This window comes from Pseudorasbora parva, chromosome 16 (assembly GCF_024679245.1).
Source record: "Pseudorasbora parva isolate DD20220531a chromosome 16, ASM2467924v1, whole genome shotgun sequence".
Lineage (NCBI taxonomy): Eukaryota > Metazoa > Chordata > Actinopteri > Cypriniformes > Gobionidae > Pseudorasbora > Pseudorasbora parva.
In genome coordinates this window covers 23636581-23708669 of record NC_090187.1, presented here as the reverse complement: position 1 = coordinate 23708669, position 72089 = coordinate 23636581, and the positions used below count along the sequence as shown (strand labels likewise).

Genomic DNA, 72089 nt, shown 5'->3' with positions numbered 1-72089 from the left:
TACCGGCTGTAGAACCCGGCCTCCCTCTCCGACGGCGGGCAGCCATTCTATGGCTCCCTTTTGTCAGCAAGGATTTTACTTCTTGTTCCATTACCCGAACCCGCTCTGGCACCACTGCGGTCCATGTCACCCCATTGAATTTTGGAGGAGGGTGACCGAACTGCTGTCTGTACCCTATTTCTACATTACACAGGACCCATGTCGATATATCTACTAAGGAATCAGCCTCTCGAGTATTAACTGAATCTCGTCCCTCGCTCTCTGAAGCGGATGCCCGGCAGAGAGCCGAAGACGATTTTCGGTATGTTGACAAACACGCTGCCCAGTCGCAGGTCTTTCTTGAGGGGACTGGAGCACCCGCTGTCCATGGGAAAACGATGTGGCCCGAAGCGTCTGTGATGGTGGGATTACCACATCATTTTCCCATCGACAGCGCAGCACGAGAGGCAACCTCGATTGCCCTTGCGCGGGAGGGGCTGCTCTTGGAAATCCTGCCGCGGCTAGGATTTCTTTAGAGCAGCCTTCTTAGTGAGAAGGACGTTCCTCAGATCACCTTTCTGCATGGAAGCCTGCTGGTGAGAACACCTCCTCTGTTGACAAGCTCCCGGAGGAGGGGCTCTAGAGGCGATGCTCTATTTCTGCACCTGACGGTGCGAGGAGCTGGCTGACGGCTGAGGCTGCCCACTAGTGGCAGCCTTTCCAGATTTTGGCCGATGAGGCAAGAACTGTCGGAAGGCCGCATATTGCTTTTTCGCCTCCTGAAACCTGGTTTGGTGGACAGTAGCAGGGCTTTAAGGGATAATGGCGATTCGGGTGACAGATAGCTCGCGAGAGCATCTTCCACCCGCGGCATCACCCCATAACCAGCCTCGCGCGCCCCCAGTACATTCGCATAATCTAGTACTGGGGGGGTTGGAAATGCGCACCGAGTATGGCCTATTCCAAAATGGTAAGCCCTGGTGGGGTGACTGAACCCGGCGGGAGAGAAAACGATCATCCAGCTTTCTTGTCTTTCTTGTGGCCAATCGATATTTAATTTGGCCACAGCATGGGTAAGTGGATGTGGTGGGGAATTATATGCTGCACCTCCCGTCTCGATGCAAAGCTCATCCGGTTCCTCAGAACCAGACCATTGGGTTCTCCACCCCCGCCAGCAGCGAGCGAAGCACCCTGAGTGTCAGCTGCTCACAATGGCTACAGGCGGCTCCCTCGAGAGCTGCCTGAGCATGATGAACGCCCAGGCATTTCACACATAAAGAGTGTGTGTCCGCTCCCGAAATGAAGCGGGGACAAGGATGCACACATCTCTTAAATTCACTCACCTTACTTTTTTTCTTTTCTTTTTATATATATATAATGAGGGAAAAACAACAATAAATAGACAGACAGTTTTCACACAGAGCGTTATGCTGAAGCGCGATAACTAAAGCTACAATGTGCCTGCTCCCCTTTATAGCTTCCGGGTATGCCGTCACATCTACGTCATGACGTAGCACCAATCAGGATTGGAATAGTTTAATTCATACTTCAGATGCGTTGATGCTTAGGGAGCATCCCCAAATTCGTCTTTCTGATGCAGTGCAATGTTCCCTCGATATAGGGAACTGGTTATTTTAATAAGGTGCTATTTGTGAGTTATCAGCTTACTGTTATGCATGCAAACGTGCTCATTGTCGTTTAAAGAAATCACTTTTTAGAACTACAACAAGTAGTGACATAATTAACCCTAAAAATTACATAAACCTGCCCCTTGGAACATGCAACAAAAGGGGTTGAGGCCATGTTGAGAATAGGAAGAGTTGTTGTAGTAAAGCACATTTGGCACATTTGACACTAGGTTAGAGTCGGCATAACTTTTTAATGCACAAGGAACACCTTTATAATTTGACATTGCTTCCAATAAGAAACCTTTGGCATCTTACCCCTTGGGCATGGGAATGTTATCGTCATCTTTATTGTGACATGTTGGGGTGTGAGTCTCAATTTAATCAGGCAGCATCATTTTAATGACATTTATTTTATGTTTTTATTTAGACAAGTTTGAACCCCACCCCTAAGCCTACCCATTTGTGTATTATATGATATAAAACCGGATATAACCAGCAGATTTATAGGTACAAATACAAATATCCCAGGCGTTCGAGGCCAGACGATTGATTTATTCGAATAATTTCTCAATCCACAGATAGTTGATTCAAATGATTGACGTTTCACGGCGGCATCCTGCTTTACCGTCACTCTGCTGTCGTGTAAAGCCCATACCAACTATTAAAGTATGCAAACACAACGCAAGTGTCACAATGGGAAGCAGAAACTGTCTGAATTCACATCTTCGCTTGCAGCTCCTCCCCGCCTGCAAGCGGCCACTCTCGTCGATCGGATGCATCCAGCTGCAGCCGATGTTGAACACTCCTAAAAACCAAGCGGGAACCTTCCCCAGTTACTCTTGAAGCCAATACTGAAGTAACTTAAACTGCAGTTCCTCGACTGACCACTAGGGAAAGGCTCCAGAAGGGAGCATAATCTCATTGAGTCCCATATTAAAATGCCCAACATTACAGTAGAAAAAAAACATGTTTACAGCCTGGTACAGAATTTGGTTTTGGTCAATATGGCTAATTTTGCCCTTCATGACAACTGTGAGGGAGGTGATTTTTTTTATAACAAATTCCTGTAATGTACATTTATACATTATATAAAGCCTTACATTTCTGCATAAAGGCACTTTGAGTGACAGGTGGATAGCCATTCTGTCTGTTAGTCATCACTTTACCTCAGCTCTGCCCACATCACGCCTCTTTGTCCATTTTCTGTTATCCGGGCGTGACACGTGATGACATGTTGCCAAGATGGCAACGGCCAACTCGTCTCTACTTTACGCTTCAGAACTGCACTTCAGAATCCCATGGGTGACGTCACGGACACTACGTCCATATTTTTTTACAGTCTATGCTAAAGACAGACATACATGTGACACCCAGTACGGGATATCCATATTTTCGTTTTACGTTTAAACATAAGAGGAGGCATTCAAATTATCCTGTTAAAATTAATTATGAAATGGAAACTGTGTCATGCATAAAACAGCTTGTTGTGTTTCTTGGTCGCTAAGAGAGCTCAGTAGCTTCTGTCTGTGCATTTTTTAAGTCATCTAACATGGGCTCGAACTCATTCCAAAGTCATCTAACATGGGCTCGAAACTCTTCCAAAGCAGCAAGGACTCTCTTTCTCCTGTGTGTGTACTCACAAACACCTACACTCACAGTCAGATTAGTGCTCTTCCTCCGTCTATAGTTCCCTTCTCGCCCTGAACTCTTATTAGCTTGGCAGTGGTTCATTATCTCTCTCAACAGGCAATGTGGTCACATGCCGTTCAGCCATCTTGTTGTGTCTGCACATACCTCCTCTACTGAAGAAAGACTCCTGAAAGCAAGGAAGTCATCCGAGAAAATGTCAGACATTTCACATGCACCTCCGTCAAACTTAAAGTATGCAACTTTTGCAGTGTTGAGATACTTTTTCCTGTTTTACTTGATGTGTAGAGGCAACCATTGTTCTGTTAGCATGTTTTACAAAATAGCCAAGGCCACATCAAGAAAAACCTTTTAGTGGAAAGCACAATGATCAAAATTAGAGAACAACCATTGCATTAGAGGTCTGCATGCGTGGAAATGTTTTTTTACTTTTTTTTTCCGTACTGCTCCCGACCACTTCCGCCAGTTTAACATTCACTTACTGCTAAGAATGTTTTTTTTCTTTTCCGGACCAATACTGCTAAAGTTAGACCTCCTTTCTAAATGTGCAGGAAAGAGAGTGACTGGGAACAAAATGTTGGCTATACAATAATTGTATTTGTTATTTTTGTCTTATCATGATAGGCCTACTGTTAACACCGTACATTTTTTTCCCCACTTGCATAAATATCATCTGTCACAAGCCAAATATACAAATAAACGAAAAATGTCGATTTACTAGCTATAGGTACTACAAAATGTAAGTTTTTGTTTTGTTTTGTTTTTTTTACATTCATGCAAGAACAGACTGATGACAATTCCAATACTAAATGTCTCTCCTTCAAAATCCGACCACAAAGGCTGAATTTTCACAATTTTCAAGGTGCTCTCGTGGATGGGATGCAAAGAACATACATAACCAGGCACAGGTAGGGAACTGTGTGAACGCCACCATTGCAGTTTTTTTTTTTTTTTTTTTTTTGTTCAAGCAGGGATATGCTGTTGTCAAAGGATGTTGGGAGCAGCCAAGCTATTGTCAGGCCACCCGCTCCCATCCAAAGTACACTAGAGTTACCGACCACTACATCTTTGATTTGGAAATGTACTCCTGTGCCGCAAGAAAACTGATCGGGAATGCTGACCTCTACATTGTAGCACCAAATAACATTATAACTAAAACAACTAGATTGTAAAACTGCTCTGGTGTGATCTTGGTCCACTGTGTCTCTTCCACAGTCTGGTAACTGTAGTGGGTTTCTTAGCCATCATTTCGTCACCAAGGATTTTCCATAGATTTCCAATCGAGTTTAGATCAGGGCTGGCCTATTCATTATTTCAGTGTTCTCAGCTTCAAGTAACTGCTTTACCCGTTTTGCAGCGGGCTGATTGGGAGATGCTCACAGAGAAGGAACCCCATGTTGCCGAAGGTTCTGATAAACATTTGCATTCACCCTGCCATGTAGCTGTACAAGAGGCCCAACACCTGCTGCAGAAAAACATCCCCCAAACATGACACTTCCTCCTCCACCTTTCACTGACTTTGAAATCTTTCCCATTGTCTTCCCCTAATAAATTGAACTTGCTCTTATTACTCGGGGGCGGGGGCATAAATCCTCACATAAACCCATAATAATAATAATACATTTTATTTGTACCTGTGCCTTTCCTACATGTATAACAACTTAATAAGGAGAAAATATACATAAATTGTTATCAGTTTGCACTACATAAGTTCTGAATTATATATAGATGAATCCTTATTAAAGGTACTGAAGTTATTTACTCAAGAGCAGAGCATATTTAGTGAGCAATTACTTTTGTTCTCTACATTGTCATTATAAGTGATTACTGTCACTTTAAAAGATCTTCCGCTGTCGCACATGTTGAAGTCGCAGTTACAAAACTTACAAAACGCATGACATGCTCCTCTTCAGAAAATTAAATTCGCTGTCCCATTGATCAAAGTATTTACACAAGGGTTTGGGTTTTTTGCCAGGAGTGCCTTCCGTCTCTATCGTTAGTTAAGTCCATCATCCGTTGTTTTTTTCCCCACATTGTCACTCGTCATCTGACCTCACCCACTAACCTCGCAACAACGGCCTCCTACAGTACTGTATAGGCTACTGCAGATGGCAGTTATTGCGAGGCTAGTTACAGAGCTCAGATTGGAAATGTTTTTATTTATTTTTTTATTTTTTTATTCCAGTGTTATTATTTTTTTAATAACGCAGGTTAAAATACGGGAGATTTACGGGAAAAGGGGTAATTATACTGTAAGTATTTTTTAATTAAGGGCTAATTATCCATGCAGTTACAGGGTAAGTATGAATGTGCGGGCTGTAAATTAAAGTGGCTCTTGTTCCCCTTTTGTTTCATGTAATTATAGGGTAAGTACAATAAAAACAAAAAGTACAATCCTGACAGAAAGAGGCACTTTCTCTTTCTTTTCTTTTCTTGTTCCTCTTCTTAATTTTTGTTATTTCCATTGATGGATGTTAGGGTGAATCCCATGTCTTTTGAATTTTTTTATTATTATTTATTAAAATAAAAAGTAGTACACCAAGAAATGCTGTCATAATTTAGTAATCGTTTCATATCTGATCAGCTGTTAGCAGTGCGTGCATAAGGTGCTTCAAGCTTTTATGACGTTCTCATGCACGTTTCATCTGAAACACACACGAGAACTGGCGTATCTTGTATTTTATTCTTGTTTATTTCTAATTGCTATTATCATATATTATGTTATTGTTTGTATACTGTTGTAAGCATAAAAAAACCGACAGCATCAGACATCCACATGACCAGAGTTTTTCGGTGCTCGCATGTTGTCACGCTTCAAGTTACGTCAAGCATGAAATCATCCCTTGCATGCACACGCAGATAACTGCTGGTCGGATGCGATATATTGTTATTTTTCTTACAAACACCTATCGTTTTACTTCAGAAGACATTGATTCATCCATTGGGATCATATGGGCTACTGTAGTTATTGCTTTATGTGTGGTTTGATGCCTCTTAGAAACCCAAATGAGTTTTAATTAGCAGAGATCATTTATTTTTCTGTGTTCATCTGAGTCGTATACATCTCGGATGGCATGATGGTAAAAGACGAGTAAATGGTGAGGACATTTCTGCGCGCACTGTATTTTCAGTGTAACAGTTACAGTATACTATCTAGAGACATGTCCTTCTTAAGATTCATCTGTGACAAGGAAGAAAAAGAAGAGGAACAAGAGGAGGATGAAGCCAAGCAAGAGAAATATATGTGTTCTAAATCTGTTTAAAAAATAAAATTAAAATAAAAATTAAAAATTAAATAAAGGTTTCCGAGTGATATCAGATTGTATTTGTGTTTTTATTGTATTAACACTGTAACTACATGAAATGAGGGGAACAAGAGCCACTTTAATTTACAGCCCACACATTCATACTTACCCTGTAACTACACGGATAATTACCCCTTAATTAAAAAATACTTACAGTATAAATAATTTGTTAATTTTCCTGATAGTTACCCCTTTATTCCCCCAATATTACATATTGTTCCATATACCTACACATACTTTATATTTACACTATATTTACAGAAAGTTATGCTGTAAATTCATTTAATTATGCAGTACTTTCCGGGCCGTAATCTAAAGCGTTACCGGTAAATATTTACACAAATTCTTGCTTTTGTAATACAAACTGAATTATTATTGGAAACAAAAATGGTTGGGTCATCTGGGACGTAGAATGCAGATGTTCCACCTTTTGACCACAATATGTGTGCACAGTGTTGAAAAGCTTTGAGTAATGATCCATTTTTCGATACTGTTGAGGGGACAACAGTGCTCAGCCTTTCGCAAAGCTTGATTTCACCATCCCTACCAACTTCTCTTGCACCTATTTGGCCTTCATCTGAACAACCTGCTGTTGTAGAGTTTTAGTCACTTTAGAGTGGCTTGCCATTTTGCAAATTTAGTTAAAAATGCTACCAGTTAAAGGGTTAGTTCACCCAAAAATGAAAATGTGATGTTTATCTGCTTACCCCTAGTGCATCCAACAGGTAGCAGTCTATGGAAGTAAAACTGTGCCACTGGATTTTGAATTCTAATTTTTAGCACTGAATTTTGTTACATCGAATTTTTAACACTGAATTTTATTTTGCATCTAAATCAGACTTTGAATTTTAAAAGCCATCGAATTTCTAGCTCTGTTTTTTTTTTTTTGCCTATGACATTTTTTCAATGTTTTAAAAAAAATCAGTGTAAAAAGAAATTCAACGTCTCAAAAAATTCAGTGTAAAAAAATTCAACGTCTCAAAAGATTCAGTGTAAAAAAATTCAACGTCTCAAAAGATTCAGTGAAAAAAAAAAATGTCTCAAAAGATTCAGTGTAAAATAATTCAACGTCTCAAAAAATTCAGTGTAAAAATATTCAGAGTCAACATCCGGGTAACCAAGGAAAAGCAATCGATCCCTGTATCAAATCATCCAACATCCAGCCAATCATTTACGCTCCATTGGTCATGAGTAAACTCACTGAAGCGCCATCGTGTGTGTTCTGAGCCATGCTGCTGAGCTCTGGAGCTCACCTGAAGTGAACTTCCCCCCGCCTTCCTGTTTCAGCGTCACATGACCAATGGAGCGTAAATGATTGGCTGGATGTTGGATGATTTGATACAGGGATCGATTGCTTCTCCTTGGTTACCGGGATGTTGACTCTGAATATTTTTACACTGAATTTTTTGAGACGTTGAATTATTTTACACTGAATCTTTTGAGACATACATTTTTTTTTACACTGAATATTTTGAGACGTTGAATTTTTTTACACTGAATCTTTTGAGACTTTGAATTTCTTTTTACACTGAATTTTTTTAAAACATTGAAAAAATGTCATAGGCAAAAAAAACAGTGCTAGAAATTCGATGGCTTTTAAAATTCAAAGTCTGATTTAGATGCAAAATAAAATTCAGTGTTAAAAATTTGATGTAAAAAAATTCAGTGCTAAAAATTAGAATTCAAAATCCAGTGGCACAGTTTTACTTCCATAGTAATCTTTGTTTCTTCAGTAGAACACAAATTACGATTTTTAACTCCAACCGTTGCAGTGAACCAGTCATATGATGGTGTGAATAGGTAACAATTCTATGAGAGCAAAACAAACAAACAAACAAACAAACAAACAAACAAACAAACAAACAAACAAACAGAAAAAAACAGTGTTTGGAGTGAGAGCATGCAAAATAATCCATTCCCTATGTCCACAAATAAAAGTAGACAGTTTATAGTTTATAATTATGTCTTACGTTCTCTGTATGGCTAAAAATTAAGGAGCGTTGCGAGTTGTTTCCGCTGTCTTAAAAAAAAAAAAAAACGCTGGCGTCTTCATTGGTCATGGGATACGAAAACATAGCCTGACTACGAAATTAAATAGGTTACGTTTAGGCCAAGATCATCAGGAATGGATTGACGTGCATAACTAGCTTGTTTCCTCGGGCTTTGAGTAAGGCTGAAACTAAGCTCTTTGTGTTTTAATACATTTATTGAATGTCTTAATTACAGTAAGCCTATATAGTTATGATATTATTTGTAGCTGTACCGGGGTCCATAAAGTAATGCCACTGTCCTTATTAGGATAAAATATATGTTGTTTTAACGACAAGATCTCGTTATTACAAGAAAATATGTTGTTACAACACACAGTTGAGTGGAAAAATAATATATAGGCCTTATGTGGCAGCAATGCGTCACCCCACCAGGTGACCTGTAAATGCGAAAGAAAAAAAAAAGTTTGCATTGCAGTTTTGCGAAAATGTCCTAATTCGAATTGCCTAAAAAAACCAACTCATAAGAGCGTAAAAACTTTTTTGGTTTACATGGAAGTTTTTTTGTGAAATTGCCACGTTTCCAGTGGGCGTATTTCCAATTCGCAATTTCAATTTGCGCAATTTGAAGGGTAATGGAAACGCAGCTACTGTCTGCTCTCGTTAATATTACTACCTGAATACTCACCTCAAGGACTCTCCTGAGCTACTTACTTGTTGTGATGGCAAAGTGAAGTTTTTTTAACCAGTGAAGCTTTCAGCACAATTGAATCAGAAAAAGGTTCATTACTCATAGCTTTTCAAATGAGGACCTAGCCTGACAAGCCAGACCCACATCAAGATGTTTGGTCTGAAAACTCACATTGACAGGGCTCAATCCGATAGGATAGCGCTACAACCAACCAGAGCAACGAAGGTGAAACAGAGCTTGTTGATAGATTAAACATTCGCCGTATCCGGTCGGCAAAACTCCGAATGACTTCAGTGCCGTTCTTTGTTCTTTTCTCAGAGAAAAGCTTAACTCCAAGTCTTCCAGAGTCGTGGCCAAAGCTGATTCGAAAGACTGCCGTTTGCCAGTTGCTGTGTTTACTTGAAGCATGCAAATGCAACTCGGCCGTTGTCATTATGGCCCCGCCCACCGACTCTATACACGATGTGATTGGCCTGGCAAGAGTTAGGCGATTACAGCTCAGAAGGGTATTGAGAGTTGCTAGATGACACTCGCAGGCAGATTAGATTTGCAGCCGCTAGGATGCGTCTAGATTTCTAGGCTAATGAGGACCTCTTCTGGTGAAAGTTAGGGAAAGCGATGTGTCGCAAAATGGTTTGCAACCATTGTCTTATAAGTAAAAAAAAAATGGATAGATGTATAAATTAATGAATCAATATGTTAAATACATGACAACAATCTGTTCCATTGCATATTCCTAGAAACTAAATTTTGTATTGTGAATGTGGACATATTTTCCTGTTTTTAAACAAATAAAACTTGATACAGAATAAAGCAAGTAGACAAAATAAACATAAACATACACACACAAACACACACATACACACACAAACTAGCGCACAATACAACAGTTCTAACCACCCGTGTTGCGCTTTTTGAATCAGAGTACAAAGCAGTCGTTGGTGTGTGTGAAATGAAGCTTCAGATGTCATAGGTCACGTGATTTTGATTGAACGAATCAAGCATCGATACAAAGCTTCACTGAAAATCGTTTAATTTTTTTTTTCAGCTTTGGTATCACTGTTAACATCACTACTTACCTGCTACCTCATTCTCCAATGTGTCTCCTAGTTCTCATCTCCTGTCTCCATTGTCTCCTTGGCTCCAGAGTTCCTCCTGGTTCTCTTGCAGAGACATTGAGTATTACTCATTGTTTATCTGCATTACCCTGCCTTTGTACTACTTCACTGCTCACTTGATCCTCACCGCTCACTGGCTTATAACAAAAAGTCTCATTAACCATCATTTGTTCTCGGTGTATCTGCTCCGTAACAGAAGACCGGACCAACACAGCAGACTGCTGGCATCAGCGCCCTGGATCCATTCCAGAAATTGGTCGATGCTCTCCATTGCACGCTCACCACCATGGGAATCCCTGCAGAATCAATCCATGCGCCTTCTCCTGCAAGCTCAGTCCGGCAGAGGTCAACTATGACATCTTCTCACCATCAAGCTTGCCCTTGAGGAGTGGAAGCATAGGCTGGAGGGTGCTCAACATCTGTTTCTTGTTCTCACCAACCAGAAAAACCTGGGTTATATCTGTGAGGCAAACCGATTAAACTGGCGCCAAGCACGATGGGCGCTGTTCTTTACCCGGTTCCACTTCACCATATCGCATCGTCCAGGGTTCAAGAATGTCAAGGCGGATGCCTTGTCCTGCATCCACAGTCCGGAGGAAAAGGTAGAGGATTCTGAATCCATCCTTCCAGTGTTAATTTTGACAGCAAATTCAGATTTAGTCTTAGTCTTAGTCTTTTGAATAACACACCATTTAGTTTTAGTCCCATTTTAGTCATCTGAAATCTTTTAGTCTTAGTCTAGTTTTAGTCGACTAAATATCATAAGAGTTTTAGTCTTAGTCTCACGGGTCGGTTTGTATAACGTTTTAGGTTCACGGTTTCAGTACGGTTCGGTATTTGCTATGTTCACAGAATAAAGGACTATTAAAAATAAAGAAAATAAGAACAAATAACTTAAATACAAGCAGTAGCACAAATAAATTCTATTGAGCAAAGATACTGATAAAATGAACAATGGATTTCCTGTTTTTCAGGTAGGTCTAATGTTAGTTTTTGGTAGAGAAATAGAATAAATAATCCAATGTTAAATAACTATATATTTAACTGTTTAAATGAAAGATTAATCCTTATTAAACTTACACAATCTATTCAATCAAGAGCAGTGAGTCCTTATATTTTCTTTGACATTAAAGGTTGCTGCCCCTTTAACCCATACGGAAATGTAATATTTGTCTATATATGAAATATCAATATATGCGATATATGTGATATATAAAGTAAAAACATATATGAAACATATTAGAAATTGGAACAATTCCATATATTGACATATAAATGTATCCCATATATTATATATGTTAATGTAAGTATAATACATATATTGACATATAGGTCTCATATATGAAATATCCTAATATGCTCATATAGAGTAAAAACATAAATGCACATATATGCACAGCATCAGAAATTCCATATATTGACATATATCTTTAGTCCACATATTATATATGTTTAAATTATATATGTGACAAATCATTATCACTGTCAAATGTTGTAGAGTCTTAAAATCTGTACTATGTATAAAACAAATGACATTTAAAATATAAAATATTTATGATGTTACTTATTGTCAGGTGAGGCAAGAGATGAAGGACTCAAGGGTGCAGAGGTTAATGGGCTTTTTATTAGACATCAAAAACAATCGAAAAAATCAAACCCCTTAATGCTTGTAACTGGCTCGCCTTAGTTTTTTATACAATAAGAAATCCTCAAAAAACGGGAATTCACTTTTGCCAATAGTTTGTGTTCAAACTAACTGTAAGATTCTCAATGAGGGAGTGAAAATAAATTGTATCTATTTAACCACTGAATTAGATAACATAGCAACAATTAGCACATGGATGGAAATCCAAGACAGCATTGTGAATATCAAAGCTCAAAACTATAAGTAAACAAATAAACAGTAAATCAATTCCAAACCCAAAATACTAGTGATACACAAACAAAAAACAGTACCAAACTATTCAAAATGCCATACAGGGAAAAGGATATACAGTCTGCAATGCAAGTCTCTTATATGAGTGTTGTAAAAGTCCCCGTCCCAGCAGGCAATGAAGATATACATTCCTAAATCCTAGATTAGGCACTGGCACAACACAGGTCAGAAGTAGGTATCAGTGCACTCAAGCCCCATAACAGTGTCCTCTGCGAGCTTCTCTGCAAACTTCCAAACACTATGAATTAACATTTTTATGGGTACATAAAAATGTGCATTTGAATAAGATTGTAAAGCATTAGATTCAATTCACTTAACTCTCAAACACAATGTGATTCCAGGCATTTTCACCCATGCTCCACTGCCATGCCTCTCCTCTGTGCTACTCGTAACCTTAGAACCACTTCCTCCATTTGTTGCCCTCTAGAGGACAGGATGAAAAATGTCACCAATGTACCAGGGTAACCGTTACATGCTACACAAAAAAAAACATGAAAGTACACACCATGGCTAATGATGAGCACAAACCACATGCTTAACAAACAACCCTAAACAAATGGACAAAAGAGTGTATACTGCCCAAGCAAAACTAGATGCTCACACGAGACCAAGCAAATGCTCAAACTGTACACTCACAACGGGGAGAAACCATGGAGCTTTTAATGTCCGAAGCCTCAACCAAAACTAAATTAGAATGAAATTCCAGGATTCAAACACCACTATATAAATCCATGTAAAATCCCATACAAGCATACTGAATGTTTGCATATATTATGTTTAAATAAACTTACATATATAAATTCGACATATATTGTTTACATATATGGCATTAACATACAGCACCATATAAAAAGTAATCATATAAATCATTTTAATATATGTATATATAATAATTCTTCTATGGGTATTTCATACATGGTATAAACCTATATCTTCATATATCATGAGAATGTATATATGTGCTGATAATGTATTGCTTTATATGAAACATATATGACATCACTACTCGGATATAGGGACATATATGTACATATATTACATTTCCGTATGGGAAGACAGGGGAATGCGTCGTCTTTCTCGACTGTATAAAGTCCTCTTAAGGCATATTCCAACTATGTCTGCTTGGATACTTAACAAGATGGACATGTTGACATACTTTTTGTATGAGTTTGTCCGTTCAAGCGCAAGACTTGAAAGATAACTGAATATTTGCGCGCTGTGGGACGCGTGCGCGCTCTCGGATGACAGATCTTCACACAGCGCTTGCGCGCTCTCATTCGCGTCTTCTGGCGAATATACCCGGGTGAGGACGGCGAAATGACTGGACAAACGGCAGCACTCATGCATTGAACACAGTTTACAAAGAGAAACCGTTTTGCCAGTTTTTCTTTTATTATCGCTGTTGTAGTGTAGCCTATCACTGAGGAGCCAGCACGTGTATCCATCGACAGAAACATACATAAAGCATTATTTTCAAGTTACAACCCATATCAAAGATGCGTCATCATCAGATGTGAGATGAACCGCGGTGCAAGTGCGTTTTACACGGCACCCCGGTTGGGAACCGCTGGTCTAATCAATACAGGTCAGACGTGGTTTTCTTTAGCTTCTATTTTATTCCAAGTTTAGCAGCTAGCGGGAACACGGTGGTTTATCTGCTAAAATAAACTTGGCCTGCGTGCTTTGGCATGTATTTCTGGATGAGTCGTCTGTAAATGTCTCTTCAAGTTGGTGGTGTTTTTCCCAGCGATTCATATGTGAAATGTGACCAGATGTCAATTCTTCGTTTTCGTCCTGCCTCTGACATTTCTGTTCTGTCTTTTCTGTGTAACTGCCGCTGCTGCGTTTGTTTAGCTGTTGCACGTGCATTTGCCGCGGCTTTTTTAAATGGCTCGGCTGCTTCTGCATAGATCAACCTACCCTCAAAGATTCGCTCTGATTGGATTTCTACCCAACACGGCCCACAAAAAGAGTACTTATGATTGGATCTCTTCTCCATTTATACCTCCCATATATTTTCGTCTCATTTTTATTTGTTGACTAAAGTGTCAGTTATATTTTGTCACGTTCTTCGTCATCATATCTGACTTTTTATTTAGTTTTTATTTAGTTTTCGTCCGTGAAAAGGGTTAGTTGACGAATATTTTTCGTCATAGTCTTCGTCAACGAAATTAACACTGCATCCTTCCTAGCCAGTTGTTCATCAGCCCAATCGTCCAGTCAGAAGAAACCCAGCCCTCCTCCAATGCCACCACCAACACCCCACCGGGCTTACAGTATGTCACCCACACTCGTTGCAATTCCCTCATCCACTCCGCGCACTCTTCTCTGGGCACTGGCAACCCGGGGGTCAAAGAAACCCTCTCGTTCCTGAAACAGCATTTCTGGTGGCCTCTCATTGCATCCAACGTCAGAAGGTACATGCAGGGATGCAAAGAATGTGCATTGTCCAAGAGCCCCCGCCATACCTCATCTTCACTAAACACTTGTGAGTCAGTCACACTCGCAGTCACTGTCAGTCACATTAGAGTCATTGAGGTGAGTATTCAGGTAGTAATACTAACGAGATGTTAGAAAAGACCTGAATACTCACCTCAAGGACTCTCCTGAACCTCTCCAAGAACCTACATTCTTCCTCGTTATCCGGTGTGTCTCCTAGTCCTCGTCTCCTGGCTCCAGCGTTCCGTCCTCCTAGTTCTCCTGCTAAAGATTACCCATTGGTTATTTGCATTACCCTGCTTATCTAATACTTCACTGCTCGCTTGATCCACTCTGCTCACTGGCTTGTAATAAACTGTCTCTGTGTATCTGTTCCGTAACACTTACTGTAATGTTAAGTTAATCATTAATTACTATTGTGTCCATGCTTAACTAATGCAAATAATTAATTGCTAATTTGACTAATGCATAATTAGTTAAACTAGTAACTGGATCCTTAAAGTTAATTATCAATTTCCAGTGTTTTGGTGCTTAATTAATGCTTAGCTGTGAACAAGTTGATCATTAATTAATGCTTAACTAATGCATTATTCTATAAATAAATGTAATATTTTAATAATATTTATTTATTTATTTTTGAATTTTATTAAAAATTATCAAACAAATCTTCCCAGCTAGTATCCCGGGTGAACCTTAGCCATAATTCAGTTTTTCGAGTTTTTAAAAATGTAAATATGTTTTTAAGCAACTACTGCTGGACAAATCACCTGTTGTGAGAATATTCCTGTTATGTAGTTGTTCAGTTTGTTATCCTAAATTGGAATAAAGCAGAAGAGACCCATTTTCGAGTTTCCTAACACATTTCAAATTTGTTTTAGAAAAGTGTTGTTGTTATTTTTTATATATATTTTTTTATATGTATTGATATGTATTTGTGATTTATATATATATATATATATATATATATATATATATATATATATATATAGACACAAGCACCACGCTGACGCCAAACGCGGACCCATGCCGCAATACCAGCCAGGCCAGAAGGTCTGGCTTTCCACGAGGGACGTCCGTCTCTGGCTGCCTTGCCATAAGCTGAGTCCCCGGTACATCGGACCGTTCACGGTAGACAGGCAGCTGAACGAAGTCACCTACCGCCTTCACCTTCCACCCACCTACAAATATCACCTTAATTTCATGTGTCTCTACTCAAGCCCTTCACTGAACCTGTCCCTTCTTCACCCACAGATCCTGGTGATGGTGCCGTACCTCCTCCTCCTACCATCAACGAGGACCCATCAGTCTACCGGGTGAGAGCCATCCTCGACTCGCGGCGTCGGGGTTCCCGGATGGAATACCTGGTAGATTGGGAGGACTATGGTCCTGAGGAGCGGAGCTGGATCTCCAGGAATGATGTGCTGGACCCTAATCTTCTCACTCAGTTTCAACAAGACCACTCTGACCGACCCGCTCCTCGGGGCCGTGGTAGACCCCGTCGCCGCCTGCCCAGCCGTCAGGAGCCGCCCGTGGAGGAGGGGGTACTGTCACGTCCTCACAGCCATCAGACACTGCCACACTCACTCATTCCCCATCACCGGCATTCAGATCACCTGTGCACCATCACCAGCAACACTACTTAAACACTCCTCACCTTCACAATCACCGTCTGGTCTTGCACCGATCCACCCATGACTACCTGTCCTTCATAGAAGCCCTCACCTGAAACCTTCTTCGTCTTCATCATCGTCTCCTTCGCCATCCTCGTCTTCACCATCATCTTCGTCTTCACCTCCATCGTCCTTCGTCTGAGTGTCACCATCCATCTAAGTATCACCTGTGTCCGTTACCTCTGTTATGAAACTTTGCACTTGCACTAATCCATCTGTGTCCTCGTCTGTCTGACAAGATGATTCAATACTTTTTTGTGTAATTAAACTGGACTTACTTAAAACCTACCAATTAATTGACTATACCAGTAAATCCCTAGCTTGGTACCTCTGATAGTGTAGAAACTACATTCTTGATCATTTGTTAACTTATCAGAAACCTTACCAGAAAAAAAAAATTCATACTTCACTAATAATATACAAGTATGACATTTATGTATGACATGACATTTGGTGACAGCCATTGGTTTTGTAACAAGTTCCTTATTTTTATACACGCATCCTGTCGTTTAATCTGTCATGGTATCTTACAGGTCAAAAGTTCACATTTGGACATTTTAATTTGGAGCATCTCAGAATGTTTCATTTTCGAGAAAATAGGAGACGGCTGTTAGTTTTATTTAATCAGGATTTGGATGTATCCTACCTTCAGGCCAGACCAAAGAAATCATTCAACAGGACAATTACATTTCCTGAACAGATTGCTCTGTATATACAGAACATGCTCAAAATAAGCCAGTAATACAGTTGGTTTAACATTTGATTTTGGTCAGATTACTTTAGAAAGTATAATTTCTGCCATCAGTCTTACTATCCAGGGTGTTTTTCATTTCTTTAATTCTGGGTTTTACATCTCACATTTTACATCTTGTAATTTCCCATGATTTTAGAAAAGTTTTTTGCTGTACATTTTAAATTACAATAATTTGCAAGAGATGATTTTATCAAATAATACCTTATAATAGCAGTGATGAGGAATGTTCCATAAACCAATTATAGTGTGGTCATATGCAGAACAAACGGTAGTTAATTTGAAACGCACACTATTCAATTTAAAATGATCACATTGAAAGGCTGTGACTGAATAACTGAATAACCCCAATCAGATTTACAGATATCGTCACACCGAACCAATAGAAGCTTAATCTCTAAAGTGGCCTATTGAATCAAACACATCATTTATTAAGGTCATTAAGAGTTTTACTGTGTAGACATCCTATCATTATGCAGTTTCTCTAACAAAAGAACATTTAGTGAAACAAGTTGCTTTTATAGACACTTCTCCCCATTAAAATAAATCAGGGCAGTGTATATGTTTCGTTTTCTTTTTGTTTCATTGTAAATCTGTCAAAGTCAGTGAACAGTTTTTCAATTATATTCATCAAAGCAAGCGGAATGTGCACTTATCTTGGACTCTCTCAATTTTTCTTTCTTACTCTATTCTTTTTCTGTCATTCCTCCCTACAACTTACAGCGTTTCTAGAATTAATCTAAACAGGCCATTTAAGTACATTCTCAAGTTAAACCTTCTTTCCATTCATATTCCATATAACCGGCACACACATGGTTTGTTTCTATTTTCATTGAATGGTGCTTATTTGGTGGTTGATGGAACTGAAGTTATGAAAAAATAAAGGGAGAAGGATATTTTATTTTGTTGGGACATTTTTATTTGATTTTATATTTCAGTGTGTTTTATTCAACATTCAATATGACATTTCATATTCACATGCCCTGGAAGTAAGCCTTATACAGTTTCTATAGAAGCATACCAGAGACCTGTGAGCAAAACATTTAAAAGATGAGAAACAAAAATACAAAAATATCCAATCAAATTGATCCAAAAAAAAAAAAAAAAAAGATTTTAGGCCCATTTTGAGGAAGGATATGCATACATTTATATGTTCCCATTCATTCCCATCTCACCTTGAGGGAGCCAAAACAATCCAATATTTGATCTCAGCTTAGCTGGGAGATTTAATCCCGCAGAGTGATGAAAAAGGGGTTTTCACCAACTTGCATTTATGCAATTTTGCCTGCTAGTGCAATTCTATGGAAATGCGTTTCCTCCATTCCCACAGTCTGGATTAGACTGCGAATATGTGAAAGAAGCCATTAATACCTCAAAGCAAACGTCACACCCAAGTGTGAAGGGTTTCATCTGAAACCGTTTGGTGGTTTTATTTATTTATTTGTCTGTTTTTCACCCCAGAATGTATTTGTGTTCTGAGCTTTTCCTCGTCAACATGAAATCAAAATGTAATTTACTGCATGTTCCTGTTCTTATTGTGCATAATTTATCTGTGTAATCTTTAATCAAAATGTAATAACTTGCTCTTCCTTTTTTGCTGACCTCACATAAGCCACATTGACAATGAATAATGAAAACTCATCTTTTGTGGTAAAGATTAGGCCTCTTTAGTCGTTACATGTTAAAATGAATAATATTTAATACAATTATTTAATCCTAAGTAATCTTTAAATGTCAGATGTCCACCTTCATATCACGTCTTTTCAGATATTATTATTTGTGTTAACAGAATTTGCCAACATTTTGCAGTAACACTTTAGAATAATGATCCGTTATTAATAGATAACTATGTATGAAGTAATGCAGGACTAATGAGTAGCACTACATTAAAACTTCAGCTACTACTATTAACTAAAATAGAAACAAATCTTAGACGTTAATGTTGTGATTAGTAATTAATTAGTAATTCTTTAAAATGTTCCTTGTTATCTATTAGTTATTAGTGATGCCAGTCTCATTCAGTAATTATTAATTACCTAATAAGCAACTATCTTAATTCTGAATTCAATATTACTTACTGATTAGTTCAGCTTGTTTCTATATTAGTTAATAGTAGTAGATATTACTACTCATTAGTCCTGCATTACTTCCTGCATAATTATCTATTGATAACGGACCAATATTCCAAAATGCTACCTATTTTGCCTCTATGGGGACTTCCTCTGTGTTCTGTTCCTGCTTTGCCCTTGCCTGTTAGTTAATCTTTAGGGTTCCCATTCAGTCTGTCACATTCGACATTAGGTCGGACTGATGTCATGGGGTCTTGCTTGGGACCCCAATCACCTAGCCTAGAAATCTAGACGCACCCTAGCGGCAGCAAATTTAATCTGCCCGCAAGTGTCGTCTAGGAACTCTCAATACCCTTCTGAGCTGTATTCCTCACAATCTGGACGGGTCAATCACATCATGTATAGAGTCGGCGGGCGGGGCCATAATGACGACGGCCGAGATGCGTTTGCGTGCTTCTAGTAAACACAGAAACTGGGGAACGGCGGCGGTCTTTCGAATCAGCTTTGACTGCGATTCTGGAAGACTTGGAGTTAAGCTTTTCTCTGAGAAAAGAACAAAGAACGGCACTGAAGTCATTCTTAAAAAGGGAAGATGTGTTCAGAGTTTAGTCGACCGGATACGGCGAATGTTTAATCTGTCAGCGAGCTCTGCTTCACCTTCGTTGCTCTGGTTGGTGTAGCGCTATCCTATCGCGTGCAGAGGGAGTTTGAAAGACAACCGTTTATCCCGCCCCTCGGATTGAGCCCTGTCTATGGTGAGTTTCCAGACCAAACATCTTGATGTGGGTCTGGCTTGTCAGGCTACCAATCACCTCCAAGTCGTAAGAAAATTAGCCAATGGACATTGGCCACTGAGATTCACATACCGAGTCACACCTTCTCTTCTCACTTTATTTATATTTTGATTAAAAGCCGAGCGAATGTACAAACATCATTCATTTCCGTTCATTTTTAAAAGAAAAATTAAAAGAAGACTTTCTTCAAGAGAGCGAAATAAGCTGTTTTAATTGCTACTAGGAGTTATCTCCGACAACAGCAATTGTTATTGCTATTTTTTGCTTCCACCTCTCGTCATAGGTTCTACTCGGCCAGTGTGAAGGTGCATTCCAGTGGTGTATCCGTCTATCCCTGGCCATTTCAGCTGTAAGAGCAGTTCCCTAAAAGAGCAAGCACGGGCGTTCAGCAACTTTTTGTTTCTGTATGCGATCGTTTCCTGTCCTCATCTGTTACCCAGCCCACCGCCGCTTCTTAAAGTTGAGCTGTCGGTCTAGTTAGCATTCTGGGAGAACTGATGGTTACAGTGGGAGCCTCTTTGTCCAGTCCGCCCCCACAAACCTACCACTCCTCTAGCGTGCCATGTACCGTTGAGACGGCATATGTTAGTGCGGGTCCCTTGAGTCAGACATCTTGTATTTCATTCGGCGCTCTGGATGAGGATTGGATGTTAAGCGCTGCATCGGAGAGGGGGCTTTTTTCCTCTGAAGAAGATGAGGAAGCCAAGCTGCCCCAATTGGGGTGGTAGCTCCTGCTGAATTAGATCCAGAGTTGATGGCTCTTGAGTGCAACCTTCCACCGTGTCCAGAATGCTTGTGCAGCGTGCAGTTCACATCCACAGGCCACCTAATTCTTTTTTCCCAGAGGTTCATGTTCAGAAAACATGGAAGGTACCTTTTACTGCCTGAAGCCGTTCTTCTGCCTCCCAGACTCTCACTATCCTCAATTGTAGGGCCGCCAAGGGTTACGAGGACATTCTGCAGGTGGAGCATGCAATTTGTGCCCGCAAAGTGCTGCCATCTGCAGGAATCATCCGTGTCTCCTGTCCAAGGCAAGTGTGACGACAGCATCCTTGGGTCCTAAGGCTTACTCTGCTCGTGGACAGGCCACCTCTGAACTGCATGCCATGGTTCATGAGGCAAAAGCTCTAAAAGAGCAATAGCTGTGCACTTCGACTGACCTTGCCCTCTGAGTAATGAAAGATACAGCTTGGAGAAGAGCAATCACAGTGCTGTTGGTGGCAGGTCACTGGGAAAGCACAATCTGATCATCAGGTTCCTGAGAAGCGACAAGGGATTCAATCCTGTCAGGCCATGTCACCCCATCCTGGGACCTCTCCATCCTACTTTTTGGCCTACAGAGAGCGCCCTTTAAGCGTCTTTAAAGATGACCATGATTGCTTCCTTTAAGAGGGTGGGGGACCTACAAACATTTTAAGCCAGCAAATTGTGCCTGGAATTCGGGCTGGCCTTGTTTCTGTGGTCAATGTTTATAAGGTTTCCACCACTCCATTTCGAGACCAGGTGGTGAAATCGCAAACACTGTCCCACTTGACAAATCCTCTTCGCGTTCATCCAGCGTCCTTCAGCAGTCATATATAGGCTATAACAGACAGTATAATAGGCATCTGATGTCAGGCCCAGTCCTTGTGTGTATGCCCGGTTGGTCAGCCCTTTTACTGGACTACATGCCCATATAATGTGATTCCCTGCCTGGTAATCCCACATGTGCATTGTCCATGATATGGTTTCCTTGATGGTAAACCAGTGTCTTTCCCTGGGAATGGAATTCTGAAGCACTCTTTACCCGTCCTCTTTGGTATGGAAGACTTCCTTCAGGCTTACTTCGAACTGCGTAGGTTAAGACATTTGTGAGATAATTTGCCAAAATTGCACGTCATGGCTTGCCAGCATCTGCATCTCCAACACTTGTAATACAGTTCAGTGGCTATGGAGCGTGACATATGGACACCATGATGTCAGTCGTACGTGTCTCACTGAATGGAAACGTCTAGGTTACCAATGTAACCCCCATTTCCTGAAGGAAAGAACAGAGATGTTACATCCCCCTGCCAAATCCCTGAACCACAGCTGAATGGCTGGGGTCTAGTCATGGTTCCTCAGTAAAACATGAATGAAGTTAATAATGCTGGTCCTATTTATACCCCTATGTTGTGACTTGGCATGCAAATCTCACTTGCCAATGTCCATTGGCTCGTTTTGTAATTATTTGGAGGTTATTGGGCTCCCAGGCGAGCCCCCATGATGTCAGTCCAACGTAATGTCTTAATTCCCTCTTTCAGGGAACGGGGGTTACATTAGTGACCTAGATGTTTTTGATTGAGCTTGCATGAGTTCCTTTAGTTATGTCAATTCTGTATTTAAGCCCTGAGTTTCCTTCATTCTAATGTCTGGTATCATAGGGATTGAACGATTTTTATATTCAACATTTATGTCATTAAAGCCGAGTCGACGTAAACCAGTCCCTGGTGATTTCATTAATGAATAAATAAGCCTGAACCTTAAGCTGAGACTTGAATGGGAGTTGCTTTGTGCTCAGCTATTGCATGCTTATATGTATATTAAATGCAAATATACATACATACATACATACATACATACATACATACATACATACATACATACATACATACGTACATACTCACTGTGTTTTTCATGTTGTATATATTTTGCATGTTTTTGCATGTTGAATTGTGACAAACATTCCTATATAATGAAAAATGTTTACCATCTGTGGGAGAATGGGATTCTGTAGTGAATGAATATGAATGTTCATATGTTCAATCAATCAGTCAATTGATTGGTTTGAATGTTTGTTTGGTAATTGTCTGTTTTACATGTTTTACAGATTGACTGGCCACTTAAAGTCATCATGAAACAGGATTTACAACAAAATTGTGCTTTCTTATTGTGACGTTTCTGAGTGAAACAAGATATTCAACATGAATGCAGGATGGAATGTGTCCAGAATTATCCCACCTTCAAGGTAAATCATTCCATAAACTCACATTTCTTACATTCTAAACTGGACAATAAAATCCAGAATGTGACCATATATGTAATTTAATGGTGTAAAATGGACTCTCCTCAGTTATGCTATCTCATATAAAAGAGCTCTCTCTCCATTGAGTATTTGAATAGATCTTTGCACATGTTGGTATAAGAGGATTTGGCCTCTCCCTTATCCTGTTAATGAGCTGAGATACACACTTACGGATCGACATCACATTAAACAAACTCTAGATATCATTTCCACATTCGTCTTCATAAAGTCAAGCATTAACCAATATACCCAGAGTGCTCACTATCATCCTGCCTCTGCATTTAAATCCATGCGTTAAATCTGTCTTTTAAAGAGCACTGTTCCCTAAAGTACACTGTTGTGCAGCAGTGCAAATGACATTTGACAGATAATTGAGATTTTTGTTTCACTCTCCTGGGAGTCATGTGTTTGCATCTCATCTGTAATAGGCAAAGAGCCGTCGGTTGTGCAGTGATGCTGTATATACTGCTAAACCCTACTGAGGTCTTTTAATAGCACAATAAAAGAAAAATAAATATAATTATAAACTTCATCTGAAGAGCTTGCATGAAATGTCCTCCATTAAAAAAAGATACTTATGTTTGAAAATAATTTACACATTACAAGATGTTCTAAAGTATTTACAAACTGACAGCTGTATATATTTGTTTGATTTTCTTTTGAGTTTGCACAGAAGAAAGTCATATGGGTTTTAGACAACTTTAGGGTTAATAAAACTGTGTCAGAACAAATTAATCCTGATAATGTCAGATAACTTCGATAGAAAGCTATGTAATGGATTACAATCAACCAATCAGCTGTCAACAGTTAAATTAGATAATACCAATTAGGGTCAACCAATTACCAAGCAATACTTGATGGTGTTCAGTCTGTGGTGTAAAAGGTCACATTAGCAATTGAAGAAAAAAAACACTTAAGCATGATGCTCAGGTCAAAGTGTCTGAATCATTCCGGTCCTACATTTTTATATATATTACTGGTAGAATATTGGGTATAATATGTCACAGTTTACTTAATTTTGCTATCCTCACTTACATAAATTAACTATAGTGTCCTGCACCCACTACACTGTAAAAAAATTATTTAGAAAAAAAGTTACCTGGTTGCCTTAAAATTTTTAGTTCATTGAAATTAAAATTTTGAGTTAATACAATGAACATTTTTTGAGATTCGACAACCTTTATTAAAATATTATTTAAAGATTGTGTGTGTTTTATTAGCCAAATAGTGCTATTTTCATGATTTATCAAATTTTTTGTGGTTCAGATACAATAATATTTTGAGTTTATATTTATTAAACACATTTCCTTCATTGTATCAACTCAAATTTTTAATTTCAATAAACTCAAAATGTTAAGGCAACCAGGTTACTTACTTTTTTTAAGTTAAACCAACAAAATCCCACAATTTTTTTTTACAGTGTAGTAAAAAATTTGGTGTCTGAATAATTTTTGAATAATAAGGTTTGACTGTATGTGCACCTCATCTAGTGTTAATGGAAAGTAACCTTTTTGTAAAATTATAAATGTTCATTCAAATCAATGCATCCTTGCTGAATAAAAATATTAATTTATAAAAAAATAAATGGTAACACTTTACAATTAGGGTGCACTAATATACATTAATTCATGCTTAATTAATGCACAGATAATCATGAGTTAATGTATTACTAATATTGAACTAACCCATTTATTAATGATTTCTGCATCAGCAACAAATGAACATTCAACATGATTAATAGATTAAGTAATCATTTAATAGTTTTTAGTTAAATGTGTCATAAAGTGTTAATTCCTTAATTACATATTATATTAACTAATAATGTAAATGAATGTGTTAATTACCACAAGGGGTCAAAGCTATGCATTTCAACTTCCAGATGTCTGCTTTAATTAATCATTAGCTAATGATTTATAAAGGTAATATTATATTATGACTTTACTTGTTGGGGCACATGACTATTAACTAATTCAGAATTAATTCAAAACGCATAACCACAATTGCATATTACTTAATAAGTTAGTTAATAGTCATGTGCCCCAACAAGTAAAGTCATATTAGTGCCCCCTTATTGTAAAGTGTTACCAAATAAATAAATAAAAAATAACTCTTAATAACCCCAAGCTTTTGAACAGTAGTGTATGTCTAATATTGTACGATTCATGATCTTTATTAGTGACTAATATAGCAGCTTTTATTCAAGCTGACTGATGAATTGGGAAAAACAAAGTAAAGTTCATGATGGATAGAGTCTCTCAACACCTGCTGTCAATCCTTTACATGTTGGTTTCTTGAATTTGTGCATTATTGAAATAATGCATTCCAGGGTCATACATGAAAAGAAACAAAGAGAAGATCTGGAACGTTGATCAAAGCTGATCCACATGATAGCGCTGCTTCTCCAAACATATCTTGTCTTTATCGCTCATGCCATGACCATCATCAACAACTCCAAAGGAGAAAAACTGCCCTTGACCATGAAATTCTCTTTATGAGTATGTGAAAATTACAGCCATGGGATGAATCTAAGGAGAAGTAGTGCAAAGAATGATTACTCTTTAATAGGATTCTATTAAATATAAGACATTGAGGTTGATCGACAGTGATTTTCATTGCATGAGGTGAGTTCACAGTTTTGAAAATGAGAATTCTGAATCATTTTATAAGGCGCCATGAGCCTGATGGTCTTCTTTTTGACAGCTCTGAGAAAATTATAAACAGACTTTAAAATAGCGCTTAAAACCTGGAGCGGATCTGGATATGGGAAGATTTCTTTAGTCTTAATGTGCTTCTTTATCTCGCCTCTACCACAGTCAATTAATCTCGGAGTTTGGGACAAGCAGTCTTTAAACTCTTAACCCTGACCACTTCCTGTGTGAGGCAGATAGGACGTATCTGAGAGAGGTGTCTTCACCGGTGACACAGGTACCGCCAGCACCCGCCACATAATTATGCAATCCTACCACGATGAAAGACTTGCGTGCCCCATCGTCGGCGAAGGGGCGGGAAATGCAAAACTTGACCTTTCCAAAACGAATCCCAGTGTTCAACGGCAGGTCTAATATTATTGCCCAAGGAGTGATTATTAGATAAGGTTCAGCCCTTAGAATAAGCAGTGGTGAGGAGGGAGACTGTAAGACATTCCCAGGAGTCCTAAACCATCAGGGGTGCAAGAAAGGGCAAGATAATAGATGTAAATGAATATGTGTATGTGTGGAGGGGTGTTTGTAAAAACATTAAACCATGTAAAATATTCAACACAATAATGTACATCCACACAAAGTCAGATCTTTCCCTATCCGATCTTTTTTTCCCCCTTGTCTCAAGAAATATCTGTGTACACGTGAAACCACTGAAACCGACACAAAACGATGTAGCATACATGCCAGACCTGTATGTGGCGTTGTAATTCTGCCCCCGAAATACACTAAACATGGAGAAGGAGAGTTGTTGCTAGAAGGGGTATGGCAACGATAGGAAGTTAGGCAAAATCTCATGATAAAATAGCAATAAATACATTTGCTACTTACCAGATTGTGTTTTATTAACGCCTACACCTACACCTACCCCAACCCTAAACCTACCCTTACAATAATGCAAATACAATAATTAAATGATGCAATGTTGATGTGCACATGCCCAGTGGCCGTAGTTGTATCTCTTCTAGTCTTCACCGTGCGGGCGGGACGTGGTGTGATGACATCACACCGTTTTTTACAAAATATACAAAATGTTTTCATATACAACTAAACACAATCATTTGAATATACTCCAGGGTTTATACTGATACAAAGCCATATGCTAATTGGTGAAGTAACCATTTAACCTATTCATAAAGCTGCTGAAAGCAACTTTTACTAAGAAACAGAAAAATCTGAGTAAGGGCGGGGGTTGACCACATTGCTATGGATTATGTCATCACACTTACTAACTATGACCACAGTGATTGGCTGATGGGAAGGAATCTCTGTCAGTGATATAAATTGTGTAGAAGTATCATGTTGCCATATTAAAGAGTTTCTCCTAAATCAGCAAGTTAGGAGCTACTTTTAGCCTTAAGATGTTTTGTAAATGCGACCCCTGGAATTGATTGGATGGTTGTGGTTTGCTATTGGTCAATTTCATGTGAGTGTCAGGCTGTCCCACCCTGATGCACACAGATAAATAATTTATAATAAATCAATCTTACATTAAAAAAAAGACAAATGACATGGTTACATTTAAATGACAAATAAAGGAAACTGATTTTGCCTAGATACGTTCAATTGTTGTCAGTCGTTTTCTCTGGGATATGTACTGTAAATTTTTAACAGGTTATGCAATCAATTATTTGGTAGGATACCAAAATAAATGATAAATGAAGAAAACCAATATGTTATGTTTTGCCATTTACAGTGCTTAAAAAAAGGGAAATGGGGGAAAAATTGAAAAATACAAGATATGATATGAACAGTATATAATTTATAGGATAAGGATAGGCAGTCATTTTGATGGATAAAAGATGGCAGAATATATATAAATTATATATAATATATAAATTATGCATAAACTGCATGAATGTGTTCACTTGTGAGTAAAATGTTGATCCCAGTGATCTCAAATGTACTTTAATATTTGTTTTCTTCTCTAAAGTGTAAATAAAAATGCACAACAGGATATTAAAGCCTCAATAGCATATGTTATTTTATGGCAGGGAGAATTCATGTACATTAGAGGTATGCCCATGTATTTAAATAAATAATAAATAAATATAAATAAATAAATAAATATATTACACATTAGATTATGATGCTGTAGATTACTGAGATGCTGCAGTCGAATGCTGGGAAGATGTAATAGAAGTCAATCTAAGCAATTTGATTAGTTAATAAAAAATGATGCGTGTAAAGTCAGAAGTCGTCAGTATTCCAAGGAAGCCTGATTTATCTTTATTATTTAGAGAGTCTTGAAAAATGCATCAAATCAAACCTGACTTTTAAATCAGAAGTATTACGACAGATCGATCATACAAGGCAAATGCATATTTTTCCATTTTTATTGGTTTAAAAGGGCAGCAATCCAGAAATTGAGCTGGAACGGTGATCAGCTGGTTCATTGGAAGACCACAGCTCTCCCCACAGCGAAAGTTAAGCAGCTTCACTTAGGCACTAGCTATTTAAAACGTTTATTTATTAATTTAAAAGGGGGAAAAAATGTCCACTTTAGACATTGTACTAACTATAAGTAACTTTGAAACTAGATGGCAACTAACTCTCTGTCACAGGGTGTTTTGGTTTTGGTTCATGTTTCATGTTTTTTTAAGTTTATCATGTTCACTATCATGTTCTGTCATGCACTTCCTGGTTTTGTCTTGTGGTCTATAGAGGGAATGCACGTGACATCATCGCCATGTGGAGTGACTGTGATTACGCCCCGCTGAGTGGCAGAAAGACTGAGAGGCAGCATTGGTTTACAGCGCGAATGCAGCGAAAACACACAAAACCAGGCCCTGCACCAGAAGGTGTGGTAGGGGGAGGCTTGTCCACGGACCGCATGTTCTGAGCTTAACACGGACTTGATAATAGTGTGTAATTTTCTCACTCAAACCACTGCCACCTGCTGCTGCTTCTGCTTTTAGAGTGAAAAGCTGCCCATAACTGCTTTTCTGTGATCTGTAATCCTCTGTAAGAATTCGCAAAAATAATTGCATATTTTCAGCGAAAAGGAGCTAGCAAAAGATCCAGTGTGTATCTGTATTTGCACTCATCAAATGATTACATTTCCAACGTGTTTTCGCCTCGGTGAATAATGTAGCCAATCACAGACATGTTTGTAGACTTCTACAACGGAATTGGCCAATCACAGGTGTTGAATTTGGAATCACTTACCGCTCGAGCGCTTGTCCAGGCGCTGAGTTCAGTTAAACACGCGCAGCAATCCTCTGTAAGTGCAGACAATGTGAAAATAAGAGATTCATTGTATACCAACGTCACTGCAGAACCTAGTAAGATTGCGTTTATTGAATGAGTGACAGCTTTTAGTGAATATAAAGTATATTACAACCACTACACGCTTCAAAACACTGACCCATCCACATATACATGTGGGATTCACTTGAAAAATGTGATGAATGGCAGTTATAAACATTCTTGTCGAAATGAGGCTCCTAAAAATGTCATGAAAACACGATTCCTGGCTGCATATCATTATCCATGGATCACTGAATCTTTGGTAAGTTGTAAGGATCGTTTGCTTTACTCTGTTTTCCTCCATTAACTCCAGTCCCGCAGCAGCTCTTCTGCCACTCAGCCCCGGCTGAGGGGGCGTGTTATGGCGGGAAAGTGACATCAATGCATTCCCTCTATTGTCATGTGACTCCTTGCCCTTATGTGTTCCTGCCATGTATTGCTGTGTCATGTTGTCATTGGTTTATGGGTTGATCATTGTTCACAGGTGTCCCTTTTCTTGTCATTAGCCCATGTGTATTTAACCCCTCATGTTGCCATTTGCTGCGTCCCAATTTACCTACTTATACTACATCCTAAAAGTATGTACTCTTTTTGTGAAGAAAAAGTATATACTTTTGAATGTGTAGCAGAAAAGTATGCAAGCTTTGGGACATACTACTTCGCCATCTTTAACGGACTCTGTTGCTTAGTTAAGAGCACCCCGTCACCGTTTAACTGCCCTGTCAATCATCGTCAGATTTGTCACAGTTCAAATCCTCCACATTCAGATTAATCTCCTACCATATCGGAGAGAAATGTAGCCGCACGTTGATCTGCCATTTTTGTGGGTCTTTAATGCAGACTCTCCTCATGTGTTTGCAGTTTAAATAAAATGAAGCATTTAAAAGTTAATGGCCAAACGTGTCATTACAAAAGTTCACAATGCTGCTGCAGGTGAAATATAATGTGGACAACACTGAATAAATATATTTTTGTCAGGTTAAATACTGATAATTGGTCACTCAAACCCCTTTATCTAAACTTCTCTACTTACCCGTCAGACTCACACTTCCGTCATGTTTGTAGTTTTTTAATGCTTTCTATCCGCGTTTGTAGTTCTTATCGAATCCTCGTCCAACTCGGAATGGGTTGTGGGCAATATCAGCCGTTAGAGTGTGCATGGATCCACACTTATAATTTGAACCGGAAATAGTAAACCATCCGGGTATCTTTGGAATACTCTTTTCAACATACTATGATTTGGGACATACTAATTCTATTTTCGAATGCTATTTAGTATGGATAGTTTGCGAATTGGGACGCAGGGACAATCTTTGTCTGATATTAATTGTTGTAACCCGCTAGTTGGTGAGTCTTTGTCTTTATATCCAGTCAAGTTATGTTTGTTTTAGTCAAGTCTTTTGTTTATTTTTGCCAAGCCAAGTCTGTTTCATGTGTTGGATTTAAAGGACAACTCCGGCAAATTTTTAAGTTTATGTTGATCGTTATATAACATAAACGTAAAGGGTGTCTTTGTGCCTCTTAACAGACACAAAATGCAATTAAAATGTCTGTCCAACATGAACAGGTCCCTCTCATGACAACGAGATGCATTTAGCCACTTAGCCATTGTTTCAATTCATCTAAACAATGTGTAAGAAGGCTAGCTGTGTCTCGCACTGAAGTCCCGTGGGAACTCAGCGGTAGCTGGCAAAAAGGCAGTCCAGTTGGGAAGAGCGTTGTGTGTGTAAAGCACAATTATTTGATTAGGCTACTGCACATCTTTCCTCAAGCCGAGTGTGCCCAAATAAAAGGATAAATAAAGTTTACATTACCTCCACAGTGGCTGCACCTGTCTTTAACCACGGAATGGCATTTTTCTTCAACCGGCCCGGCTATGTTGTGTCTGTGTAAGTTAGTCAAGTGTTCGCTGCAAATTTTCATAATTCAGAAAGGCACAAACGCGAAACATTTCTTCTTCACTTGTGAGTCCGATCTGATCATCACTCTAGTGATGTCCGGTTCATGAATGAATAGTTCTTTTTAACCGGTTCTTTTTAGTGAACCGGGCGAACCAATTCACCAAATCGGACTGAATCATTCTAAACGGTTCGCGTCTTGAATCAGCGCTGATCGCACAAGTTACTTTAGTTACTCTCTGACATGAGCGACAATCCCTCCGAATAGAAATAAACTAATGTCTTGAATTATATGTTGTAACTCCAACCGTTCACTGAACTGAGACATGCTTTGCTGAGAGATCTGATGAACTCACGAACAGCTAATACTGAGCATGCCTGAGAAACTGAATGAGCAGCGGCCCTCCGATAAGCAGGACAGAATCGAAAACCGTTTCTCTCGGACACGTTCAATACTGAGAACCGTCGAGTCGATGAGCAGAGCCTCTTCATACACACGCTACTCTTCCCCACTGGACTATTTTTCTGGCTACAGCAGGACTTCAGCGTGAGACACAGCTAGCCGTCTAAAACAGGTGAATTTAAACAATGGCTAAGTGGCTAAACGCATCTCGTTGTCATGTAAGGGCCCTGTTTATGTTAAACAGACATTTTAATTGCATTTTGTGTCTGTTAAGAGGCACAAAGACACCCTTTATGTTTATGCCCCCAAAGCTGCCGTTTTAGCTGAGGGGGCGGGGCTCGGGTTATTAACTGTAATAACTCAAGGACCAATCCGGTTTGTTTTTTTTCTTCTTTTTTCTATAGACTGTACTCACAAAGATATAACGATCAAGATAAACTTAAAAATTTGCCGGAGTTGTCCTATAAGTTGTACAAATAAACTGCACCTCTCAGTGGACAATCGTTACACTCTCATTAGATAATTATCAATCAATCAATCAATCAATCAATCAATAAATCAATCAATCAATCAATTCAACTTTATTTATATACCGCTTTTACAATGACAAATGTTTCAAAGCAGCTTGCGAGTGTTAAAAAGGACAATACTGCAACAAAATTTGATTCAGCTGTACAGTCATTCTGGAGAAAACAGAGATGTTATCAGATTATTGTAATTTATCATATAGCAACAATGTTGGGAGATCAGTATTATAGTTTATAGAATTAAATAAGACTTAATTAATTGTATTTGTATATTTAGTTGCATAACTTAGATCATAATTGTAGTGTCCCCATTTAGTATCTAATAACACTTTATTGACTTTAAGTTACTACATGGCAACTTATTCGGCTTACCCAAACCCTAACACCTAACCCTAACTTAACAGCCTACTAATACTCTAATGATAGTTAGTTGACATGTAGTTGCAAAGATACTTATACTTTACTTAGTAGATTATATAAAGTGGACCATCAGAATAACTGGGGGAAAAATGTTATTGAAACTGCATCGAATATGACATGAACTGATTTTACTCTATTTGTCTCTGCAGAGATGTATGATGGAAATCCATGTCAGATATTGTTGGCATTAAGTTGGATTAATGCATTGATAAACATGATATTATGCATTATGCACTGCTGCAATTTATATGCAGTTTCCCCTCCGAAATGTCACCTTGCCTGCAAGAAAACGGATTCCTTGTGAAAACAGAATAACATTTTAATCTTTTGGGCAATACATCCCATTTGTGATCAGATTTTCCACATTTTTGGCCAGCTAATCAGCCCAAACAATGTTTAGATGTTATATAGCCCATATTATTAATAAGGTATTGCAGTATTTGCAGTAAGCCAATGCACCCGAACTCTAATAACATTACATCTTCATTTGTCTGTTTCAAATTGAAACAATTCATAAGATTTTAGGCCTGTAAAGTCTTTCAGCTCCATCAGTGTGTCCAAAACAGCAGGAAGTGATGTAATTTAGAGACATATGGCTGCCCACCAACTCTGGGGAGATTAAATGTTCTCTCAGATTTTCTCTCAAATGCATTTTTAAATTTCTTGTCCTCTCCTTCTCTCTCTCCCTCTCTCTCTTTCTTTATTTCAGCTGTGTGAAGGGTTTTGGGAGAGCGGCCCCCAATGAAACTATAATGCATCCTCCGTTGCTTCCATGAGCATGAGGTGAGGGAATGAAGCACACGTTCCCATTCCTTAGAGGTTCAACAAGATGTTCTCAATCCCAATTAGTGAGCTCAGAGCGCCCAATGTCCTGCTTTCATTTTTTTACTCTGGTTTTCACAGATATGATGTGACAGATGCCTGGTCACTGCTGGAATGTGTGCTTGGACAGACAAACATGAGTCAAGCAATTACTGTCACTTTGGAGGATGAATTAAAAACAGAACCATATGCACGTCAAAGGTAGCTGCACATACAGCTGAGTAAACTCAAGGGTTTGAGTTTATTCTCAAGGACAGATGCTTAAGGACAAGGAAGCTTTCATACAACACATCTAAACAGGCGTTGCAAACAAAAAAGTCCCAGCTGACCTCTAAAGAGTGTATGTCATTTATGTGTTAAAATCGATATACGTGCCAAAGCAGTACAGAAATATATGTTGCAAGAAAATACTTCAGTCACATATCACAGAGGAAAAAATAATCCATTGAAATATATAGTCATGGCAATTAGACCCATTTTCCCTGACAAATTGAGCTAATTATTTTATACAAATTTTGTGTTAATATAATTATGCAATTTATTTATATACTATTTATAGTTATATATACAGTTTAGTAGCGGGATGCCTGCCTTTACATTCACATGAACTTTAATGACATCCCATTCTTAATCTGTAGGGTTTACTATGGAGTTGACCCACCCTTTGCAGCTATAACAGCTTCATCTCTTCTGGGAATGCTTTCCACAAGGTTTAGGAGTGTGTTTATGGTCATTTTTGACCATTCTTCTAGAAAAGCATTTGTAGACACTGATGTTGGATGAGAAGGCCTGGCTCGCAGTCTCTGCTCTAATTCACCCCAAAGAATGTTCTATCGGGTTGAGGTCAGAACTCTGTGCAGGCCAGTCAAGTTCATCCAAACCGAACTTGCTCATCCATGTCTTTAAGGATGTTGCGTTGTGCACTGGTGAACAGTCATGATGGAAAAGGAAGGGGCCATCAAGGTTGGGAGCATGGAATTTTCTAAAAATGTTTTGTTATGGTGAAGCATTAAGATTTCCTTTCACTTCAACAAAGGGGCAAAGCACAACATCTTAATTTTGCAACTTTATGCCACTGCATCCAATGCTTTGCATTGAACTTGGTGATGTAAGGCTTGGATGCAGCTGCTTGGCAAAAACCCATTCCATGATGCTCTCTACACACACTTCTTGAGCTAATCTGAAGGCCACACAAGGCCTGTAGGTCTGGTCTGTAGCTATTGGCTCTGCAGAAGGTTGATGACTTGTGTGCCTCAGCATGTGCTGACCCTTCTCTGTGATTTTACATGGCCTACCACTTCATGGCTGGGTTGCTATTGTTCCCAATTGCTTCCAATTTGTTATAATACCACTAACAGTTGACCGTGGAATATTTAGAAGTGAAGAAATATCATGAATGGACTAACTACACAGCCATGGAAATTATAGGAACACCTGAATTCAATGATTTGAAAGGGGTGTCCCAATACTTTTGGCATAGTGTGTGTGTGTGTGTGTGTGTGTGTGTATACACTCACATAAAGGATTATTAGGAACACCTGTTTAATTTCACATTAATCAATCAAACAATCAATCAACTTTATTTATATAGCGCTTTTACAATGATAATTGTTTCAACACAGCTTCACAATATTGCAACGGAATTTGATTTATATATATATATATATATATATATATATATATATATATATATATATATATATATATATATATATATATATATCTATATATATATATATATATATATATATATATATATATACACACACACACACACACACACACACACACACACACACACACACACACACACACACACACACACACACACACACACAATTACAGCTGTAAGTCGCTTGGGGTATGTCTCTATCAGTTTTGCACAAAGAGAATTTTTACCAATTCCTCTTTGCAGAACTGCTCGAGCTCAGTGAGGACGGATTGAGAGCGTTTGTGAACAGCAGTTTTCAGTTCTTCCCACAGATTCTCGATTGGATTCAGGTCTGGACTTTGACTTGGCCATTCTAACACCTGGATATTTTTATTTTTGAACCATTCCATTGTAGATTTTGCTTTATATTTTGGATCATTGTCTTGTTGGAAGACAAATCTCCGTCCCAGTCTCAGGTCTTTTGCAGACTCCATCAGATTTTCTTCCAGACTGGTCCTATATTTGGCTCTATCCATCTTCCCATCAATTTTAACCATATTCCCTGTCGCTGCTGAAGAAAAGCAGGCCCAAACCATGATGCTGCCCCCACCATGTTTGACAGTGGGGATGGTGTGTTCAGGGTGATGAGCTGTGTTGCTTTTACGCCAAACATGACATTTTGCATTGTTGCCAAAAAGTTCAATTTTGGTTTCATCTGACCAGAGCACCTTCTTCCACATGTTTGGTGTGTCTTCCAGGTGGCTTGTGGCAAACTTTAAATGACACTTTTTATGGATATCTTTAAGAAATGTCTTTCTTCTTGCCACTCTTCCATAAAGGCCAGATTTGTGCAGTATACGTCTGATTGTTGTCCTATGGACAGAGTCTCCCACCTCAGCTGTAGATCTCTGCAGTTCATCCAGAGTGATCATGGCCCTCTTGGCTGCATCTCTGATCAGTCTTCTCCTTGTATGAGCTGAAAGTTTAGAGGGACGGCCAGGTCTTGGTAGATTTGCAGTGGTCTGATACTCCTTCCATTTCAATATTATCACTTGCACAGTGCTCCTTGGGATGTTTAAAGCTTGTGAAATCTTTTTGTAACCAAAAAGTTTTTCACAACAGTATCTCGGACCTGCCTGGTGTGTTCCTTGTTCTTTATGATGCTCTCTGTGCTTTAAACTGACCTCTGAGACTATCACAGTGCAGGTGCATTTATACGGAGACTTGATTACACACAGGTGAATTCTATTTATCATCATTATTCATTTAGGTCAACATTGGATCATTCAGAGATCCTCACTGAACTTCTGGAGAGAGTTTGCTGCACTGAAAGTGAAGGGGCCGAATAATATCAATTCTCATTGAAATGTAGGCCTGACAAAATGTGTTTTAATAACGCATTTTTATTTTGCATTATGGTAATAAGGTTTGGCAGGTAAACATGCTAAATTGTCAGTAAAATAAAAGAAATATGATTAAAATATATGAATTAAATTTCATTATACATATCATAAATTTCAAAAGCCTTAAAATGAGCTTTTATGCAAAATATGATTTCTTACTTCTGTGTTTTAATTTAGGGAAGAAATATGACTTGGTATGTTTCTGACAGGTTTTATGAGTTTCACCCAAACAGTATTTTTTTCTAATTAGCCAGTCTAATTAAACGCCCATTTTTATTAAAAAGACAAATTAATCTTACTTGTCAAATGTGAAAATGAGAGGGAAAAGTGACCAGTTTATTAGAAGTCCACAGCTACAATTTGCAGGTTTCCCAATTGGCCATTTTAAAATATCAACCACCAAAGCCGGAAATTAAGCTGTTCCTCTTAAATTCAATAAAGTTAAGCAAATGAGATACTTAGCAAATGAAAATACACTATTAGTCAGGACAAAATAGACTTATTTAACAGGACTGAAGGTAATGAAAAGATTAACTGAATCCAATGCGACGTGAACTGATTTTAATGCATTTGTCAAAATGGGCCACTCAATAACCCGCAGAGAATAAATGTTCCTCAGTATCTCTAAAACTGAATAAATCCTTCCCAAGAACAATAGCTTGAACTGTGTTTGAAAGGCAATGGCTTTAAACAGGGCGTCTTTTAAAAGCAATGACTCCAAATGGAACATTTTCAAAATATACGGCCGCTTTTCTGAAGCACTGACCTCTGCGGCGACCTCTCTCAGGATCTCTCCAAGTTAAAAAGTCAAACTTTCTGAAAGCACAGCTATCATATGGGAAATGCCCATGGGGTTAAAACCTAATTTAAAGCTATTGCGGAAGGATTTTGGGAGATTAATGTTTGAAAGTCATCATAAAACAGCGCGCTGCCCCTAAATCCATGAGATGAACACAGAGAATAAGTCAACATATCCAAAAAATGCACTAATATTTACTGTAGTCCAAACTTTAAGACATTTCAGGTTTATAGTACATTGTCAAATATGCACATAACATAATGTATTATGGGTGCTCGCAATTTAAAGAGCCAAGTAACTCCTAGCACTCATTGTCATATTTAGATTTATTTTATGCATATCCCATAAACAATGTGGTGATAAACATTATTAAGTCTAATAAAGCTGGCATGTTTCCTCAGAAGATCTTCTCTAAATTCACTTTAACACTTGTTTGATAGAGCTGACCATCTGGTAAAGATGTATTGCTATTTGCACATGATTTGCATAAATAATATTGTGTGGTATGACGGATGGGTGGATGGATGGACTGATGGATGGACGGATGGATGAATGGATGGATGGATGGGTGGGTAGTAGGGCTGCACGATTAATCAAAATCGAACCGCAATCGCGATTTGGCTCGTGTGCGATTATGAAAGCTCAAAGGCTGCGATTTTAATTAAATAAATAAATGCCCAGTGTGTAGGCAAAGAGCGTTTATCTGTGATAAACACTGCTCCGTCTGAAAGACTGTGAGTTTGAGTCGCTTATAACGTGCGTTTGAAAAAGCAACACGAGTCAACCATCTTCACAAACTAGTGAAGCGTTCATAAACCTGTTCAACAAAAGACAACGTTTAATAACATGTTTTACCTCACTTCATATTGTCAGTCGAGTGTGTGTGAGCTGATGTGGCTTCTCATCAGAGTGAGGCAGACGATGCGTTATTTTATAGCATTCTTTCTCAATCAGCACTGCATTATAATACACTTTATTATTATGAAAATACCCTTGATGGCTTGAAGATCTCAAATACACCATATTATGCTGCAGTCGTGTTTATTGTCATCATGTTTAATCAAAGCGTCTCTATCTTCTGTTTACACCGCGTTAGCTTCACATCATAGATTTCCTGAAAACTAACGTCATTACTTCTCTGAGGCGAATGTGGCGTTTTCCGCCCGAGGGCGCCCTCTGGCTTTCAGTATGAATTAAAAACTTTGGGGTAATCAATAATAAGAAAATAATGCTTAATACATTTTAAAAATTAATAAACTTTAAAAAATTATAAATTTGTTGGACAATCCATGTTTTTCTTCAATGTACAGGAGTTTTTTCCCCCACAGTGCATGCACAAGAGGTTCATATTTCATATTTAAGACAGACTTTAAGTATAACTCCTTAGGCTTAGGCCTTTCTAATGTTTTTTAGTCATAGGCTGTCTGCATATTAATAGGTAACCCAGCAGTTTTTTGTGTGTAAAATAAGTTTTCTGTAAAATATTACAAAAATAATAATAATAATTAGTATTAGTATTATATTGTTATATTTATTCTGACATATTTTTTTTTATTTTTAATTATGAAAATGTTATTGTAATGGTAATATTTCTTATTTTTAAAAATATTTTAAGTTTTATTATTAGTCACATTAATATAAAAACACAATGTTATATACACACACTTTTCATTTGTAAAAAAATTATAATAACAATAATCACATTTTAAATCGCAATCGCAATTTTACCCAGAATAATCGCAATTATATATTTTCCCCAAATCGTGCAGCCCTAGTGGGTAGACAGACGGGTGGGTGGGTTGGTGGGTAGAAACACAGACGGACGGACGGACGGACGGACGGACAGACAGACAGACAGACAGACAGACAGATAGACAGACAGACAGATAGATAGATAAATAGATAGATAGCAGCAAAAGTGCTCTGCACCTCAATGTTAGGATGAGATGGAGGATCACTCTGACAGTCCTGATCTACAGCACTCTCAGAGATCCTCCCTGTAGATCCATCAGTCCTGTATCATCAATCAGGAATCGATGGAATGAGCTGATATGTGTCAGGTGTGCTGATCGGAGCTCAGGCCTTCAACACTAGTGGAACGTGCATGGGAGTGTGCGTGAGGACAACACACTTAATATTCTAAACGGATGCTTCACAAAATATTCTGCCTGCTTTGCGTAATCGTTATAGCATTCGCATTTATTTTGGTCTTGTCCTTTATGATTTAAGCTTGGATTTATGATCAAAGCGATAAATGACAAGCAAACGTGAAGTGTAAAATTCAGAGCATTTGCAGACTCTTGGACATGATTTTTTTGGAAAGGGATCACAGGGAAAGCGCGTTGCCCCCTCTCTGTGTGCGTGGCAGTCCCAGAACAGTGTCCGTAATCTCCGGTGAATGTTCAGCTGTGTGTGCATTTCTGCTTTGTCTTTGGAAATGACGTTTGTTAGAATAACAATGCAGTTTTTCCCTGATACCTTCAAAGTACACGGCACCAATCCTATGGATAGTTGTATATAATAAGCGTTTTGTGTTCTCAATCTGTCACAAAGCTATTTCCTCTTTCAGCATTTATGTCATGTCTCTTGACTGTTCCTTTCCTTCTTTTGTTCAATTAATCTCAAAGCAGTGTATAGATTTAAAACTTTTTTGGGCCATTTAGGAAAGGAATGTCTGCAACATGCAAATGTACGTAGATTATACAATGGTTACCACACTGTAACAGAATTATTTAAAAAATTAGTAACCTAGTTCCCTTAAAATTTAGAGCTAATTGAAATAAAAATGTGTGTTAATACAATGATAATTTTTGAGAATTGACAACCTTTATTCAAATATTATTAAAAGATTTTGTAAGTATATTCGGTAATTTTGTATAATAAACATGATTTATCACATTTTTATGTGGTTCAGTTACAATAACATTTTGAGTTTCTATTAAACCAATTTCCTTCATTGTATCAACTATTTTTTATTTTTATTTCAATAAACTCAGATTACTTACTTTTTTAAGTTAAACCAACAATATTTTTGTACAGCGCATGACCACAATACTAACCAAGCGTACAGGTACTTTTATTAAAGAATGCCTGTTGATAACATAATTTATAAAAGTTTTAACGCAGCTTTTATTTTTGTTGTGCTTATATTATATTATGCTTGAAGAGATTCTAATAAACCAACTGATGTCACAAATGGACTACTTTGATGATGTTTTTATTAGCTTTCTGGACATGGACACATAAAGTGGGCATAGACTGCATATGCTCTGGGACTAAAATATTAAACATCTTGAACTGTGTTCTGATGATGGACGGAGGTCTTACAGGTGTGGAACGACATTAGGGTGAGTCATTAATGACATCAATTTCATTTTTGGGTGAACTAACCCTCTAAAGTAAATTGTAATTATTAGTGACATTTACTAGCCATTTCTGAGTTCAAAATTGGTTCAAAATTCTCACTCTTGTGGGTAGATTTTGTATGATTTTTTTTTCTTATGCGCAACATTCAGAAGCCCGTGCTTACCAATTTTACATTGTCATTTTAAAATTAAATAAATACATATTTTTTAGCTGTTAAAAATGAAAATTCTGAGCCATATACAATGACAAGATAAATAAGAAATATGTTGAATGTATCCAAAGTTAAAAAAATGGTTTAAAGTATGCACATTCATGCAAATTATGGCCCTTATATAACATTCTTTGGTTGTATTATACACTAGTGCAGGGTGATTGATTTCCATCTTAATCAAACCAGGCAAACAAGGACTCGGATGCACAGCACGTGGACCGAGGAGAGGGACACATGGATGAAGGAAGGAATAAAATGAGGTGAGGAAGTGAAATGAAAGTAAATGTGATCGTGTGCATTAATATATGGGCCGTACTGATATGATTCAATGTCACTTGTCATTCACATGTGCATTTATGAGCTCCTGACAATAAACACATGAAAATCTTGAATTTCAAACATGCAAAATGATACTTAATGTCACAGTACTGAACATGCATTTGGAAAATGGTTTGTCATGTCAAACACGTTTCACTAGACACAGGCTGAAGTAGTCGGGGCTTAGCTAAAATACCGCCACTGGCATAGTTTCAGTTTTATTTTAGTGTAGCATAGTGGTGAGCAGTGACTTTTTTAAATGGATATGCTGGGTGGAGCGTTACGTCATGATTGCACCTGGTGCAAATCTGTCGGATGGGTTAAGCGAGATGCTCGCATTTGATTTAGACCTAGTGTAAGCTTATAGCAGTTAAGTTTCTTACTCTCATAACACATAGCAACACAGCTAAAAGTTCCCAATATATTGAAAGTAGCCTACATTTACCTGTTGATGGCTGTCATGTTCCCAGCCTGTGTTCCTATCATGTATTCCCTGTGTATTTATGGACTCTTTTATTATTTGGTGTCGTGTGCTATGCTTAGTAGTTTTCATGTTGATTAGTTTCCCCTGGTGTTTCCGATTTTCCACATCCCTTGTTATCTTGTGAAGCTAGTTCCCTATATCGAGGGAACTTCGCACTGCGTCAAAACGACGAATTGGGGAATGCTCCCTAAGCATCAACGCATCTGAAGTATGAATGAAACTAGTCCAATCCTGATTGGTGTTACGTCATGACGTAGATGTGACGGCATAACCGGAAGCTATAAAGGGGAGGCCGGTGCATAGTAGCTTCAGTTATCGCTCTTCAGCATAACACTCTGTGTGAAATTGTCTGTCTATTTATTGTTGTTTGTCCACTATATATAAAGAATATATATAATATGGCGACCAAGAGCGGTGAATTCAGACGGAGTGTGCCTCCGTGCCTTGGTTTTATGTCGGGTGCGGACATACATTCGCTCTGTGTTCTCTGTTTAGGTGTTCAGCATGCCACAGCGGCTCTCAAGGGAGCCGCTTGTGAGCATTGTGAAAAGCTGACACTGAAAGTGCTTCGCTCGCGGCTGGCCGTTTTTAATGACGACGGTCAGCTCCGTGAACTCCGTGGCTCTGGACCCGCGGCCGCCGAGGCGGCTCGGCGTCGCAGATCATGGGGTTCACAGCTGGATTTGTCAGCGGAGATTGAGACTGCAGAGGCACTTTCTCAATCATCCGCTGACAGTTCAGATGATCATCCTACTCGTGTGGAAGCCCGCGCTGCGGCTTCTTCCCCCGGGGTGGGCGGTCCGATGCTCGTGCTCTCTGGTTCTGAGGAGCCAGACGAGTTCGACATCGAGGCGGGGGATGAAGATATTGTGTCGCCGCTTCATCCACCCGTCAATGAGGAGCTAGTAGAGGTGTTGACCCGTGCAGTGGCGAAATTAAACATCGACTGGCCACAGGAAACGCAGGAAATCCAGCCTCCCAGTAGGCTGGATGTTCGCTTTCTTTCACGCCGGGTTCCAACACCTCGCCGGGGCTTACCATTCTTTCCAGACCTGCACAATGAATTGTGCAGGTCCTGGAACAAGCCATATTCCGCGCGTGTCGCCAATCCCCCAGTACTAGATTATTCAAAATTGCTGGGGGCTCGCGAGGCTGGTTATGGGACGATGCCGCGGGTGGAAGATGCTCTCGCGAGCTATCTTTCACCCGAATCAGCATCGTCCCTTAAAGCCCCGGTACTGCCCACCAAGCCATGCCTCTGAGTTGGTGGGCAGGGCATATATGGCGGCTGGGTGGGCTGGTAGTTCCCTGCATACACTTTCCATCTTGCAGGCCTACCAGGCCGACCTCCTTATGGAATTAGATGAGGGAGAGGGGCCCTCTCCGGAGGATATATTAGAGCTCCGGAAAGCTGCGGATTTGTCCATCCGCATCACCAAGGAGATGGCCCATGCCATCGGCCGCTTCATGGCATCAATGGTGACTGTGGAGAGACATCTCTGGTTAAATCTGCCGGGGATGAAAGAGAAAGAAAAAAGCTTTTTCTTAGACTCCCCGATTTCGCCTTCGGGTCTGTTCGGCGACACCGTTAATACCGTTGTCGACAGATTCCAGGAGGCGGAAAAACAATCGGCAGCTTTCCAACAGTTCCTCCCTCGTCGTCCTAAAGGGAAGGCTGTCCAAAGTGGGCAGCCTCAGCCGTCGACTAGCTCCTCGCACCGGCAGGTGCAGAAGGAGAGCGTCGCCTTTAGAGCCCCTCCTCCGGGAGCTTGGCTACAAAGGCAGTGCTCTCAGCAGCAACAGCAGTCTTCAAGGCCAAAGGGCGATCTGAGGAACGTCCTTCTCGCTAAGAAGGCTGCTGGAAAGAGGTCCTAGCCACGGCAGGGCTTCGTAGAGCGGTCCCTCCCGCGCGGACACAACCGAGGTTGTTTTCCGTGCGGCGCTCTTGGGAAAATTATGTGGTAATTCTGCCGTCACTGACGCTTCAGGCCACATCGTTTTCCCAGGGGCAAGTGCTGTCTCAGTCGCCTCGAAAAAGACCTGCGACGGGACGGCACTTGTCCCCACACACCGAAAAACGTTGCCAGCTGCTCCCTGCCGGGGCTCCACTTCAGGGGGCTGGGAACGAGATTCAAGTAACACCCGAGGTCAGCCTCGAGAGGCTGATTCCCTTAGTAGATTATCTCTGCGCAAGGAAATGCCTTCCGAATATATCAACATGGGTCCTGCATACTGTAGAGATAGGATACAGACTGCAGTTCGATCACCCCCCTCCAAAATTCAATGGGGTGACATGGACTGCAGTGGTGCCACAGCGGGTTTGGGTAATGGAACAAGAAGTAAAATCCTTGCTGGCAAAGGAAGCCATAGAAAAGGTTCCGATGTCGGAGAGGGATGTCGGGTTCTACAGCCGGTACTTTTTTAGTTCCAAAAAAGGATGGAGGGCTTCGGCCGATTTTAGATCTAAGGTATCTGAACCGGTCTCTGAGGAGATTCAGGTTCAAGATGTTGACTATCTCTACCATCGTGAGTCAGATCCAGCCCGAGGACTGGTTCGTCACGATAGATTTAAAAGACGCCTTTTTCCATATATCCATCCTTCCATGCCACAGGAAGTTTCTGAGGTTCGCTTTCGGGGGCGAAGCGTACCAATATCGTGTACTCCCGTTCGGTCTAGCTCTTTCCCCTCGCACGTTCACGAAGTGCAGGGATGCAGCTCTGGCTCCATTGAGACTTCAGGGCATCTGTGTACTGAATTATATTGACGACTGGCTAATCCTGGCGCAGTCGTACGAGATGGCAGTTCAACATCAAGATGTAGTTCTGTCACACATCCAGTGCTTGGGGCTGAATCTCAATACGAAGAAGAGTGTGTTGCAGCCGGCCCAGAAGACGGGTTTTCTGGGGGTGGTATGGGACTCGATTTCGATGCGGGCACAATTGTCCACTCTAGCGGTAGCCTCAAGAATAGAGCTAGGCCAGAATATCACTGTAAAGCACTTTCAAAGAGTGTTAGGGCACCTAGCGGCAGCGTCCAACGTTATTCCCTTCGGCCTGTTGCACATGAGCGCCTTGCAGTGGTGGCTAAAGACCAAGGGGTTCTCCGCCAGGGGGAACCCTTTCCGTATGATCAGAGTTACACGCAAATGCCTTCAGGATCTAGTCATATGGAAGAAAATCTGGTTTCTGTCCCAGGGACCAGTGCTGGGAGCATCATGTTGCCGGAAGACCGTTTCAACAGATGCATCACTCACTGGTTGGGGCGCGGTCATGGAAGGCCGCTTTGCGAGAGGTCCGTGGGAGGACTGTCATTCCTCCTGGCACATAAATTGTCTGGAGATGATGGCAGTCTACAAAGCTCTGAGGAGTTTTTTCCGGATCTCCGTGGACACCACGTTCTGGTCGGCACGGACAATATGGCAGTCGTGGCATACTTGAACCGCCAATGGGGGGTTGAGATCGTGCCCTCTGTGCAGACAATTGAACTCATCCTCCTTTGGTCACAAGAGAAATTGTTATCCCTCGGGGCAATGTACATCCCAGGAATACAAAATCAGGGGGCAGACATACTGTTGAGGCAGGGGCTGAGGCCTGGGGAATGGCGGCTCCACCCGGAGGTGGTGGAGTTGATATGCGAAAGGTACGGCACAGTGGAAGTGGATCTCTTTGCGTCTCGAGAGACGTCCCACTGTCCACTGTAGTTTTCCCTCACTCATCCAGCCCCGCTGGGGTTGGACGCCATGGTACAGACATGGCCGAGGCTGCGTCTGTATGCATTTCCCCCTATCGCTCTGCTCCCCGGGGTCCTGGAGAGAGTTCGGCAGCAGGGAGTCAGTCTTGTTCAGTCTAGCTCCTCATTGGCCGACTCAAGTATGGTTCTCAGATATCATAGCTCTGCTGGTGGGTCCTCTGAGGAGGGACCTTCTGTCACAGGCAGGGGGCACAATATTCCACCCCTGGCCAGAAATATGGAACCTGTGGGTCTGGCCCCTGAGGGGGCCAGGTACCAGGAGGCTGGACTACCAGCAGATGTAATAGAGACCTTACTCAGCTCCAGGGCTCCCTCAACTAGGAGATTGCACAGCCTCAAGTGGAATGTGTTCGTCACTTGGTGTAGGGAACGTGAGGCTTCAGTGCTGGAGTTCCTCCAAAATCGTTTATCTGTAGGGCTTACCCCGTTCACGCTCAAGGTGTACATGGCTGCCATTGGGGCTTTCCACACTTCCAGTTGGTTGTACGGTTCCTCCGCGGGGCTAGGAGGATGAGGCCTGTAGTTCGGACCAGGGTTCCTTCCTGGGATCTGGTGGTGGTTTTTGAAGGTTTGGTTGAGGCCCCCTTCAAACCACTTGAAACAGTTGATCCTAAATTTCTGACCCTTAAGGTGGCATTCCTTCTTGATATCACATCTCTGAGGAGAGTGGGGGACCTTCAGGCCTTGGCAGTTACGCCGACTTGCCTGGAGTTTGCCCCCGGAGGAGTAAAAGCTATCCTGCACTCCCGACTCCCGGCGCTAGGGTGCTCCAGTCCTAATTGTGCCTGGTTTCCAGCTTCACATTAGGGCAGGCGTACCCTTGGTGTGGCCTAGTGGGTACTCGTTCCCCAATTCGTCGTTTCGATGCAGTGCGAAGTTCCCTCGATATAGGGAACGTCTCGGGTTATGTATATAACCCTTGTTCCCTGAGAGGGAACGAGCACTGCGTCTCGTTGCCACACCGCGTATTGCCTGAGAGCGTTTTGCTTCATTGCGATAATTGACGCTATTAGGCGCCAGCCTCCCTTTTATAGCTTCCGGTTATGCCATCACATCTATGTCATGACGTAACACCAATCAGGATTGGACTAGTTTTATTCATACTTCAGATGTGTTGATGCTTAGGGAGCATTCCCCAATTTGTTGTTTCGATGCAGTGCTCGTTCCCTCTCAGGGAACAAGGGTTATATACATAACCCGAGACGTTTTCCTAGTGGTATTTTCGGTAACGCTTTAGATTACGGCCCAGAAAGTACTGCATAATTAAAGTGAATTACAGCATAACTTTTGGTAATTATAGTGTAACTAGAAAGTAAGTATGTGTAGGTATAAGGGGACACTATGTAATATTGGGGGAATAAAGGGGTACTATCAGGAAAAATAATGAATTATTTATTTTATTTGTTGAATTTCTTTGCATTACAGATCAGTAAATTGCGTCAGCCCTTTTTCAAATTGTACACTCCATGTTAATTTGCGGTCTTTCACAATACCACAGGGTGTTTTTACAAGGGTTTTTGTTTGCAAGCAAAGTCTTGTAATACCTGGAGACTTATCAATCGTTTAAGTTCACTACTACTAAAACACATTTTTTTTTGAGAGAGAGAGAGAGAGAGAGAGAGAGAGAGAGAGAGAGAGAGAGAGAGAGAGAGAGAGAGAGAGAGAGTTAAAGGTAGTTATTTTTTCAATGAAACACAATAGCTGAATGATCTAACTTATCATTGTGGTGGTTTGTTCCTTTCTAATTCTGTATTGTTCAGGCATCGCTGTGACAACAGCTGTTTCCAAAAGATTCATAATTACAAGTGCTTTTTGCCTTTCATCAATAGCTGTAATTACAGAGAGAACAGCACCGGCGTCTTTGCACGCTTATTTTTTTTTCTTTTCGTTTTGCTGCCTCTTGTGATGTTTGATGAAACCCTGGAATGAATTGCCACTGAATTAAGTTAAATTACAGCAACTCACTGTTTATAGAACATCATCCGTTCTGAAGCCGGAAACCGTGATCACGGCTGTTTAAAAACTCTTAGATCTGAAGACGTGAAGGGTTCCTCAAATGTGAAGAGTTATTCCAGGCATGTTTTAATGCACATATGCACACCTGCTGAGATAACAGATGTTTTGATTGACTCACATTCCATTCCATTCGCCAACTTGCTGCCTAAATGTTGGCCTTCATTTGCTCTCTTCATTTCACTGTATGTCTGCTATCTGCATAAATATCTATGTTGACTAGCTATGGTTTAGAGCACACTTCACCACATTTACTCCTGGTATTTCAATAATGTGCAGCGTGAAAGCATGTGTAAACAGGGTCCAGTGTGTCTTGGCGAGTGTGTAGGGATGCATAAGGCCACATTGCATTTGTAGTGTGAACTTTAATGTGTACAGACAACATCAGAGAACACATCACCACTGCATGCAAACATGTTTTTTTTTTACATTTACCAAGCTAAGCTCAAATTAATGAAATAATTGGTATCTATTAGGGGTGTAACTATACACACAGCTCACGATACGATACATATCTCGATACTGGGTTCAGGATACGATATGTTTCATGATATTTTGAACTAAATGAAAAAAATAACACTGAAATTCAAGTAACAGTTTTATTTTTTTTAAACATCAGCAGTGTTCAATAATTGTCTTTGTTGTACATAAAACAATAATTTAAAATATTTCAATTTAAATCAAGATTTAATTTAACATTCTGTTGAATTAACCACTGTTTAGGTGTCACTGACCAATAAAACATAATTTATCATGAAATTAGAATTAGGATAATTAGCCTAAAGGCCCTTTCACACCGGACGCGTAGCGGAAAAGCAAAGCGAAAAAGTGGATATTTTGCATGCAAATAATTAGTGTCAAAACATTCACATCAACCTAGACACGAATTTGCAACGTCTGTGACATTTCAGAGTTGCAAAATTCCAAAACATTAGCAGCGACAGCTGAGCAAACACGACACTTCCTCGTCCAGTGAATACAAGCTTTTTATTTTATTTAAAAGACCGAAAAGAAGCTTTTGGGTTCATCACCCAGTTTTAAAGGTGCCCTAGAATGATTTGAAACAATATGTTAAATTGTTCTCTGATATCTACATAGAGGGTATGTGGCTTATTTAAGGGCAAAAATTGTCCAGATACAGTTTTACAGGTCCATTTACAACCCTATAAATTGTCCCTAGGATGTAATGGTCTGTTTTTGCCTTATTTGGAAGAGTCATAAATATTAATGTTGAGCTTTGCTCTGATTGGCTTATTTCAGCAGCTCACAGCTCACAGCAGTTCAATGAAGTGGCTTTTGAGTCCTGACTGCTCTGACAGAACACAAACCGGCTAAATGACACACTTTAAGCAAAACATCTCAAACGGAGATTGACAAAATGCAGCTTACTTGTTTATTGGTGTTGTCAGATCATCTGCGCGAGAAAGAGCTCGCGTTCGTGCGGTTGCCAGATTACAGTAATTAAATCCCCCAAACAGAGTTTTTCTGTGAAAAGAACTTGTATACTATCCAGTGTTTTACCTAAACATGTCCAATCTGGCAACCATATGCGCGCAAGCTCTCTCTCGCGCACGGATAAATAAGAGCCCCGATTTTGAGTCACCGACAGGTTTTGTGAAATCACCGACAAATGCCCGAGATCATAGGCAAATCGGTGCTTGTGCACGTGAGTGATAAACACTCAGTGTGATTAATCAAAGACGCGATCAGAGAGAATCGCCGATGAGTCGCCGACGCCTGCGAGATATCTGGCATGCTAAATATCTGTACCTGTCGACGATTGAAACTCCTGCTGTGTGAACTCTGTTCGGACTGAAAATTACATTGGCGATGACCGACAGCCAATGAAAGAGTGAGATACAGGGCAGCAGGCGGTTCAAGGAGGAGTTATAGAGCAGAATATAAGTATTTTAAAAGATATATTTACAATTCTATCAAACAGAAACAAAGGCCATACATGTGCACATCCAGCCACAGCAGCAGCACATTTCAAAATTGTTTATTTACCTCAAACTGTCTTTGCAGAACACAATCCTGGCTCCCTCTGTCTTTCCAATAATTTCTTCTGCCATAATTTTTTATCTTTTTCTGCACAAATCGGCACACATCCAATTTGAAGCAAACTTGCAGTTTATCATTTTTGATAACAATTCCAAGTCTCGCACGAGAACTCCGGTCTGATTCACGTGTGATCTCGCGTTGTTTACTTGTCACATCGCACGTGTAGTTGGGAAACGTAGTTTGCGCACCGGAGAGAGAGAGTTGTCTGCGATTCTTCCTCTTGTTCAGTCATGCAGTGTGAACTCCTCTGTCGTCAAACCATCGTGCAGTGTGAACACAGCAGTGACTGAATGATACCCCAGATAGTCATGCAGTGTGAAAAGAGCAGTGACCCGACGAGTTTGAAAATCGTGCAGTCTAAGCTTAAGCTGCATTTCAGCAATCTCCATTGACTATTGTTTTAAATTATATGGTAGAAAAGGTGACGTTTGCTAGAAGGATCGAGTGAACGATCTATCAAAGTATCTCCAGTTGTATTTTGTAATACAAAATAATATTAACCTTAGTCATTAGACAAACTATTTAGTTATGTTTGGTACTTGGTGTTTTTTATTGTTACTGTAAGCATCTTGCTTCATCTAGACAATACGGTCTCTCTAAGAAACTTTCAATTTAATCAGAAATTGTTAGTCAATAAGTGGATAAATTACTTACTGCTTGCAGGAATATACAGTAGTATAGCTACTAGACGCTATACTAGACGCTGAGTGAAGGTTGCTTGAAATGGGCAGAACAAACGAACGATTTGTTGTGGTATCCGATTATAATAAACCTCATGAGAGCCATTTTTGCTATCTTTGAGTGTCTTGTTTACCATCAGTAGATTCGGCTTGTTTGGACAGATGCAAATGTTGGGGGCGTGCATATAAATGATCCCCAACGTTTATGTCACAGTTGGGTTTATGTTGAGAAGCACTTTTTTTTTCTGTTGAGTTTTTGATTTACGAGATTTACTTAAGAAGGAGGAGGCAATGGTGTTTGAAACTCACAGTATGTGATGTCCATATACTGAACTCTTATTATTTCACTATGGCAAGGTTAATTCAATTTTTCATTTTAGGGCACCTTTAAAAGAACACAGAGTGGCAAGGGGAGTATCCTAATCCTGTTGATGCTAGAGTAAAAAAAAGTGTAAAAAAAAAATTAGACGGAAACGGAATCAAAGCGGAAAAAATAAATGCCGTTCTTTAACCGCAGCACATTCGCGTATGGTGTAGGGCTGACCTTGACTAAGGATTTAGACATTTGAATCAGAATTGTCGAATCTCTCTATGGCCGACCGATAGTTGAATCATCAATGTGTGTGTGAATAGGTTGGGAGGGGCACGACACTTGTCAGTAGGGGGGAAAAACTATTTTTATTTTCCTTTACACACTGCACACAGCAACAACGTTTAATAAAGCGACCAAAACTGCCTGCCAACTGAAAGATGAACTGACAATGGCTCTCTTATTTAGGTTTAAATAGCCTAAAAGCTAATGTGGTGGATAAACTTTCATAAACTGTTTTCTCATAACATGTTAAAGCCGCGATCGAAATACAGAACATCACAAAAATATATAAAAGAACATTTTAATAAATAAACCTAAAAAAAAAATACCTGCCTATCGAGGAAAAGAACATTTTGAGTGCGTTTACATGCAGGTTCTTAAGCCGGTGTCACAGGTTGACACTGGCTCTTCCTGTTGTTTGTCCTGTCATTTCTCTGCAGCTCGTGATTGGATAATCAGCTGATCACAAGCTGATCTCCCACACCTGTCTTTTGTTCCCTCTGCCCAGCTGTGTCTACCTCTTGTTGTCAATTAATCATATGTTAGGAACTCAGAGAAATAGGAGGATTCAATTGCTGTGATGATCGTGAGAGAAAAGTTTATTAGAGAACTTGAAGAACAGAACATAAGCAGTCTCAGTGTGACAGTGAAAATCTGTATTTTCTCAGACGGTGGTTCCCGTGCGCACAGCACAAACAACAGCGAGTGTGCAGAAAGAGGAGAATACCAACAGGCAGAGAACGGCAGGTAGTAGCACCAAAAGACAATCCTGGGCTCAGCAAGTGACCCAATCTTTCTACGAACTCCTCGTCTTAAGGTTCCTGAACACAAAAGTCAGCAGGTAATAACAGAACACATTCACAGGAACACAGAACATGAGACATTCACAAGACATAGCATTTGATCAACTGAAAACAAGAGGTAGACACAGCTGGGCATATATAGGGTAGAGGGAACAAGTGACAGGTGTGGGAGATCAGCTTGTGATCAGCTGATTATCCAATCACGAGCTGCAGAGAAATGACAGGACAGGACAGGACAAACAACAGGAAGAGCCAGTGTCACACCCTGAACCTGTGACAGGGGCTGCGTTCGGAACCGCATACTTCCCTACTATATAGTATGGAAAAAGCAGTAGGCGAGCGAAAAGTATGTCCGAATCCTTAGTATTCATAAAAGAGTAGGCGAGAACTACCAGGCGTTTGGACTATTTCTCGCGAGATTCGGACGTACGTGTACTCAAGTTGCGTTCGAATATGCCTACTAACCTACTATATAGTAGGCGAAAACAGTACGTGAAAGGAGTAGTATGTTCGAAACCTCAGTAATCATAAAAGAGTAGGCGAGAAATCCCCGGATGGCCTACTGCGCTCCGCCCAGATTGTGAAGCACTCATCGTCGGATACTTTTCTATCCCTGCCTTCCCATAAGGCCACAGGAAAGGATACGTCAGGTGGAGGAAAGTGATGCGGGTGTTTTCAAACGTGAGTATTACAAACGAAAATCACAATTCTCTTGTGTTCAAATCACGTTTGTTGAGCTTCTGTAGAGTAAACTTTTGAATTGTTGAAGGTGTAAAGTTGTCTAAATAGTTGTGATTGTACTGTAAAAACACGTTTTATTGTGTAGGCTATAGCTAACAGGGGAGCTCCAGTAACACACATACGTCTCCAAAGTGGATTACATATGCATGTTAAAGATAAAGATACTTACTAAATGTTTATTTAACATCTGACAAGAATTTTTGATAAGTATTGCAGATGAGCACATCACACCATAAAATAGACATCTGATACATCTGAATAGATCAGAATGATGTGTGTGTGCGCGCTATAATGAAGAGTTCACTGTTGTCAACTCTGCTTACTTTACATGAACCTGAGCAATGTAAATAAACAAATCTACATAAAGTAACTAAACAGAAGTTATCAATTTAATTTGTCCATTAGTACTGTTGATAAACTGAGGAACATTAACACATCAGCAACTACATTTAAATGTAGTATTGAACATAAATCACATAGGTAACGGTAATCTTGTCTGATGTTACAGGGACAGAAGAGCTCGTGTGTGTGTGTGTGTGTGTGTGTTTATCTGGTGGAGAGCGGCTGATAAAGGAATGCTGTCATCAAAGGCTTTGATTCAGTATACTACAGAAATGAATAAACATCTATTTAAATCTTAAGTTGTATTTTATTTCAAACAGTTATTTTAGCACTTTTCTGATTCTTGATGGCTCTGTATTTGCTGCAGAGCTTTTGTGGAGCAGGGCCTGCAAGACACGGGTGTCATGTGTGGGGAAAACCTGAAACAAAAATATAAAGTAATATCATTTAGTTACTTCTAATACAGAAATCAAATGACATTGTGCTGTTTAAATGAGTGCTTTTGAATTATGTTTGTGCATTTTTGTAGGATCTGAGATGTCAGCAGACGGGTGTGAGCACTGAGGATCCTGGACCCTTCATCACTTCACCTTAGTGCATCATCTGGGCCAGATATTGCTGTGGTCTCTTCATCCTCAGTAAACCCAGAGCCAGTGAGACTTCTAGAAAAAGACCAAAAGCGTCTAACAGTGCACTTATTACAGGGACGATCCCCCTGGAGCTAAGAGCCTTGCTCAAGCACACACTGGTGGTGACGGTTACGGAGATCAAACCAGAAAGCCCACTACACCGCAAAAGTCCAAACGCTATGAGGGACATGATGGATGGCTAGGACAGATGAAGGTGTTCACGCTGGTCAACTGCTTCATGAATATAAAGCTGCAGAACTGGCACACCTGTGTTGAGACGGGCAGCAGATGTGGCGTTCACCTTCTGTATGTGTGATCGTTAGAACAATACATTTGAATAAAGCTTTGTTTCATGTGTTGACTTTTATTCATTTCTTGTGATGTTTACTTTTATTAATTATTTTACTCATTCATTCATGTTTCCTTAGTTGTCAGTAAATAAAATGATTCACATCATATTCACATTGCCTGCATTTGTCTAATGTGTATTCATGGCATGCATCGCTATGTCATATGACAAGTTGCCTTTTGTATGTTTTACTAAAACGATATATATATAAAAAGGTAATATAATTAATTATTGATCAGCATTTGTCATTATTATTGTAAGTGTTTGTGGGTGTGCTAGCAGTGCAGTTCATTCTGGGTGAAATCTAAAAAAATTTTTATAGTATTACTTACGTTTTTCGAGTATACAATCAACAGTTTCCTCCAAAGGCGAGATCTCCGAGCAGCTGAAAGATTTTTCTGAGCAGACAGTACAAACACTGAGGGAAACCGCACCGGTCGGGCTGTGGAGTTACTGATGCTGAGATCTTACTGCACCTGTCACTCATATCTTTTTTTTTTATTGTTTTATAATTGCATGGTGGTATATTTAACAACGAACAATCATAATGATAAAACTAATGGGTTTATGTACATTATATACAGAGAAAAAACTATAACAAGGTTAGATATCTTGAATAAATCATCATAATGCAATAATTTTTATTTATTTGTTTGTTTTAGTTATTTCATAAGCCTGGGATCAAACAGGAGTTAAATTTAACAAGAAAAAGAGGGAAATATAAAGGAGATTTAGCCCACTTTTGCTTGTGGATGAACTTTTTTTGCATATAAAATAAAGAAATTAACAACATATTCAAGAGATCACGATTTGGGGTTTTTGCAAGGATAAAAAGGGATGAAATTGTCAGATTAGTAGGGTTAAAATGTATTTCTTATAGTACAATGACAAAATAAATGGGCAGCTGTTTCTTAAAAAAGACCACAAAAAATTAGCACGTTTAAACCAATATACAGATTAATTAAACCTGTCACACGAGTTGTTGCGCTTGTGATAACGTCATGGGTCACATGATAACGTCAACATGGCGCATAAAGTGCGGATCGCATTCATACTTAACGAGATCTGGATATATAGTACCTACTCTTTCAGCGCTCGTTAAGTAAGTACTTATTGAAATTGAGTACCTACTCAATGAGTATGCGGTTCCGAACGCAGCCAGGTTGTGCCTAAAGAGGGTGAAGGACGCGAAGCTCAGCCCTGCGCCTCAGGAACTCACAACGCCACCTGACGCGCACATTATATACACGCAAGCTCAATTTTGAATTGACTAACAGAAGAGCTGCACGATGAGTGTATCTTGTAGCACAGGGTTAAATCAGTATGTACATTGACGATTTGAGGGAAATAATACATTTAATATAAAACCTTGAAAAAGCACTCTGTGGTGCGGCAGGATTTTAAACAACTTCCTGAGTGGCCACGGACAGGCGCTGAATGCTGCCACCGGTGTGTGTACACTCAATGAACGTGTTCGAATTTTAAAGGCGCAGTGGGAAGCTCAGCGCCCTTAAAGGGGTCGCACACCGGATGCTCAGCTCAGTGCCGCGACACGTCTTTAAAATATTGAACACCCTCATATTGCCAAAATAGTATGATCCTCGTTTCATAACACCCGCGAAGATTCCACTGTGAGATTGGTGGTCGAATCAGGCTCTGCATATCGATGCATCGAATCTTCGACTATTTGGGGTCACCCCTAGTATGGTGTTTCTCATTACACAAACAGCTGATCAAAAAATAAAACCATCACGCAAATTATACAGTCAAAAATCGCTTCCAGTGTGAAAGGGCCTTTAGAGAGAACTTCTTAAAGAAGTAAAAGTGCAAAAAAGGTTACATAACGTTATTTTTATTTCATTTTTTTTGCAAAAAAACAAACAAACAAACTAAAACAGCATGTCTACATTTTCTGGAAGTAGCTGGGATCTTTGTTAATTTACAATATCCCCTGCTGTTGAAAAAACATGTTCACAGAAGTTGCTGGAACTGTGAGGTAAGCCTTAGCAAGAGGGGAAATGAGGGGGTATATTTGAGCATTTTCTTTACACCATTTCAGTCGACAGTTAGTGAGGGGAATAGATGTGTCCCTTTTGTACATGTCAATCTCGACTTCTATCCTACTTCTAGACTTGGGGACTGTTGTTTCAGAAAAAGTTGCATCAAAGAGATCTTCCAGTCTTCTTGCTAGGTGGCTGTTCTTGCTCACTCTGTGTGCTGTATCTCTTATGGGCTGCATCAGTAGGATCTCCATTACTGACTCCCAAACACACACACAATGCAAATCGATTCTCACACAATTAGTAATTCAGACATACCTGCTGTAACTGGTTTGATTTGTTCTTCAACCGGTGGAAAACCTCTTCACCTTGTTCAGGGAGCAATTGGGGCAATGACTGAAATCTTGGGTTCCAGGACAGTACACTCTTAAAGATATTGTCGTGCTGCTGCTTTTAGATGAATGCACGGAAACGCGGGTGGAATGAGCCACGACAAGGAGATTCTTTCACAAGCTTTACTGAACTTCTTTTCTTCACAGATGTAAGTTTACAACGCACTCACCAACAGTGTGACATTCATGAACACAGACTTGTATAGTTGATGCAGCTGATATAGGCGCTCTTGCTCCGGCACTGACGGCAGTATTCCGACGTGCGATGAGCATGCGAGCTACCTCTCAAAACAACTAACTAGTCAGCGTAACTTCACGCTCTATACTGAGCGGTGCGTAACTGAGCAACCAATAATCAACAAGAACAGTAGAAATAGTGAAAGGACTTAAAGGGCCAGGCCACTACACTATCCCCCCTCTTTTAGCAGTACTGAGTCCCTTCAGTACAAATAAACCAATAACAGTAACCAAAGCAGTAACTAGAAATTTGAAAATGTAAATGAACAGTAAACACTGCTACTTGCTTTAGTCTCAAAAAAAGTTACAGTCCATAACTACTTGCACTTAACTGAAACCTGGAACAGTAATTTTCCTTTCTTTCTCTTTTAATTATTGTATCTTGCAGGTTTCCGAATTTCTCTTCCTTTGTGTGTTCTCTGTATTTCCTCTTCTTGTCCTTGTTCGGAAATCAGTCTAAGTTCGCTTTCTTTTTGCTTACGTCGACGAGCTGCTGGCTGCTGTTTTCCCCCTTTGTCCTGGTCCTCCTCGAGCTCAGGGTCAGAAGATATGGATTATTTTGCACTACTAGACTGGGTTGCAAGCTGTTTCGGTCCAAGATGAGGTTGCTGAAGGATAGTATTATCTGGGGTACCATTGCTCTTTTGCAGGATCTGGCTCCTTTGGCGTTTAACCCATGCGGGAATCACCTCACAGTCATAAGGTTTGAGACGATCATGGTGCATGATTCTCCTGCGTCTTAACCCTTGAACCTCATAAAGTACAGGACCACAACAGGCAGATATCACAAAGGGTCCTTTCCAAGGTGCTTGGAGTTTTGGACTTTGTCCTTTCTTTTTAGTGGTGTCCCTCATATACACAAGATCTCCCACGCTATACGTCCTCTCCTGAGCCCTGAGATCATACATCTTCTTTTGACGTTGTTGAGCTGTTCGAAGATGCTCTCTCGCCGTGTCATGTGCTTCTCTTAAGCCTTTTCCCAAGTTGTACAAGAAGTCTGGAACTCCCAAACGATCTGACCTCTGCTCTGCTATGCCAGACCACAGATCTTGAGGTTGGTAGACTTCCCTTCCGAGCATCAGTCTATTTGGTGTGAATCCAGTAACTGCATGCTGGGAGCTACGATATGCTGATGTAAGGAGAGGAAGATGCTCATCCCAGTTTTTCTGATTCTGGTTCACATAGCAGCGGATCATCTGAAGGAGTGTACGGTTGAACCGCTCGACTTGCCCATTTGAGGCAGGGTGGTAAGGGGTCGTCCTTGTTTTTGTGGTCTGCAAGAGATTACAGACATTCTTGAATAGTGAACTTTCAAAGTTACGACCCTGGTCTGTGTGCAGTTCAAGTGGTGCACCAAAACGGGAAATAAACTCGTAAACTAGTGTCCTAGCTGTAGTTTCCGCCCCTTGGTCTGGAACAGGAAATGCTTCCACCCATCGGGTGAATTGATCAATGATGATGAGGACATACTTATTTCCAGAACTGGACATAGGAAATGGTCCCAGTATATCGAGATGGATCCGATCCATTGGGGCCCCCGCTTGGTAATTTTGAAGCTTGGCTCTCTTAGTAGGTCCTGCATCTTTGCGAGCATTGCAGTGTTGGCACCGCAGTATATGCAAATGCACATCTCCACCCATGCCATACCAGTAAAAACTCTGACGAAGTCGCTCCAATGTCTTACCTTCCCCCAAATGGCCAGATTGTGGTGGGTTATGGCAGGCTTGTAACACTTCTGCTTGCATTAAGGATGGTACTAACAGCAGCAGGGATGGACTGAGTCCTCCAGGCCTCTCCCAACGATAAAAGAGAACCCCTTGATGTATTTCGACTTGCGGCCAGCACAGCCAGTATTTTCTCACAGCAGGACTTTTCAATGCTACTTGCTCCTTTGTGGGAAGGATTCCACTCTCTTTCCACTCATGCAAAATTGAGAGTTCAGGATCAGCTTTTTGTTCTTGAGCAAGCCGTTCTTTAGTCATGGTTTCTAACCAGTTCACATGTGGGGCTCCACGCAACTCTGCAGCTGGCCAGCTCTCTTCACCTGAACAAGTGTCCTTGTGTTCCTTTGTTTCACATTCAATACGTCTTACTGCAAGTGGCACAACGTCGTCAACATCTTCTTCAAACCTCTCCCAGCGGTCATGGAGTCTTTGGCAGTGTTGACAACCTCCACATGGCAAATCTGAAACATCCTTCCCTGCCTGATAGCAGTTACACACATTGTGAATCTCGCCATCACATCTTGACATTGCATCAGCATTTGAATGGTGTCTTCCAGCCCTGTGCTCAATGTCAAAATCATACTGGCTGAGCTCCTCCAGCCATCGTGCAAGCTGTCCCTCAGGGTGTTTGAAACGGAATAACCAGGTAAGGCTGTTGTGATCGGTGCGCAAAAGGAACTTCTTACCAAGCAGGTAGTGTCGAAATTGACGGGTGTAGCAGACAATAGCTAGCAACTCTCGTCTTGTTACACAGTATCTTCTCTGAGCTGGTGTAAGGTGGGTACTTGCGTAAGTAATAACTCTCTCCTCTCCCCACTGGAGTTGTGATAACACTGATCCAATGCTGTGATTGGATGCATCTGTGTCAAGGATATATTTCCCTTCCGCAGAAGGATACCCAAGTATCGGTGCAGAAGTTAACTTTTCCTTGAGCTGTGTAAAGGCATTTTGGTGCCCCTCAGTCCACAGGAACACTACTTCTTTGCGCAAGAGTTCATTTAGAGGGCTGGCCAACTCAGAAAATGATGGGACAAACTTTCTGTAGTAGTTACACAGTCCAAGGAAGGCCTTTAGCTCATGCACATTTGTGGGTGTTTTCCAAGCTTCCACGTCCTTAATCAAAGCTGGATTCGGGCGTATACCTTCACCACTGACGACATGGCCCAGAAAAAGGACTTCATCTTTGAGCAGATGACACTTGGATGGCTTCAGCTTCAACCCATAACTATTTAGCCGTTGGAATACAACTTCGAGATGATCAAGGCTCTCATCTACCCCTTTTCCCAGGATGATGATGTCATCTAAGTAAATCAGAAGGGTTTCCCACTGAAGTCCTCGAAGAACAAGCTCCATTGCCCTTTGAAAAGTGCTTGGAGCATTGCACAATCCAAAGGGCATACGAGTATATTCATATAGGCCATAGCGGGTGATGAAGGCCGTCTTTGCTCTATCCATTTCATCAACTGCAATTTGCCAGTACCCAGACTGGAGGTCTAAGGTAGAGAAGACACAGGCGCCACCAAGAACATCCAGGCATTCCTCAATCTTGGGTAGAGGATAAGCATCCTTAGTTGTCAGGCTGTTCAGGCGCCTATAGTCAACACACCAGCGGACCCCACCATCCTTTTTACGGACTAACACCACAGGTGATGCCCACTCAGAGGAGGAAGGTGTAACGACTCCTGCTTCCAGCATAGCCTTGAGATGCCTTTCCTCTTCCCCTTGAAATCCAAGGGGAGTCCGTCTTACGGGCTGGCGTACTGGCCTAGCAGCTCCAGTGTTTATCCTGTGAGTGACAGCTGTTAAGAATCCCAGGTCATCATCTGAAATGGCAAATAGAAACCTGTATGAATGCAGGAGCTTAACAAGTCGTTGTTGCTGTTCCTCACTTAATGTCCCACTTGAAGCAGCAAAAAGGGCTTGGAGGTGCTCGGGTAAGTCAGTGGCAGTTGTCAGTCTTCTCAGTTCTGAATGATCTGTATCATCACTCTGCTCTAGAAGACTACATTCCTCTTCTTGCTGTGTGTAATTGGACAAGCTCTCATCAGGATAAGTTTCAACCAAGAGACCAAGGCAGGCTCCTTTCAGTAAGGTGGTCTTGTTGCTGGAAAGATTGCAGAGCCTGACAATCACCCGTTGCTCCATGGTTGTGACAACACTTCCAGAAGCCACAGTTTCTGTGATTAGGTATGGTTCCAAAACAGCACAGACACCAGGTCTTGGGTTGTCAACTTCACCCCAGACAAGACATTCACTTTCTGGAGGTAACATTGTGTCTGTCTCCAGGACCACTCGTGCAACATGATAGTCTGTTCCATCACCGCCGACAATCTTAGCAGGAACCAGCTCCTCCTCAATGAATACTTTGCCACTCGTGTGGATTGTTACATTTGCAGCCTGCAGAAGATCTAGGCCCAAAAGGACAGAGTCACGTATCGGAGCCACAAAAACTTCCCATTCTGCACTCCAGGTACCGATTTGGAATTTAACTTTTAGTCCACCCTTCGCACTCATGTCTTTCCCTGATTCTGCACTGTGGAGGCATGTCTGTGTTAAAGCTATCTGCTTATTTAAGGGAAACTGCTTATACAAGGTCTCTGAGATAACTGTTGCTTCAGCTCCTGTGTCTACAACGGCTTTCACTGGAATGCTGTTCACAGTTGCATCAATGAGCAAGCTTGGTCCTCTACTTTTTGTGCGTCCCACCTGTGCTGTAGGGGACTGGCTTCTCCAGCTTACTGGGTCTCTCGGGGCAGTACTGTGGCTTTGATCCTTACTACTTTGACTGGAGTTGGGTGGTAGGGTTGATAGTCTCCCACACTCTCTGCGAAAGTGTCCTTCTTCGCCACAGTGATAGCACAAACCCACTCCAGCGCGGCTGGGACTTGGTGAGTAGGATCTGGTTTGTGCTGCATTACTAAGTGTTGGAGACCGCCCTCGCCTCCTTTCCTGATTTGCTTCCTCCAGCTTTCTTGGCTCTTTAGCTACAGGATTGTCTAGTTTTGATTGCAACTGCTCCAATTTTTTCATCAGCAGGTGAAACTGGTCAGCAGTGACATAGTTCTTACTAATTCTCTCCACTGTCTCTGTTAGGAATGCAGTTTTCTGTGTGAGAAGAGCTAGCTGGTCTGCAGTGACGTAGCTTGGACTATGCACCCTACGTGAGGTTGCTGGTGTTTCAATGGACACGTCGTCATCATCTGCCCAGGAAATGCGTCTAGCTCTGCTCTTTACATCAACATCACGCCCCATGGTGGCTCGATAATTGTGCTCATGGGCCTCTACAAGTCGTTGAGCCTCCACTAACGAATGAGGATCCTTGTTCATTACTTCATAAGCCACCTTTTGGTTACGAAGCCCCTTGAGGAAGAAGTCTGTGGCAAGTTGGTCTTGCAGATCAAGGTCCACACCAGGGTAGGCTAAGGTGACTAGACGTTGTACCTCTTCTGCAAACTCTGCTGCCGACTCTTTGAACTGGCGGAGTTCTCCCAGCTTCCTTCTAATTGTGGTTGGGGGGTCTCGTTGACCAAAACGCTGAGTTAGCTGCTCTTTCAGAAGAGTGTAGTCTTCTCGAATATGCTCAGGAAGTGAACAGACGTACTTAATTGCTGCTCCTCTCAGACATTCATGTAAATAATCCACCCTGTGGGCTCCACTCCATCCATACTTTCTGGCCTGCCGTTCAAATGGTACTAGAAATGATTCCCAGTCCCCAGTACCATCAAAAATAGCGAGCTTTGCTCTGGGACCCTCTTGAAAAATGGGTTGGCCTTGATGCTGAGGAATGGTGTTTCTTTGTTCAACAGCATGAGAAGGTGGCAGTAGCTGGGAGCCACGCTCACTATTTCGGTGTCTAACACCTGTCTCTATGGAGGGGGTAGCTCTGGTGGGGCCCGAAGTACGTGCTCTCTGTTGTATGACTTCCAGCTCAGCAGCAAAGGGTCCACTTGTAATGTTGCGTGATCTCTCTGCATTCTCTAAGGGAAACAATGAATCGCAGTAAGGCATCCGCCTCTCTCTAACTGTGGGCTGCGAGCTCTCACGGGTGTCCAACCTGGGCAAAGTGGCCATGGAAGTTTGCGGGGCTTGTGTACTACTCGCAATATGGTTCAATATTGGAGTCATCATCATTCGCAGTTGCTCATTATTCTTGCTCTGATTTTCGAGCATTGCTTTTAACCAGTCTGGAGGTTGGTCGGGATCAGGGGCTGCCGCTGCCATTGCTCCTTGGTATAACTCTTCCTGGGACATGTTTTAATATTTCTCTGTTTACAATCTGTGTTGTTTCTGTCTTTCTCTTTTATATATATATTTATATATATATATAATTATTTATTTATTTTCTTCTTTTTTTTTTCTTGTTTTTACAGTCAATTATCTTGACAGAAACCTTTCAGGAGCATTTGATTTTTTTTTTTTTTTTTTTTTTTTTTTTTTAGTGTGATTGAGTCAACACGGTTCTCATCGGGTGCGGTGACGTCAACTTAAGTCACGCTTCCTGCCTGGTCTTCAACAATGGCGAAGCGCTTTTTATGTGTAAAGTAGTCTTATTATTATTTATTTATTTTTTTGTCAATAACTCTCAAAGATGTCCTCCAGGAGTATTTGTTTTTCTTAATCTCTCCGACCGCTCAGCACTGTAGTTGAGTCAACACGGTTCTCATCGGGTGCAATGACGTCAACTTACTCACTCGCACAGCCTGGCAAAGCGCTAACATTCACTGCCGTCTTATTTGGCCAATATCCAATATCATCATGGATTAATCCACAGAGTTTCAAACACATTCAGATGAAGAAAATCCCCGCTTCTGACACCAGTTGTCGTGCTGCTGCTTTTAGATGAATGCACGGAAACGCGGGTGGAATGAGCCACGACAAGGAGATTCTTTCACAAGCTTTACTGAACTTCTTTTCTTCACAGATGTAAGTTTACATACGCGATAATTGTGGAGTGTTTCTCGTCCAGTGTCATACTCTGTTCGATTATGGATTTCAAGTGCACAATGAGTGAGAGGTTGGCCCTCTTTTCATCAAGTGGAGGCTTTTTTCAGCAGTTTAAGAATGTTTACAATTCCTTCTGAATGGCTGATGTCGCTGCTATCCATAGTATGGAGATGATAGGCATTTTTTGCCGCAACTCTGTGCTCAAGATCGCTGCCATTATAGCAGCTTGTTCCAGCATCTCCATTGAGCTGTTTGATCGTCTAACAACATCCATTATGAGCTTATGTGATGCGATCTCAAGCGTCTTTTGCTTTGCTGCGAGCACAGTTGTTGCTGTGGCACTGCGGTGAAATAAATCCACAACTTCTCTCATGCGACCAAGAAAGTGACTGACGCGCGGAACATGCAATCCTGCTTGCGAAGCAAGATTGAATGTGTGCGCAAAACACTTAATATGAGGGGACTACCCGGCTTCTCTCACTACCACATCCATATTGCGTTTGTTGTCTCCGTTGACCAGATTTAAGCTCCCTCTCTTGTATGGCCGCTTTTAAAACTTTGGCTACTCTTCATTTCTCACTCTGCGGTAATAACATGCCGTGACTGTGATGCAACTCTTAACAGCCCTCGATGTCCATCCATCAGATGTTACTGCAAAACTCTCAGTCTTCTTTCAAAGTTTTTTTTATTGATTTTTACACTATAAATCACATTTAACAATCCCCAACCCTCACCACCAATGGCGTCCATACTGTCCGATAATTCTAAATAGCTAAATAAAGAAACAGATAACCAAGAGTAAACAATATAGGAGTATTACATCCATTTAGAAAAGCAAATACAAAGAAAATAAACAAATACAATAAAAATAAAACAGTCAATAATAGGGCATCATTTAGACAGACTTATTAAAGGGTTACTTCAGCGATTAGCATATGGCTTTGTATCAGTAGAAACCCTGGAGTATATTCAAATGATTGTGCTTTCCCCCCTCATATCTCCCTGAGACAAGAGATTTATGCATTTTATTTCTGGAATAATTCCTCCTATGATGCAAATTGACGATTTTTGCATCATAGGAGGAATGTTTGCCCAAAGGCTAAAGACTACAGCCAGCAGAGGGAGCCATTTCCGCATGTTTTGAATCCGCGCGTGGGGGATGGGGAGATCACACTCAGCTTGCAGGGAGAGCTCGGCTTGAGGCTGCAGGCACTCATTTAAACGGAGCTATGGGGAGCAATGTAAGTCTATTAACTTCTCAAATTAATTTCTATGAAAGTTAAGCTTGTAAAGGCATGAACTGAAACGCGCCAGACTGAACTCGCGTTGTGAATGTATGCCGCGAGTGTGATCGCGATTACCTCAGCTCTCATCATTCGTGCAGTTAGTGCTCAGGGCTGTGACACTCGCGCGGTGACTCACTCATTATATTGAACAGACATGTTCAGTTTTTAATTGTAGTGTCTTCTCTAACTCAGTCACCGTAATCAAGTTGGTGGAGTTGGGAATGGCACAGGGCAGCGAAGCATTCTGGGAATTGTAGTCTTTCATCCCCATGGGACAAAAATACATTTTCTGTCTTTTCTCAGTCTAGAAGACACCAAATTCAAAAATAATTTCACATTTCTACTACATTAATGACCCAGTTTAAATACAGATTCATCTTCCCAGCGCTGAAGTACCCCTTTAACAAAGTGGATAAAAGGTTGCCACATCTTGAAAAATTGTTTTTCTGGACCTCTTAATGAGTACCTAATTTTTTCCAGGCCGAGACATGACATCATATCTTTAATCCACCGAGAATGAGTAGTATTGCTCTACGGGCTAGCAAAGAGGAGAAAGCCAGGGCTTTACACAATAATGCTGACAGCCATGACTCCTCTGGAGCAACCGCAGAGAGGGAAAACTCTCAGTCTTTTTCAGATAATCTGTCACATTTGCTTTAGCTTCCTTGTACAGTGCTGGAATTACCTGACTAAAGTGCGGGCGTGGCAGAATATGATACCCGGGCACCAGTACCTTCCAGACACCAATTCACGAAATCCAACATTGTCGACGACAATGGTTTCTTGTCTTTTGCGATTAAAAACTCTGATGCACTTGGTTATTTCTTAAGGTTTTGCATTTGACTGAGACCACGTTGAAGCAAAACTATGTTGTATTGATGTTTGGCCTTCTTTCACTCTATTTTTCGCTGCCGCTTGCAAGAGTTTGTCCTTGTGGTGCCGTTTTAAATGTCATATCATATTTGTGTTCAACGTTGTGTAGAACAGTGTTTGTTTACAGTATTTACACTTAGTTTGTGTTTTGTCTGTTACGTCCTCCTGTCGAGTGACTGGAAAACCAAAACGCTGCCAAACGTCTGACTTGTAAGTCGATGGGGAATCCTCTATTTGGATATCAGTCAAACTCATTTTGCTACTGGTCAGTTCAAACGTGAATGCATTGAATGCATGAATGAGGCAGCAGCAAATGCACGTGTGAGGCAGAAGTTAATGCACATGTGACACAGATGAAGCTCAACCAATATAATAAAACGGACATCATATTGTAAAAAAAAAAATCGCCATAACTCTGATACATATTGAAAAATCTTTGCACCGCGATAAATCGTACCAGGATATGGTGGTGCGATATCGAGATGCAAAAATGTTTCGACAATATACCACATTATATATTGTTACACCCCTAGTATCTATCAGTATTTCTCTAAATGTACCTTTCATGTGATTTCAGCAGTTTTAGCAGTTCGATCCGAATCATGAATCAATACGCTGATTCACAACCATTTGAATCTTTATTTGAGGTTTGAACACAAACAAGGAAGAGGAGACAATGCTGAATAAAGTCGTAGTTTTTGTTATTTTTGGACCAAAATGCATCAAGAGATTCTAATTAACTAACTGATGTCACAAATGGACTACTTTGATGATGTTTTTATTACATTTCTGGACATGGACTGTATAGTGTGCATACACTTTCATACACACTTGGACTAAATATAAAATATCTTAAACTGTGTTCTGAAGATGAACGGAGGTCTTAGGGGTGTGGAACAACATTAGACATGAGTCATAAATTACATTTTTGGGTGAACTAACATACTACCACACCTGTCCCTAACTTTACCCGTATCGCACCTCAATATCAGCAAAAGTTTTACTTTTTTTTTTTTTTTAATGTAAGTACATTGTAGTTAAGGACACCTAATATAAAGTGGGGCCAATTCCATCACATAAATACAGAATCTGCCACAGTGCAAGTACAATTGGCTTATAAAGGGAATAAGAAACTCTGATTGGTTGACTGCATGTTACACCTAACACACCCATGACTCATTAAAAGAATAGAGACAAGCCTTTTAGACAATGCAGCGGGCGTGTAGTTTTATTACAATACTGAGTATGTTTTATTAAAGTATATTACAAAGTGTTCTTTTAGACACTAAAGAATCATATTAACTTGTACAAAAATGTCATTATATGACCCCTTAAAATAGGGCCCAAGTAAAGCTGACGATACCAATTTGTTGTATACTAAAAACTAATATTATCAGCTTTACTTAAAAATTGTTTGTTCAGTCAATTTAGTTACTCAACCCACTTGACACTGCTTTTTAAGTGAATTCAGCAATCCCTTTTTTTGAGTGTAGGTGGTCAAAAATTACTAATTGTATTTAATATAAATTTAAACTACAACACATTTTTATTTAATGGCAGTTTACTGAAAACATTAAAAGAATAAACTTAAGTGCTAACTGAATGCAAAGCACATTATTTCCGTAAAAAGTAGGCCTACTCTATACTCTAATCTACTTTTTATATCTACAAAAGTTTGGGCTACAAATTCCTGTTTAGATGTGTACTCTTTATTCAAATTATAAGAAATTACTGATGCAGTAACATTATAATCAGAAAACAACTATCACATATGGAAGTGTGTATCTTAAACCTTTACACGACACATGCAGGGAAATCAAAGCCGTCCCTTGAAAATATTGACAATATCGAATCGCAAGTGGTCACTGGAGACAAGTTAATACCAGGTAGTCTGTCTCAGCTGACTACTTGTGATTGGATCATCCGAGATGAATGTTTAAACAGGTCATTGTGATTAACCTCATGAGACAGGAGACAGTGTGATGGAGCTCTTTCACAAGTCATTGAGCAGCCACTCTGGGGAAACACTGGTTAAAATGATCTGAAAATCATGTCTGTATACATACACATGTACATTGATGCAGAATCTTTAGCTAATCAGGCTTCATTTCACACGTTATTGTGTTCTCAAAGTCACCACAAGGGGTGCTTGCACGTTGCATGCAAGGACAAACCAGCACAGAGGAAAGGTGATATGTTTAGAAGAAAATAAGTCATCATAGCATTTTTCATTATTTTTCATGTTCTCTCGTATCTCTATTCATTATTCAACATAGTCAGGGTGAGCATCGGCACAGCCACCCCATCTGTCTGACACGCTCAGAGTCATCGGCTGTCCCTGGGCAGGGTCTTTGTCATCCAGCAAAAAGGGAAGGGTTGCTCAGTCAGGCTGCCACTGATGGTCCAGGAGGGCATGGGGGCCGTATGTGTGGAAACAAGAGGCTGATCTCACATGATTAGGATGGAAAGAGGCCACATTTGATTTAAGATGTTCCAGTGTTATTCTGAGCTCTGCCTGGATGAATACCACGAAAACAAGAACATGTCTGGGTTAAATATGACCCCAAAATCAAAATAAGATATTATAATATAACATGCTTTAATCTACATTTTATTTTATTATATTTAGTTTATTATAAAATAGTTTACTATATTAAGTGTGAAGAAAATATACTCTAAACAAGGCTGCCTTTATTTAATCAAAACAATAGTAAAAGCAATAATACTGTAAAATATTACAATTTCATATACCTTTTTTCCTGTTTATATCTAAAATGTCATTCAATCCTGTGATGAAAGCTAAATTCTCTTTCAATGGAAATGGCGCTGCGTTGTAGCATTCTAGCGTTGTAGCATTTAAAGCATGTATGTAGTAAGTCCAGTGGAGTGACGGAACGTCATAGGCATCCACCACAGTTAGCTTTTGTAAGCTTCCTTCAGCAAGCGCTCTATGTATCTTTGTCTGTCAGTTTTGGTATTTTTGTCCGTCTGTATTTGAGATTACACAGGAGTTTTGACCACACACACACACACACACACACACACACAAAATGTATTAACATTTACACTGGGGAGACTGATATACACAAATGGCGAGCAAACAACAATTCAGAAAGTGTATTCATCCCTGCCCACGTTAACATCATGTGGTGATGTTTATTGTTTGTATGGGAGTGCAGCATGCTCAGTCAGCTCTCGAAGGAACTGGTTCCGAATACTGTGAGTGTTTGTAAATCAGAACGAGACAGAGCAGAAGCTTCAGTCGTGGGGTTCGCAGATGGATCTGAGAGTGGGGCTAGAGACGGGCTCTGCCTTATCTGCCCTCACCAGTCAGGTCTAGTGCCTCTGGGGTAGTGTATCTGGGGTTTGGAAGAACGCACTGCATTTTTCGGGCCCAGTGTAGGCATCGATATTGCAATTATCCAGCTCTAATTCCCCTGCGAGTGAGGAGCTTGTGGACGTTTTGAGTTTAGTGGTGGCCAGGCTCAGTTTGGATTGGCCACAAGAAACGCAGGAATCTTCAGCAGTAAAAAGTATGCATGTTGCTCATCTTCCACAAAGAGGCTTGCCGTTCGTGAAGGTCATGGAAGATACCGGTCTCATCCAGAATCTTCAGTCCCCAAACGTCCACTTACAGCAACATCGGGAGACTAAAGACATATAAAGACTAATATATATATATTAGGGGTGTAACGGTTCACAAAATTCACGGTTCGGTTCGATACGATACACTGGTGTCACGGTTCGGTTCGGTACGGTTCGGTATGTTTTAGATACAGCAAAAAGAAAAAATTGGCAGAAATTACCTTTTTTTATTATTATTTTATTAAAACTAACAAAGTATGATTTCTTGTTGTTGTATGATTTTACCCATCTTCTATGTAGTTACAGGAATAAAACATTAGCTCTTTACATTAGCGTGTGCGGTGCGTGTTGCGTTGCGTGTGCGTTGCAGGAGCCCCACACCCTGTAGTGCTTTACATATGCTGCGTTTGCAGTCCGCAACTGATCCGCTGTTGCATATCACAAACACAGCATTTATTCATTATTTTTTATTTAAAATCCAAAAGTTTTTACTGAACATGCCTCGTCAGAATTCCAATTTTCTTTGTTTACTCTTTAATAGAAGTCAGGTTACGTAGCCTACTACATTTAAACAACATTTTATTAAATTCATTTATTCATATTTATATACTTTAGATTTAGCTCACACAAGTGGCAAAACATTTAAACATAGTTTATAGCCTTAAATCACAAACATTTTAAATTAGAAACTTACAATAGTCTATTCAAAAACAGCCGACTCTCGTCTTTACTTTCGTTTTTACACCCTTTTAAAAGAAATCCTGCAGGTCAAAAAGAACTTTGCTTTTCACCTCCAAGAAAGTACGAGTGCTATCCATTATGGCACATTTTTTTTAACCTGCCAGGTAAGGTGTCGTTTTGTTGCTTTACTTGAGAAAAAAAAAGCCATGTGTTGACTTTGAAACAAGAGTATATTTTAAATGAGATGCATCTGTGGTGAAATTACTAGATTTTCGCTTCAGTACATGTTTATTTTAATGCGAACAATGCTCTACCACTTTAATGCAGCAACGCAGCGCAGCAAAAAATAGCCTCGGTACGAAAACGATCCGTACACTGCTGCAGACGCAGCGCACCTGGAACGGACTGACGGACAGCACCCGCGTGCAGTTTGAAAGCTGTCATCCGTTAACATGGGTACGGAAAAAAAATACGCACCGCACACGCACTGCAGACAGAGTATGTGTGAAACGGGCTTTAGGTCTCATATCCGCGGCTATAAATGGACCACTCGCCGCGGTGATGTCTTTTGCCATTTGAATAAGTTGGAAATGTCTGTCTAAATGCTGCGGGGATAGTTTGTGGGATAGTTTGTGGCTGTTTCTCCTTTTTATCGTCTTGTTGTCGGCGTAAAGACAACAAGATCGTCTTGTTGTCGGCTTTGATTGACATGGCATGAATTATTCCCGCTGCTGTACCATCAGCAAATGCGACATACCGTTGTTTTTTAATCCATCAATCTTGCCAACACCATCATAGCTTACCAAGAATCCAAAGTTCTCCCAAACACCAGACCTGTTGGTTATTGGAGGATCTTCTATTTCTGGTTTGTTAAACGCAATAGCCATTTTGCCACGAGCATTCAGCGCGTAGCCTACTGAGTAAGCGAGCACTTGACTGAGCAGCCTAAAACATATTTGGTGTTTTTTTTTTTCTTTCACTTCGGCGGTGTCAGGGGCATTGCCTGTTATGTCGTTTTGGTTATTGGGCTACCTTGTTGAACGCATATTATTATATTTCTCACACTTTTTTATTTTCCAAATCTAATTAATTAGTCCAAGAACCGTTCGGTACATAATGCGTACCGCGTACCGAACCGAAAGCCTCGTACCGAACGGTTCAATACGAATACGCGTATCGTTACACCCCTAATATATATATATGGGCCGATGCAGAGGGTGGAAGAGACGCTTGTGATCCATCTCTCCCCCAAATCGGCATCGTCCCTTAAAGCCCCTACTTTGCCCACCAAGCCATTAAGAGCCACTTCAGTGATGGTTGACAAAGCATACTCAGCTGAATGTCAGGCCGCAGCTTGTTTGCACACAATGTCCATTGTGCAAAGCAGGCTGACCTGCTTAAAAACCTGGTGGAAAGTGAGGACATCGGAGCTGAAATGATCAGAGAGCTCCGATCGTCGGCAGATTTAGCACTCCATGCCACATAGGAAATGGCCAAATCTATCAGCCATTCTATGTCAGCCCTGATGGTCATGGAGAGGCACTTGTGGCTAAATCTGACCGAAATAAAGAAAAGGATAAAAGCTTCTTGCTGGATGCCCCGCTGTTTCCTGATGGCCTGCTCAATGACGTTGATAATACTGGACAGGTTCCAGGGGGCCAAAAAGAAAGCAGCGGCACTCCAGCAGCTCCTTCTTTGAAAACCCCAGGCTCCTGCTGCTGGGCAGGAGCAGCAAAAGCTAAGTACAAGCTCCTCACATCGAGTGCAACAAAAACAGAGTGTCGCCACCCCTACTCCCCCACATAAATGGTGGGCAGGGGGATATGCTCTCTGATGCAGCCTTTGAAGACAGACAGATTTTAGGACTGTCATTATCTCTAAGAAGGCTGCATCAAAAAAAAAAAACACTGATGCCAGTGGTGTCAGGGCCATGAGGGTAGTCTCCTCTGAAGGCAGACGGGGTCCATCTCATTATACGTGCCCGCCTTCCTTTGGTGCCCTTCGATCCACACACCCCACTGCAATTCTGACGAGGGCCACAGTGCAGTTGAGCCAGTCATATCTTGCCGGTTTGCCTCTTCAGGGCGCTGCGCTTGCTGTGCAGAGTACTTCAGAGGCCAGTATCGAGAGGCTGGTAGTGGGGGGGTAGAATTTAGTAGAATTTTTTGGCAGAGTGGGAGAATCTTCCAAATATATCTCATTGGGTTCTGCAGATTGTAAAAAAAGAGTTACATCATTCAGTTCAGATGTCGTCCACCCAGTTTCACAATGGTGGGCCCAGAGCAGGCTTTGGTTATGATTTGAGAAGAACAGACTCTTCTGCGAAAAGAGGCTATAGAGAGGGTCCTTACCAGCACGAAGTCAGGGTTTTACAGCTAGTACTTCATTGGGCAAAAGAAGGAAACAGATCAGGACTGAGGACTGTTTTGTCAAGATAGATCTAAAAGACTTATATTTCCATGTATCCATCCTTCTACAGCACAGGCAGTCCTGAGGTTTGCATTTGGGGGAGAAGCATACCAACATTGGGTTCTTCCATTTGGTCTAGCATTGTCACCTCGCATCTTCACAAAATCGATGCAGCTCTGGTCCCCTTACGACTGCATACAGATACTCAATTAAATCAGCGACTTGGTTATCTTAGCCCACTCAGATGGCGGTTCAACATCAAGATTTTGTTCTCGCACACATGAGAAAGCTGGGGCTGAGCCTAAACTCCAAGAAAAGCATTATTTCTCCGGCACAGAGAACTATGTATCTGGGTGTGAGTTGGAATTTGATTGGGTCAATTCTCTCAAAGGGGTAAAGCTTGACCAATCACTCACTGTCAAACAGAGAGACTGTTAAGAATGATGGTAGCAGTGTCCAGCGTTATACCTTGTGGCCTGTTGTACATGAGACCATTGCAGTGGTGGCTCAAGAACAAGGAGTTTTCACTGAGGGCAAATCCATTTTGCATTATCAAGGTTACGTGCAGATGCCTTCGTGCCTTGGTGATGTGGAAGAGTCTTGGTGCTTGATTCAAGGCCCAGTGTTGGGAGCTCTGTGTCGTTGACTAACTAATAATTAGACAATTACAATACTACCCTGACAAAACT

The 72089-nt window shown here is 40.5% G+C and overlaps 2 long non-coding RNA genes across 3 annotated transcripts; both read left to right on the top strand.

Annotated features, from left to right (window-relative positions):
- The first annotated feature begins 22878 nt into the window (after positions 1-22878).
- LOC137043350 (uncharacterized) lies at positions 22879-33395 on the top strand. Its single transcript, XR_010898456.1, has 3 exons — positions 22879-23001; positions 32964-33037; positions 33158-33395. It is a non-coding gene; the product is annotated as an uncharacterized lncRNA (long non-coding RNA).
- Positions 33396-51484: 18089 nt separating this feature from the next.
- Positions 51485-53382, top strand: LOC137043346 (uncharacterized). 2 transcript variants are annotated; one of them, XR_010898453.1, is made up of 3 exons: positions 51485-51889; positions 52659-52728; positions 52821-53382. It is a non-coding gene; the product is annotated as an uncharacterized lncRNA (long non-coding RNA). The 2 variants fall into 2 exon arrangements; XR_010898454.1 differs by having other exon boundaries at positions 52458-52728.
- The last annotated feature ends 18707 nt before the right edge of the window (positions 53383-72089 follow it).